The sequence below is a fragment of the Gymnoscopelus microlampas genome (assembly GCF_963454915.1).
Source record: "Gymnoscopelus microlampas genome assembly, chromosome: 3".
NCBI lineage: Eukaryota > Metazoa > Chordata > Actinopteri > Myctophiformes > Myctophidae > Gymnoscopelus > Gymnoscopelus microlampas.
Genome location: NC_139940.1, coordinates 52,796,343 through 52,868,431, shown reverse-complemented (window position 1 = coordinate 52,868,431; position 72,089 = coordinate 52,796,343). Strand labels below are relative to the sequence as shown.

Sequence of the window (72,089 nt, the reverse complement as noted above, 5' to 3'; positions counted from 1 at the left end):
AGCAGATATACATTAAATGCAATTTTATCAGTATCATGATGTGTGAAATCATCTTTTAATTTCAGTATTATTATCTCTAATGTGCCCATCATGACACAGAGTTAAAACTCTGATTATGCTGTAATTTACAATTATAATTTTGCACACTGATTAGGCACACTATTAGGCAACATTATGCATTTAATGTGCATTTGCTCCATTAATGTATTGAACATTGATGCATATGGTTTATAATGAGGTTGATGTTTTTTATTATTCAATGAATTGTAATTTTAATAGTATTAGTAACAACTGTGTATAAATAAAGCAAATCTATTTTTGGTGCCTAATCCACGTTTCTGCTTTTATATTTTAAAGGAGACACACCATGAATTTAAAAAAAATATTTGATATTTAATATCATATGGTGTATGTCCCTCAAACCATTTTCAAAAGGTTTGAGCCTAAATCAACACTCAGATATACTCATCCCAAGTCAATTCTCTCAGGCTTATAAAGCACTTTCAGCTGCAATACCAAAACGTCCAGTTGGCTAGGGGGGTGCTGTACTGCGGTACTGAGCAATTCTGTCTGTCAAAATACATGGGCAGAAAGTTTGGTGAGGTAAGCAAACTTGCCATTCTGAGATGGCCTGTTCAGACACGCCCATTCTGAAAATCTCTGAAATGAGAATGAATGACTGAATGTTAAAAGAAAATATTTTTTGGGGTACAAGAGACACTGGGGAGCCAAAAAAATACAAAAAAAATAAAAAAAAGTGAAATTCATGGTGTGTCTCCTTTAAATGTACAACAAACTGTGTGAGGAGTTATATTGTGTTCAGGTGCTAATTAGATAAATTATAACTATTTCCTAGGGCGCAATCCCCTAGGTGGCGTAGTTGGCTACCCACATTTATACCGCCCTGTTACAATATGCAAGATTATATAAATGTTATTTATAGTATGATATTCTCTAACTGTTGTCTTAGCCGAACGGCTACATGTGTATGTGTTTAGCTGTAGTCAAACTCTCCTCCTGGTGAAACATTAGTCAAATACAAATGAAATAATATAGCTGCAAGCAGCAATGAGCGGTTTCGAGAATAATGGCAGACTGGCAGACTGTGACAGAGTGGCAGACTGGCAGACTGGCAGACTGTGACAGAGTGGCAGACTGGCAGACTGTGACAGAGTGGCAGACTGGCAGACTGTGACAGAGTGGCAGACTGGCAGACTGGCAGACTGTGACAGAGTGACAGACAGACAGACAGACTGTGACAGAGTGGCAGACTGGCAGACTGTGACAGAGTGGCAGACAGACAGACAGACAGACAGACAGACAGACTGTGACAGAGTGGCAGACTGGCAGACTGGCAGACAGACAGACTGGCAGACTGTGACAGAGTGGCAGACTGGCAGACTGTGACAGAGTGGCAGACAGACATACTGTGACAGAGTGGCAGACTGGCAGACTGGCAGACTGTGACAGAGTGGCAGACAGACAAACAGACAGACTGTGACAGAGTGGCAGAGTGGCAGACTGGCAGACAGACAGACAGTGACAGAGTGGCAGACTGGCAGACTGGCAGACAGACAGACTGTGGCAGACTGGCAGACTGGCAGACTGGCAGACAGACAGACAGACAGTGACAGAGTGGCAGACTGGCAGACAGACAGACTGTGACAGAGTGGCAGACTGGCAGACTGGCAGACAGACAGACAGACAGACAGACAGTGACAGAGTGGCAGACTGGCAGACAGACAGACTGTGACAGAGTGACAGAGTGGCAGACTGGCAGACTGGCAGACAGACAGACAGTGACAGAGTGGCAGACTGGCAGGCAGACAGACAGACAGACAGACAGACAGACAGACAGACAGACAGACAGACAGACAGACAGACAGACAGACAGACAGACAGACAGACAGTGACAGAGTGGCAGACTGGCAGACAGACAGACAGACAGACAGTGACAGAGTGGCAGACTGGCAGACAGACAGACAGTGACAGAGTGGCAGAGAGAGAGAGAGAGAGAGAGAGAGAGAGAGAGAGAGAGAGAGAGAGAGAGAGAGAGAGAGAGAGAGAGAGAGAGAGAGAGAGGGAGAGAAAAGAAAGAGAGAGAGAGAGGGAGAGAGAGAGAGAGGGAGAGAGAGAGGCAGTGAGAAAGAGAGGCAGTAAGAGAGAGAGCGAGAGAGAAGAAGTGAACATGCATTAATTAACAAAGTCATGAAATTGGGGTTTGAACCAGGGACCTATAGACTTGTGGGTAGACAGTGTAAAGGATAAGGATAATTCCAGGTCCGTTCATGAAAGTCCTTGCGGTCTTGTTTCCAATGAGGGCCTGTGAGCAATTAGGGGTTAAGAGTCTTGCTCAGGGACAAATTTCATTTCATCGACACATTTGCTGGCCTGGCCTGGAATCGTACTTGGGGCAACCAGGGCCTCTGGCTCCCTAGGTGGGCTCACTAACCACTCAGCTATGGCCACAGTACAGACTGAGCCATTGGATAGACAGAATTGGATTACATATTTGGTAAGTTATCATACAGCATGGGTTGCTTATTATATACATACAAGCTCATAACGCGTCACATTGTAGATCGGCTGTATGTGGTTACTGTAGGTGTTGTATTAATAATTACATCTGCAAAGTAACAAGTAACTAAAGCTGTCATCTGCTGTAATTGTAGTAGAGTAGAGTAGTAAAGTAAAAGTACCTAAAAATTGTACTGTGCATGTGGCAGGTGTGATTGGTGATGAGTGAGAGCAGGTGAGAGGGGTGGATCCAATCCATGGGAATAGGGGGAATTCCAAATGATGATCACCTCAACGCATTGTTGGGGACAGGGATCGAACCAGCGACCTATGGATTCACAGGCTGCCTCTCTTCTCATTGAGCTAAAGATATGGCCTCCCTGATGGTGTCTGTTGATATCTATAGGTTTTTCCGTCCTATAGGTTCTTCCGGTGTGAGATTGTAGGTCAGCTATTTTCACAAGAAAGTATGTCATACATAAAAAACAACTACTCTCAAAAGCATTTCATGTTATTGTTTAAAAATTGCACATGTCTGAATTAACAGGGTCATGTTTTGTACAATGCAATTTAAATGTAAACTGTGACGAGTGGGGTTTGAACCATGGACCTCTGGCACATGAGACTAACAGTGTATTGATCAAGCTATTCAATGCACAGCCTTAGTCAGTGAAAAAGGAGAATCCAACAAAACAAAACAAAAGAGGGAATGAAGTACGTCATACATTGAAAATAACTACTCTCAATAAGCATTTCCTTTATCAATTGCATGTTTATTCATTGATACAATCATGTTGTGTGCAATGCAATTGAGTTGAAGTCTGCATGACGTGGGATTTGAACCGGCAACTCTGCGGTATCAAGGCAGATGATTAAGCCATTAGGCCAACAGACCTGTACTAGTGAAAAGGGAGTTCACACACATGACACGCTTTCACGCAAATTAGTCAGAAATCCTTGGTTTAAATGTTTTTCAAACTGCTCAATATATTTCGGAATGGAAACTAGTGGAAAATAGTCGATCTACAAGCTCACAACGCGTTGCTATCTAAAAAGGTGTGAGATTGTAGATCGGCTATTTTCACAAGAAAGTATGTCATACATAAAAAAAAAACTACTCTCAAAAGCATTTCGTGTTATTGTCTAAACATTGCACATGTCTGAATTAACAGGGTCATGTTTTGTACAATGCAATTACAATACAATTTAAATGTGAACTGTAATAAGTGGGATTTGAACCAGGGACCTTCGGCACATGAGACTCACACTCTACTGATGGAGCTATTCAATACACAGCCTTAGACAGTGGAAAGGGAGAATCCAACAAAACAAAACAAAAGGGCGAATGAAGTACGTCACACATTGAAAATAACTACTTTCAAGTATGCATTTCTCGTCATCTTTAACAATTGCACATGTATTCATTGATACAGTCATGTTGTGTGCAATGCAATTATAATTAAGTCTACATGAGGTGGGATTCGAACCGGCTACCCTGTGGTTTCAAGGCAGATGATTAAGCGATCAAGCTATTGAACCAACACACCTGAACCTGTGAAAAAGGGCCTCAAACATTTATTTGACACAGTTTCACGCAAATTGCTCAGAAATCCTGGATTTAAATGTTTTTCAAACTGCTCAAAATTGCAGACAATCTAAGGGCAGAGCTTACTGGTCAAAGTGATACATGTGTTCCTCATGAGTCAAGGCACATGTGTAAGCAGGTTTAACGGCTGTCGGCCAAACGAGGCATGACTTTTGCCTGTCTAAAGTTTGCATTTTCAAAAAATTGCTATAGCGCCCCCCTTTGACCTATTGGAGTAAGATTGGTTTCAGTGATACTTGGAAGGACCCTCTACAATATTGCAAAGTGTCAAATAAATGTGAGTCTGCATGTATGTGTTAGGGGCAGATGAATAATTGTCATAAAACATGCAATTTTCATTGGCTTATAAAAGCTTAACGTTTTCACTTATGGAAAATCCGCTTGCTTAGTTCTGTCGGCATTGGTCCAAAGTTCATGTGTAGACAGTTTCGTACAGATTGCTCAAAAATCCCAGGAGGAGTTTGATTTTTACTGCTTTTTACTGCTTTTCATAGAATTCGAAATGGTGGGAGATCTAAAGGTCAGAGGTCAAAAGTCAAACAGTGAAAGTTGTTAGGCATGAGGAGACGCATGTGTGCATCGAAGTTTCATGGCTGTAGGTCAAACAGGGCATGAGTTGTACCTGTTCAAAGTTGGCATATTTCAATTGAGTGCTACAGCGCCACCCTTTGGCCAATGTTTGTGAGTTTCGGGTTTTCGCCGTTTGGCATAGCCCTCTACCATATTGCCGAATTTCATAAAAAGTGACCACGCGGTTAGGCCAGAACTGGCAAAACCGGCGGAAGATCATGAATTCCTACAGATGTAATAAGGCTTCGAGCCTATTGGCCTCGAAACCTTAACAAGCGCTGCTAGTTTCACAAAAATGTAAATAGGGCTTAAATAGTTAATTCATACATGTACTTTTTCCCTTCCTAAAAATGTAGTGGAGATTAAAACGAACACATACAATAGGGTGCCTGCCTATACACACTACGCACTTGGCCCCCTAACAATAATGGTACTGTGTAGCAATAACAAGGTAGACAGCTACATACTTCACTTTCAGCTTTGTCGGGGATCATTTCTGGGAAATGCCTGATCTGTTGTAAAGAGTTCACACACACACACACACACACACACACACACACACACACACACACACACACACACACACACACACACACACACACACACACACACACACACACACCAGTAGTGAAGCAGCCACTTCCCAGGTTTCCTGTCGGGTTTTTTTATTGACGCAAGAACGTGCCTCATTCACCAACGAATGAAGACATTTCTTCTTATGCAGTTTTCATGGAGATTGTGAAATTCGACCAATGTTTTCTTTAACCCTTCTTTAACCCTATTTTATCTGGAAGTTTTTTTGTAAATACCACAATGAAATAAACAAATACATGTATTTATTACAAAATTGTATACTTTGGCTTTTTGAAAATAGACAATCAACAATTGTGTCGCATCGTGGCCCATTTTGAGCTTATATTTTGGCTATTTTTTATCATGTTGATGAATCTTGAAAAACACCAATCTTCTCTCATGGGGGGGCCCTGGCAGAAAATAGTTCCAGATAGGGGTCTGCAGCCAAATACATATCCAGTTGGATGACATCCAACTTTTTTGATTTGAATGAGATCTATCCATTAATCATGTAACTTTCTCACAAATGAATTATGTTATTATTCAAACTTTATTCCAAACACACAGGGGCTCCATAGAGTACATACAACACAACAAATAAATAAAAAAAACATTAAAAAAAACATAGCATCATACATCGAGGCTGACTCTCCAGTGTTTACGCTGCCTGGACGAGTACCGGAGACAGCTCTTCCCAGGATTGATTATATCCTCAATAATACTGTTCCGGGACTCATCCAGTCGGTCGAGACATGAATCCATACATAAGAGTACCTTAAGAGAGCCTCACAAGCAGTGTTGCCAGATTCTGTGAGAGAAACAAGCAACCAGGTCTAGGAAAACCAGCACAAAAGAAGCAACTATGGGCCATATGAGCACTTTAACATAATACATCAGCTATTTGAAAATAGCAGATCTACAAGCTCACAACGCGTCGCGGTGCGACGTGTTGTGAGCTTGTAGATCGGCTATTTTCAAATACAATCTTGAGGGGAAATTATAATAAGCAGATCTGGCAACCCTGCTCACAAGTGTGGATTCCACATGTTACAAACAAGTGACTGAAAATATGCCATCTAGGGACCTCAAGTAGTATCCTCAGGGCATCATTGTAGGCCACTTTAAGCCTCTGCATGCTACCTTTCTTGTATGTGCACCACACGAAAGCTGTATACATGGGAGAGCATAATGCTTTAAAAAGTGCGGCACTGTCTAGAGATATCTATCATCATGGAGATTGTCAGTAAAAATGTGGCCATGGCCCCATTTTTAGGTACTTGATTTCCTGGCACACAGATAATCGCCTGCCACATACGTAGGTGAAAGGCCGGGAAGGCCAATTTATTGTCCTCATGGCTTCTCACTATCATGACACTACTATTTTTTGCATTATATATGATGTCATGATCATTGCCATAATTTGAGCATACTTTCAATAGCTGCTGTAACCCTCCACTGTATGGACTCAGAACGACCCGGTCATCAGTATAATAGCTGATACATTTAACAACGGATTATTATTGATTAATTATGTTAGTCTTTGATACACAGCTAACTAATTTCATCCAATGAGTGTAATAAATCATATGTGAGGTTAAAGGAGTAGTTCACCCCAAAAATGACTTATTTCCTATCAATTACACACCCCCTGAAGCGTTGATTTCATGGAGATTTTTTAGTTTTTGTCACATTCATAAGCCAATAAGTTGATGACCGGCGGAGTCTCTGATAGGAGACTCAATGGAGACTCTTTGAGTCTCCTACCGGAGACTTCACCAGACGCAGGACGAAGATTTGCGTGCAGATGTGAGGGGACTTAAACTAATTGAGAACATACATATTTTATTTTAAAAGAAGAATCCTCTCTCACACATTTATGCCAGTGTGTCAGTGTTTGCCCTCCCATGTCGTCACCTTCCTAAACTAATGGCCTACGTAATGTTTTGAGGATGTCAGCTCCTCATGACACTGGCCACCTCTGGTAAAATCACCTATCTCCTAATTGAAAATGACCATGCTGTTCCCTCCCCTCAAGTCACATGGCCTAAGTCTGAGTGAATCAGTAAATCATTTGGCCTACATCAGGTTTAATCCTATTTAAACCTATTTAAATCTTGTTTGTTACATAACTGACAGACAGTGTTATTTTTATGTCATATATTTTAGTCATAATTTGTTATAAACGTTTTGGGTAAAATGATTAAGAAAAATCATATAGTTTAGTTTTTAAAAACTAAAAAAACTCAAATTACTTAGACATTAGTTTAGGAAGGTGACGATGTGCCAATGGCGACATCCATGCCTAAGGGTGCCTCCCCTTGGCCGCACAACATAGAAAGATTAAGGTGGTCTAAGCTTTATTTTGTTTGCTTCAATCGTAATCTTCAATGGTAAACATGAACCCTTTAAATTTCCTGAATATAGTTTTAGGACTAATAAGATCTATACGTTTGGTTTGAAGGCATGAAAATGGTGCCTGGTGGTTTTCATCCGCTTGTGTAAAGGAGGGAGCACTTGAATAAATAACGGTAGATTTGGGATACAAATGTATAACGTGGCTCTCTGGACTCTCAACTAAATCATTCATAAAAGCAGAAATAAAAATAAGACTGTTCCATCTAAGGTGCTATAGATTTCTGATTACGTAATATAGTGGTATAATGTGGTATTTCTGACAATATAGTATAATATTCTGACGGCATAGTATATCCCAGGTATGGTGGAGTTTTGATGCCATTAAACAGGGCTCCCTCGTAAGAAAGAAAAGGAGAAAAAAAGTGTTCATGTATGTCAGTGGGACTCAAAATAAAGGTCAAATAAAAGGTTATTGCTTCTTTTTTCTTTTTTAAACAACATAGTATATATAATATGGTGTATGATTGATGATGGTAGCATAGCACACACTAGCCCACAAATAACTTTAAAAGTGAAAGGGAACGCATCAAAAAGCAAATGTCAAAACACAGACATACAATAATCTAAAATTCAACAACCCAAAATACTGTTACCTTGTTAGTCTAACACGTTTTTTTATTAAACATTTGAAAATAGTGAAAATAGCCGATCAACAGGCTCACAACGTGTATCATTGTGAGCTTGATCTGCTATTTTCGCTACTTTTGTGCAACACTCTATGATGAAGCAGGAGTATCTACAAGTTGAAATATGGAGATATGAGGTTTCTGTGAAAAAAACACAAGACACAAACCACAGCTCTCTTCACTTTTAACTGATAGCTTAAATCAAATTACTGTTGCTATCTTAAATGGAAGAGGAGGCAATTCAGTTTATCAAACTATTTTGTATAGATGAAATAGTGTAAACGCGGTTTATACCAAAACTCAATATTTAATTTGACAAATACAACAAATTAATTAATATATAACAAGTGCAATACGACTTTGCGTGTGTAAAAACTGTAACTTTCTTCCAGTTGATCCAAGTCATTGTGATCCCTTTTCTCTGTATTTTGTGCGTGTGTGTGTGTTTGTGTGCGTGCGTGCGTGCGTGCGTGCGTGTGTGTGTGCGTGTGCGTGTGCGCGCGTGTGTCAAGGTGCGTGTGTGTCAAGGTGCATAATAGCAAATACCGTATTGCGCCCTTAATTAACATATGGACACTACCCCATGTGGAAAATATGCTGTTGGATTCCTTAAGTGTTTGCGTTAAGCAAACCTTGCATAAAAGGGATTGCGCATAAGATGGTGGCGTTATCACCTAATTACCGCCTAAGTCGTGCATTTAAGATGTGCATAATAGGGCTGTGAGTGGCTACAGTAAGACATCATATAACAGCCAAACTGAAGCAGTGAGGCTTCCTTCAGTTGAACAGAACAACAGAGATCACTGGTGCTACCAGGAACAAGAGGCTAGCAGTAGTACTTGTGGCACCGTTGCCGTTGCTAGCAGTACTTGTGGCATTGTTGCACAAATCACCTTCACAGCAGCTTGATTCTATGGCTTTGCTTCCGGGTGGTGTAGGGACCAAGGATAGGACAGAAGAATCACAGATGCTCTTAGAGGCACAGCCTTTAACAGTCATATTCATGAACATGAATACAATCACTGTGAAAAAAAATACATTCTTTTGAGCTGAGGAATGTGAAATATTAAACATTATATTTGGGTACACTGACATTTTGTCTGAAGCCATAGATTGATTTACCTGTGATGCAGCGATCCTCGTCCCCAGAACATGATGCAATGTTGAAGCAGAAGTCTGGATCTGTGCAACTGTAGCACCTCTTACCATTGAGAGAAGGGCTGACGGGAGCTGTAAGATTCACATTTTAAAATTCCGGGAAACAAAAAACAAACAAATGAACAATTAAAGAATGATCAATTAAAGAATTTGGATAACTAAAAAAAAAATACAAAATAAAATCTAAATTCAACTCCTATCCTATTCGTCTTCATCTTCATATTCATGTTTTAATATTTTCTTTTAAATTATTAAGGAGAGAATTCCACATTGTAACTATAACTGAAGGACACATCTGTTTTAGTGTAGTCCATGCATACTGATGCTTAAAGGGGCTACACCATGAATTTAAAAAATAATAATAATATTTAATATCATAGTGTTTATGTCCCTCAAACGTTTTTCAAAAGGTTTGAGCCTAAATCAAGCCTCAGATATACTCATTCCAACTAACTTCTCTCTGGCTTATAAAGCACTTTCACCTGCAATACCACATTGTCCTGTTTGGCACGGGGTGCTATTGAGCCAGTTTGTATGCATGCTATGTCCTGGTTCTGTGTGGAAAAAGTGAAAAAAAAATATAAGAAAAAAATCTTTAAAAAAATAATTTAAAAAAAAACTTTTTTTTTTTTTTTTTTTTTTAGAACTGAAAAACGGGAGGAATTGTTCCCAGACGTGACGTAGGCAGGGGGAACAAATCTGACGGACTGTTTTCAGACCAATTTACATAAAAACCACAGATAGCCTATGAAAGCCTGCATGCTCGAAGTCGGGTATTTGTTGGAACAGAAGAGAGGTGGGGGAGACCAAAAACACACAAAAATGAAAAAAAAAGTTAAAATTCATGGTGTATCCCCTTTAACATTTAATGTCCTCCTATTAGGCTACTACATTTCTGAACTTTATGTAAACAGCTTTTGTAGATAATCTGGCACTACTGGCAGAATGTTTCTTTTTGCCCTAAACATTATTAATCACGTCTGTAACTTCACTAACTCTTCAACTTTCAATAATCTAGATTTAATAAATAAATGGTCTGTTTGTGTGTTCTTTGTCGTTTTGAGTCGTGAGGCACTCACTATGGGAAACAGCGCCATCTGGCGATGCAACAGAGCTACACAATACGCTCCCGGGGCCCATTTCATTGGGCTAGAGGGTATGTCACGCGACCGGCTGTCCCTTCCCCTTTCCGGAAGGACATATAAGGCCCGGTCGTGACGTTGTACTTCCTCTTCAGTTCCTCTGTTCGCAGATACTACAAGGCTACACGCTTTTAAAAAACTGAAAACTCTTATAACTTCGTCATTTTGAGAGAAACCAGCTCTAACCCTTAAAGCGGAGACTCGGATTAGTCGCCCACGGGTTTTCTCTCTCACCAAGTTTCGCTTTTCGACTTCAAAACAACTCTAAACTACATCGTGGTGAGCCGGCTTTTTAGCCACTGTTAGCTTCTATTAGCTTCTTAGCCTCTAGTCGCTACCTAGCTTAGCTGCTCGGCTACTACCGCAGCACTAGCCTCCCCCCCAAACTGAGCTAACTCCCCGTACAGAGCCGTTAGCTTGTGTTCTTTTATCGCCACACGATGTCGGCTCCTAAGAAAGGCCTCAGAGGCGTCCCATATTACCAGGGCCCTCTGCCAGCGAGGCAGTGCGGACTCCCCGACTGCTCGGCCACTATTGATGGAGACGATCCACACACCATCTGTGTTGCATGTCTCGGAGTGGCGCATGCTTTCAACGCGCTCTCCGACCCCGTGTCCTTCTGCGACGGCTGCTCCCGGTACTCGGAGAAGTTTTTACGCGCCAGATACGGTCAAGCCAGGGCCTATGCCAGTGAAGCTAGCGGCGCCCGCCTAGCTCACCAACGACCCTCCCGCCTCCCCACCCCAGCTGCTGCGGCCGGTGGTTCTCACCGTCAACAGCGTTCCCTCATGCCTCCTCCTGCTACACCGAGCCCTGTGGAGAGCCGTGCCAGCACCCCACAGGGCCATAGGGGCCACACGGCGACCACCGCTGCCTTGGGTGTTGGACCCCAACCCCCACAGCAACAGGCTAGCCCACCTCTCCCCTCCCCCCCACCCCATGTGTTTCTCCCCAGCGGCGTTCTCCAGCTGGAGGACGACATACAATCAATGGAGGGGGAGTACAACGACGACTTCGTGGAGGGAGACGGTTTCGAAGAGGAGGATGAGGAAGAGGAGGACGACGATGAGGACGACGCCCTTCCCTGCGGCCAGGACTCGTCGGACGTCGCCATGCTGAGCCCAGCAAGAGGAGACAACAGACAGACCGTCTCCACTAGCACCTCCACCCCCCACCCCTCCTCTCTCCCCTCCTCTCTCCCTCTCTCCTCTCCCCAGGTGGACCTGGCTGCCGAGGCCCCGAAGCCCAAGCTCTCTGTCTCCATAGCTTTCGAGCGGGCGGTGCTCAGATGTGGTCAGCAGCTCCAGATAGAGGAACTACAAGCCTCCACCTCTGAAGCTGCACCCTCCTTCCCGGGCATGGCCGCCCCAGAACCTCGCCGCCCGAGGATCAGAAAGCTGCCAGTGGCCAGGGGCTTCAAGGAGGCTCTTCAGTCCTCCTGGAAGGGCCACGCTGACCCACATAAGCTGCAGTTTGACATCAACGTGGCTGAGGGAGAAGGTTTGGGACTCAGCCTTCCCCCCATGGACACTGTTCTGGCCACCAGTCTGGGAGCGATGAGCATTGGACGGGTCTCCCTTACCTCCAAGCCCACCTTTACACACCAGAAGGACAAATCTGCTTCAGCAGCCACGCTGAGGTCCTACAAGGCAACCAGCACGGTCGCCAGGAACCTCAACGCCAGCACGCTTCTACAAGGCTCCTTGAGCTCGATGCTCCAGGACCTGCTGCCGAAGCTGGGCGAGCACGCCGAGGAGATTGAGCTGGTGATGCAATTAATTATTCAGCTCAACAAGCACTCCACTGAGTGGTCCGGGCGGTCCCTGGATCTCTGCGCCTGGCAAGAGCGCACCAGGTGGCTGGACCTAGTCAACTTCCCAGGCGAGGCAGGCCAGGAGGCCAGGAAGCAGCTCTTGGCCCTCGACCTGGACCCGGAGAACCTCTTCAAGGACGGGGCCAAGTTCATCAAAAAGTTTACTGATGAGAGGAAGGCAACTCAGGAGGCCGCTTCAGGAGTCTTTGAACCGATCGCCTCCTCCTCCTCCTCCAACGCCAGATCTCGTGGTGAGAGACCTGCAGCGAGAGGTGGGCGCTCCTCCTCTCGCCAATCCAGGTCAAGCCGCCCCTCAGACACACACTCATCGGGCACATCCAGGGAGAGGACCCATGAGGAGGCCGGTGCTCGGCCTCGAACCTCTCGCCCCACCAGCACCGCTGCCCGGGCTCCACGTCGCAGCACCACCCGCTCCCGTCGTGGGCAGGGGAAGTGACATTTGCCACTCTGTTCCCCCCAATGTCAGGCAGGCTTGGGGGGACACACAGCACTGCCAACCGCTCCACACAGAGCTGCTCGGTCAGCCTGGAATTACGCGGACCCCCACGGGGAAGAGACAGGGACCCTTTTTGCACCCAGAGGACGGAGTCATGGACCACTCCTCAACAGCCAAGCAACAAAAAATGTTGCACATTTCTGTATGGCCTGTAATGCATTTCCCTGTAATTGTTTCATTAAACATGTTGCAAGTTACAAAACCTTGTCTTATCTCGACCCCGCCTGTGGACCAGGGAGAACGGGGGCCACCTACATGGCGGCTCCCCGTTCTCGATGGTCCCCCTATGAGCCCACAGTGCTCGGGAAACCCGGTTCTCGGTTTCCCGAACACTTGTGGGACAAACATACTGAATACATTCACACCAATGCAGGTAAAATTAAATTCAGTGGTGAAACCAGTGCCACCTTTGTCCGCCAGAGGGCGCCCAAGTTGCACCTTGGCACAAGGGTCACGCCGGTTTCACCATCCATATCTCCCATCCGGGAGAGGGCGCCAGAACGCCATTTTAGTGAAGGGGTCTCACAAGATGGCCGCACGGAAGGTAGGCAAGAGAACTACATCTGTAGTCCAGTTGCTGACGTCAGGGTTGCACCGCGTGCAGAGTCACGTGACTTCCTTGAATCTCCCAGTCAGTCAGATAATGCCTACACCGGCACGATCGGCCACGTCACTAGTTTCCATGACGACGACCAAACGGTTAGTGGGACGAGTGACACACACAACCCCCCCCCAACCCCCTAGCTCGCTGTTTAACGCAGTGGAAAGGCTGCCACCCGTCTCCATGGGTGCTACGCACCATACAGAAGGGGTACAAATTGCAGTTTTCCGCAAAACCCCCTATGAACGACAAAGTGGTATTCTCCAGCGCAAAAGGCGCAGCGGCGATAACGTTACGAGAGGAGGTTCTCTCTCTCTTAAACAAAGGCGCCATAAGGGAATTATCTCCCGACCAGAAACGCCTGGGTTTTTACTCGAAATATTTCCTGGTCAAGAAAAAGGGGGGGGGTGTACGACCCATACTGGACCTGAGAGGTCTCAACAAATTTCTAACGAAATTCAAGTTTCGCATGCTGACGACCGCGACGCTTTTACGCACGGTGCGTCAGGGCGACTGGTGGACCAGCATAGATCTGAAGGACGCGTATTTTCACATTCACATTTACCCACCGCACAGAAAGTTTCTGCGCTTCGGTTTCGAGGGGCGGGTGTACGAGTACATGGTGCTCCCGTTCGGAATGTCCCTGAGCCCCCGTGTTTTCGTGAAGTGCACACAGGCGGCTATAGCTCCTTTGAGGAGGCAGGGAATACGCATGGCGACATACATCGACGATTGGCTCCTGGCGGGGAGCTCCAGCCAGGAGGTGACGAGACACACGGAGATAACTATCTCCCATCTGACGTCGCTGGGTTTCACCATCAACTTTCAGAAGAGCGTGCTGACTCCATGTCAACAAACCTCTTTCATAGGGATTGCACTGGATTCGACCACGCTGGTGGCACGTCTATCCAAGGAGAGGATAGACAGTTTTCTAGCCTGTGTGAGGTCTTTTCGAGTAGGGAAGAAAATCACGTACAGGCTGTGCTTGCAGGCGGCGGGGCTCATGGCTTCGGCCATACACCTGGTCCGCCTAGGCAGACTATTTATGAGACCTTTTCAGCGGTGGGTGCGGGATCTCAACATTCCACCCACTATGGGGTCTCGGAAGGTTCTAGTGTCTCCGCGTTGCATGGAAGCGCTCGAACCTTGGTCACGCGCACCTTTTCTTTCAGAAGGTGTCAGAGTAGGTGCTGTGATCTCACGGAAGGTTGTCACGACAGACGCCAGTATGACTGGATGGGGCGCAGTCTACGAGGGTCGTGCGGCCAGGGGAATGTGGGACCACAATCTGAGATTGGCCCACATCAATTACCTGGAGCTGATGGCGGTGTTTCTCGCACTCAAGCGGTTCGAGACGCATTTCAGCGGTTGCCATGTCCTGGTCAGGACGGACAACACTACGACCATGTGCTACATCAACAAGCAGGGAGGCTTGGGCTCCAGAGTGTTGGACAACCTAGCCCGGGAACTGACGATGTGGTGCGACTCACGCCTACTGTCAGTTTGTGCGGTCCATGTCCCGGGCCTCCAGAACGGCGGGGCGGATCTGCTGTCCAGGGGCAGGCTTTGGTACGCGGATTGGTCACTCAATCTGAAAATAGCGCGCCTGATTTGGACCAGGTTCGGCCGACCACGGATCGATTTATTTGCCTCAGCAGAGAATGCGAAGTGCTCTCGCTTTTTCTCGGAGAAGGCAACGGACCTCTCATTGGGACTGGACGCGTTGGCTCACAGCTGGCCGAGGGAACTGCTTTATGCGTTCCCGCCACTGGAGCTCATCCGCCCAACTTTGGAGAGGGTCAGGCTCCAGGGCCTGACTGTACTGCTGGTGGCTCCAGCATGGGGCGCGTGGAGATCGGAGATAACTCCTCTACTCTACGCCGAACCCTGGTCCCTTCCTCCAATCGCGGATCTGCTGATGCAGGCAGGGACCGAGATCAACCACCCCAGCCCCAGGGACCTCGACCTGTGGGTCTGGCCCGTGAGAGGGCCAATCTAGATTCGTGCGGCCTGCCCCCTGACGTGGTAGCTACGATTCAGGGCGCCAGGGCCGGATCCACTAGGGCTGCCTATGACATTAAATGGAATGTTTTTGTGTCATGGTGCCAGGTACAGTCACCAGTGGTGGTGGCTTTCCAAGCGCCGGTACGCAGCGTCCTTATTTTCCTGCAGAGCAGGTTAAACCAGGGCTTGACCTTCTCGACGGTCAAAGTGTACTTGGCGGCCATCGCCGCCTGCCACGAAGGTTTCGAAGGTTACGGAACGGTTGGCAAGCACCCTCTGGTGCGGTGCTTCATGGGTGGAGCCAGGCGAGCCAGGCCGACTAACAGGCCTCTATTTCCGGCCTGGGATCTGGTGGTGGTGTTGAATGCTCTCTGTCTCCCTCCTTTTGAACCCCTTGAGACGGTGAGCCTCAGGGTGGTTAGCCTTAAGACGGTCCTCTTGGTGGCCCTGTCTACGGCTAAGAGGGTCAGTGACCTGCATGCACTCTCGGTGAGTTCGGAGTGCTTGAGGTTCTCGGGTGATGGCAGGAGGGTTCTGTTGAAACCGAACCTGGCATTCGTTACCAAGACCGGAGTGGTGGCACCGGCTCCGGTCGAGTTGGTGGCTTTTCATCCACCCCCTTTTGCTTCGGCGGAGGATGAACGGTTACATTGTCTCTGTCCAGTACGGGCGCTGAGGCGCTACTGTCAGATGACTGGGGTCAGTAGGTCGTCAACACAATTGTTTGTCTCCTACGGCCGAGGTGACCAGCGGAAAGCGATCGCTAAGCCGACGCTTTCTAGGTGGATAGTTGAAGCCATACAGCTCGCCTATGCTAGCAGTGGGGCCCCAGTACCTGTTGGACTGAGGGCGCACTCGACTAGGGGATTGGCTGCGTCCTGGGCCCTCTCTAGGGGGGCTTCGGTCCAGGAGATTTGCACGGCCGCTAATTGGTCGTCTCCTTCGACCTTTGCAGCTTTCTACAGCCTGGACGTGGCGGCTTCCTCTGTGGCGCACGCAGTCCTGGGCGTGGCAGCCTCATCTACTTGAGGTGCCTTTCTCCTCCTGATGTGATCCCGTGGGGCTAACGATCTGTTGGTCCTCGGGAGCAGGGGGCCCTGTTCCCTTATTTTAAGGTTGGTAGGTGACGGACCTTGTCCTCTATTAGCTGAATAAGGCGGACTTCGGTCTGTCAGGGTCTCTTTTATATCATTCCTTGTGCCGCGTCCAGGCCCGGTGGGTCTGGACGCCCCGGAGGCTGGGGCCCCGCTGTGTGCGGGCCCCTGGGCCGGAGGGGGCATGTGCGGTTTTTCAGGGATTGAATGTTTTTAACGCTTCCGGGGGGTTTATAGATCCCATAGTGAGTGCCTCACGACTCAAAACGACAAAGAACTAGAGGTTACGTAGGTAACCCCGGTTCTTTTAGTTTAGGAGTGAGGCACTCACCAAACACCCCTTTGTTTCGCCACTGCGAACAGAGGACCTGTGGTAAGAGGAAGTACAACGTCACGACCGGGCCTTATATGTCCTTCCGGAAAGGGGAAGGGACAGCCGGTCGCGTGACATACCCTCTAGCCCAATGAAATGGGCCCCGGGAGCGTATTGTGTAGCTCTGTTGCATCGCCAGATGGCGCTGTTTCCCATAGTGAGTACCTCACTCCTAAACTAAAAGAACCGGGGTTACCTACGTAACCTCTAGTTCTCTAATACTCCACTTTATGCATGACTCCTATACAGGCCTCTTAATCTGTAGTATGTATGGTTTTATGTTAGTCACATACGTATTCCCCCACACTTAGACTTACAGTAGATACATTTTGCTTAGAAGACAACACAGATCAAATGGTATAGGAACTCACGTGTGGGATATTGAACATTGCAGAGGTCAGTGGAACAGCACGTGCTGCTCATAAGAGCCCTGCCGACTCCAACGTTCGCTGAACCAGTAATGCACTGATCAGCTGCCATGCAAGTCTTAATTTGTAAAACTGCACCCCCAGCTGAAAACAAACAAAATAGTAGCTTAATTCTAGCAAATAATGTCTTTATCACACTATAAGGTCAGTCCAAGGCAATTTTAAATTACTTTGCAATGTATGACAGTTTTACGGAAAAGGCACACGGCTATAGCCTATACCTCTATCACGTACCATAAGGTTGCTTAATCGATATAGCACCACATTGCTGGGATGCTGGGCAGACGGTTACAGTGCATCGTTCTGGGGTTACTGGCATTGGGAACGGCATTCCACTCGGAAACACCATTCTTGGTTCACACTGGTGACATTCCAGGCCATAAACTAAAACAATAGGTAGACAATATCACACAGGTTAACATTGAAACCTAAAATAAACTTGGCTCGTTCCATTATTAAATTGGGAGCATGATTTGAGTACACACATTTATGATTCACAAACTACTACGATTTAGATTTTTGCATAGAAGCTGATTGTTTTGATTACAATTTACAATTTAGGCATTTGGCAGACGCTCCTAATCCAGAGTGATTTACAGTAAGCAAGGACAACACAAGATAATACATCAAATGCATAGAAATAGTAATCTAATAATAAACAAATACATAAGTAAACCAATAATCTAATAATAAACTAATACATAAGTAAACCAAGAACCTATCTATCATCAGCCAGCACGTTGAAACTATATACGTGGAGTTAAAAGTGGAGGTTTTTCTAAATGTGACCACACTGAAATGAACCCAGCAGACTAGCATTTGTGTGTATTTGAAAATTAACATTAATTAAATATGCGTTCATTGTAAATACAATGTACGTATGGAATGGTACAATAGGTATGAAATGCACGCTTATAAATATTTTGAGAAATTTGAATCAATTGATTGACACAGTCTGCAAGTGTAGGGGCTGTCCACCCCCACAACAACAAATAAAGCGAATGAATGAGACTTCTCTTTCTCTCACAAAGAGTGAGAGGAAGAAATAGGCCGAAAAAAGAAAGAAAAAAAGAAAAAAGGAGACTCTGGAATCTTGAGTCTCCTTTTTTTCTGAGCCTCCTGAGTCTCCTGAGAATCTAATGGTTCTGGTTTTGATTCACTTAGGAAGAAATGTAAGAGGAAACATGAGGAACTTATTGCTGAATGAGGCCCATTGTAACTGAATTGGATGGCAGAATCCATATCACAAGTATAACGACAATGGGCCTCATTCACCAATACCTTCGTAAGTTTTCTTACATTTCTTCCTAAATTGTTCACAGAGAAACTGCCATTGTAGTCTAGGCTGCTTCAGAACCACCACAGACAGACACCTCTGCACCGGCTGGCTGCTGCCCCATACACACTTGCACAGCTGTCCGGCCGGGGATACTGTGCCACAACTCCTCTAGTAATAATTAATGGACACCCGGAGCACACTGTGCCACAACTCCTCTGGTATTAATGCAGATTTTTGAACAATGAAAATCATATAAAACATTGGTTCTCAAAGTGGGGTCTGGGGACCCCCAGGGGTCCTTGGGGGGATACCAGGGGGTCCCCAGCAAAATGTGTTAATGCAGCATCACAATAATTTCAACCACTTTAAGTTAACCATATTTTATAATTTGGCTATTCAAAAATAGCAGATCTACAGGCTCATAGCGCGGCACAGAGTGTCGCCCTATGAGCTTGTAGATCTGCTTTTTTAATATAAAATCGAGAAAAATGTGTGCAAATCTTTAATATGCATATTTTTGTTCAACTCAAAGCTTTGCATCTGGGGGGTCCCTGGAACAAAACATTTTGAGATGGGGGTCCGTGGCCAGATACATATCATTGTGGGGGTCCATGACATGAAAAAGTTTGAGAACCACTGAAAATACGCACATCATGAAAAGCAATAGAATAACAAAACCCAACTAACCTTTTTTCCTCCGCATGTTATGTTAAAACCAAACGATAACAATTGTGTGATTACCATGTAATTATGACACTAAATGAGTGCATAAATAATTACATATTAAACAAACAAACAAACAAACAAATAAATAAATAAGACTTACCTTTGGGGAACATCATAAGCCCAGTGATCAGTATGAGCAGATGCATGATGCGTGCTGGACAGAGAGGTTCAACTGAAACACTGTGCAGGGTTACAGCTTGTAATGTGTCTGCAAAGGGGAGGTGATGTCTGGATGGTTTCAAACTGTCCTTTTTGAGCTTGTGTCCAAACAAAGCCGAGCCGTTGGGCTTCAGTTTATTTCTTCATGCATCAGCTCAAGTATGTCTCTCCATCTTGCTAGTTTAGCAATCGCCTGCATAATACGTTGTGATCATGAACTTGTGTTTGTGTCGTGTCATTTTAGCCCCTGTGTGCTGCTGTTGTCTCTCCACGGAGAGCACGTCCTTCTGGATTTTCTTGTGTGGTAACTTTGATTGATTGAATATTTTATTAGGCAAAAAAAAATAAAAAATAAAACAACACATTTACATTTAAAATACTTTGTCTAACAGTTCCGTTCATAAAAGTCCTTGCGGACTTGTTTCCAATGAGGGCCTTGGTATTCAATTCATAGACATATATAGTGGCACCATAGTTTGAATATCATTACACAAAGAAAATAAATATAAAACAGCAAAAAAAATAAAAAGAAAATAAAACACTATGTACAACAAAAGAAATAAAAAAAGGGGGGAAAGATATGTACAACAACAGGGGGGGGGGGTCGGCTGTCTAACAGGAAAATGGTACTACCTCCTCTTTTGGCCTCCTGAAAGGTGATTTTTTAAGGCTCTTTTAAATGAGCACAGCGAACTGCATTTTTTGAGGGATGGGGTATTCCAATCCTGGGTGGCAGTGCTGTAGAAGGAGAATTTGCCCATGTTTGTTTTATGGGTAGGTGGTACCAAATTGTTGTTAACGCTCCCTCTGGTATTGTGACTGTGGGTGTCACTAACCTTTTGGAGGTATTTACTCAGATATGCGGGAATAGGGGGCATATCGGGCAGATTTTCATTTACAATTTTGAAGGCCAGTCCCATTTTTAGTTGTTTAACCCTGTCTTCCACCCTGAGCCAGCCTAGGCTGGCAAAACTAATATGTAGTCTTGGAGATCGTTGATATCTGGAAATGAGGGGAGGCATCAGGTCGAACGATAGGCTATAATAAAACAGAGTTTAATAGGCAAAGTTTACATGACCAGTCAGGTCGGACGATAGGCTGTAACAAAATAGAGTTTAATAGGCAAAGTTTTTCCACAATAGCCTATCGCTAGGTTATTGTGGAAAAAGAGCTGGGGTCTATTGCCGTGTTGAGCTTTTTATAGCTATCTTTATCATGTATGTGTATGTATCCCGGTGTGTGTGTTACAGATGGGCGTGCGTGATCATGCGTGTGTGTCGAATTAGACAGTAATGCAACCCATCTGGTGCCGTGTGTCCATTGTTATCAATTTAATCCCTGTATCCCATCAGTATTGGAGTCGTGGAGTCTAGCGTGGGTGTGTATGTGTGTGTGTGTGTGTGTGTCACCATATGTTGCTATGTGTCAATTATCTATGTCCGGTGACCTATCAGTGTCGTCTTGGAGTCTAGCATGCGTGTGCTACAGTAGCTCTCTTGTATGTGTGTGTGTGTGTGTGTGTGTGTGTGTGTGTGTGTGTGTGTGTGTGTGTGCGTGCGTGCGTGCGCGCGTGCGTGTGTGTGTGCGTGTGTGCGTGTGTGTGTGCGTGCGCGTGTGTGGGGGAGTGTTTGCTCAGACACGACACTAGTCCTGTGTGCGTGTGTGTCTAACTTCACCACGCATACAAGGTATGTTATGTTATGTTATGTTTTATTTATTTGATGTGGACATCACAGTTACATTGGACAAAACCAGATGCATTGTTTACAGTGTATATAGCACGAGTGCTAATTTTCAACACCTGTCCACAGGAAGCTTTTCTAAAATACAGTAATACCAATCTAAAACCCAATCAAGTACAAAAAGGAATAATATATATATATATATCTGTACATGTATATACATATATACATACATACACATGCACACATACGTATGCACTAATAATTAACATCATCAATATCAATATTTAGACCCAATACATCAACCAAACAAAAGAAGACATAATCATTCAGATAACCAGTCAGCAACTATACGTGTGAGCACATTTGATTTAATTTGAGTTCTCTGTTAAACACATTACCATCCGACTCTAGTTTTAGAACCGTAGGCAAAGAGTTCCAGAGGTTTACCCCCTTTACTGAGAAGGCAGACTGCCCGAAGGTGTTTTTGCTTTTAGGTACAATACAATCACCATGAGTAGATGCACGTGTGGTTGCTCTACCAGAGCTCTGACGCCTATCAACCAGTCCAGAAAACAGAGGTGAAACATGATTATGTAAACATTACAAAAAGCCACAAAATTTTCAAAGGTAAAAAGGTTGTGTTTTCTTAAAATACCACAATGGTGCCATCTCATCGGTTTCTGATCCATGACTTTTATAGCCTGTTTGTATATTGATGTTATTGGTTTCAAGACAGTTTGAGAAGATTGTGACCATGATGTAATGCAGTATGACAGGTGTGAAAAAATCATAGCATGCATGTACAGCTGTGCAGTTTTACATGATAAATCCCTTCTAATATGACGAAAACAGTTTAAGGTCGGTTTAACCTTCTTGCATATATGCTTTACCTAGTCTGTCAAATTTTAAATGTTTATCCAAAATAATTCCCAAATATTTTATTTCACTCTTTTTGAGTGCACATTGAGACTGTTTTTTTGACATTTAAGGTTAATTGTGACAACTCAAGCCACTTTGAAATGTTCTGCAATTCCTTTGTCAGGTGCACAGCTGCCAGGCTGGCTGTTTTAGCAGACACATAGATGACAGTGTCATCTGCGTACATCTGGCAGCTAACACCTGGACAGGTTTTTGGAAGGTCGTTAATGTACATTGTAAACAACAGTGGTCCAAGTACCGATCCTTGGGGCACTCCCATGCTGTTAGGAAGCAATCGTGATTTCTCCCCATTGACCCTGACACACTGTTGTCTCCCTTCCAGATATGACTCAAACCACTGTAAGGCTTCTGCAGACATTTGGAAGTGCTTCAGCTTAGACAGTAGGACTCTGTGGTTGACAGTGTCAAAGGCCTTTTTCAGGTCCAAGAACACTGTCCCCACGACATGTCCCTCCACCAATAGACCCCTGACCTTGTCTAAATTTTTAGGTCTAAATCCAAACTGCTGTGGATGCAGTAGTTGGTTAGACTCTAGATATTCTGTTAGTTGCGAAGCAACAACCTTCTCCAAAATCTTTGAGACAACAGGCAGAATAGCAATAGGCCTATAGTTACTTGCCATGTCCTTGTCTCCTGACTTAAAAATCGGGGCAATTATTTCCGTTTTCCAGCTCTCTGGAAACACATTTGTTTTTATTGATAAATTAACTAAATATGTAATAGGCTCCAGCAAACAGTACAGATTTTTCTTAATTAATTCAGAGTATAGACTATGGATATCCTTTGACCTTGAGTTACTCATGTTCGCAATGTATTTTTTTTACTATATCACTAGATACCTCTTTGATTTGGAAATCATCTGAGTGGACATTGTCAGGCTCCTCAGAAGATAACTCCCTATATTTAAACTTGCTAGACAACTCCTGTACAGATTCAATAAAGAAGTCGTTGAAAACATTTGCCATAGACTCACTATTATCAATGAGGTTATTGCCTACTTTTAGACTATTAATTTTAGGGTGCTTGTGCTTGCTGGAGTCTGTTAATCTATTGATATGCTGCCATAGTTTAGAACTGTTGCCATTGGCCTCTTCAATAAGCTTGAGGAAGTAGTTACTCCTAGCCTTTCTTAGCTCAGACACTACTTTATTCCTCAGACCAGTGAAGAGGAAGTGGTCAGTGTTGTTTTTTGTTACTAATGACCTTTTAAGGGCAAAATCTCGTTTTTTAGTGAGCTGGAGAATATCATTATTAAACCAAGGGAGAGAATATTTCTTTGGTCTGCTTTTCCAAGTTTTTGTGTATTTATTTATCAAATTGCCCATGATTGTGGTGAAATGATTTACACTGTTATTTAAATCTGACTCTCTAGTTACCTTTTCCCAGTTGACTTCCATTAGCTCATGTTCAAAGATGGCTATGTTTGTCCTAGGAATTCCTGTCGTTGAAGTTTTATTTTATTTTTTGTTATAGTGAACTAAGCGTTTGTCTGTTAGTTTTCTTACAATTAATATCATATTATGATCTGAGAGTCCAGTAATAAGATTATAGGTTTTTATTGCTCTCTCTGGCCTATTTGTGAAAATCAGATCAATAAGAGTTTCACTCTTTCTAGCAATGCGGGTAGGTTTATCTATCAGCTGTTTATATTTGAATTTCTCCATAACAGATTTCAGTTTAGTTTTACCCCTTTTATCCATCCAGTTGACATTATAGTCACCAAAAAATATGGTCTCATTGCATTTATCACAAGCAGAAAGAAGACTCTTGAGTTCATTATACAGATCAACATTATGAGATGGAGGGTTATAAAGCACAACTATATTAAAATTCATATTTGGGGAAAGTATTACATTAAGTCCCAAACACTCCAAGTTTACATCCAGTTCAAGTTCTACACATTTAAAACGCTCCCTAATGTAAATTAGAACACCCCCCCATCCTACTTTACCTGTTATTCTGTCTTTCCTATAGCATGAGTATCCAGATATATTAACTCTGTCAGTGGAGACATTGCAGTTCAACCAACTCTCAGATATACACAAAAAATCCAAGTTAGACTCCATGAGCAATTTCCTTATCTGATCTATTTTTGGTAAAAGGCTTCTGATATTTAAATGACCCCCCAGTAGTCCTTTAGGTTTTGAGTGTGGATTCCAAATGACTTGTGCATGATTTACAGTTTGAAAGAACTTGAGCTTTCTCTGTTTTAGTGTTGCGCGATGACGAGAGTCACGTGACTGTTGTTTTCCCCCCGCGGGGCTTCGTCTTTGTTTACACTTGACTACTGTCCCAGGCGGGTCATCGTGAATACTGTCTGTTGTTGTTGATAAGGCATATGCAACCTCAGGACTCACCCGAGTGCCAATGGCATCGGCCCGGGGCTGATCACACTCCACTACTGCCGAAACAGCAGCGCGTGCCGGATGACATTGCACGGTGTTCTCCGCCGCTCCTCCGCGATGTAACGTTGGCCGCTGCACGAGCCCAGCTGGCACCGTGACACCCGTAGATTCCCGAACGCCCGGCGAGTTGATTCCAGCGACGGTGGTTGAAAAGGCTTGTTCACCTATCCATGCCTCCGCCAAACAGTCCTGCCGACGAAACTCCTCTCCCGCCCCCCCCAGGGCAGCGTCCGCCGCGGTTCCACCCGGACACATGCCACCCAGCGACATGGGAGCACCGATAAGTTGTGACAGCGGGATTGTTGTAGATGGCGTTACAGTCTGGAGGAATTCGGTCGCTGGAGATGATTCAAACTGCACCTGCAGGATGGTGTCTTCCTTCGTTGCATAGCCGCCCGCTAGTTGTGGAGAGGGCCCAGGGTTACGTTGAACGTCCCCTGATAACAGCAACAGTAGTAATAGCATTTTGGCTGTGTGCCAACTGCTGCTCAATCGTCTCGTTATGGGTTTGTGTGATGACTTAATGACCTGAGCGCGGCCATCATTGAGAACCCGTTCAAAGACGACAGCGTAGCCATTTCCCAAAAAATTCAGTTGTGTTTTTACTGATAAAATGCCAAGTGGATCACTGGTGTGGTCCTCACAGTGTTGCTCTTTAGCCTCAGTACCCGGTGTGTCACAGGTGGATAGGACAGGCACCAGCAGTAGGAGGCCACAGACGAGGAGGTACAGACCGGCGTTGTGAAGATTATGTTTTCTCTTGTTTTTACCGCACCATTTCAAAATAGAATAGTGCAGTGACTTACTAAAAAGCCCCAAAAATACCATAACAAATTGGAAGATGAGTTTAAGGGCAGCGTTGTTAAAAAAAGTTTGCAGATAAGTGGAGCCTTCCAAACCACCCACTGCCACTGCCGCCATCTTTTTTTTATGTTGGTGGTCCTCCCTCAGTCTCTGCAGTTTAACAAGTTCATTTGGTGTCGTTGGCACTACAGTGAATGTAAACATTTGGCTTTTGTTCTTTCAGTTCAATGTAGAGAGAATAATCGCACATCTATCGCACATCTACTGTTACTTATTTCAGGTGCGTTGGATAGTAGATATTCTGAATCAAACAAGAAGTCCCGCACACTGTATCTTGCTGTGGCAACTCACTTTTTTTATTTAATGACAAACGTTTCGGTCTGTCTGGACCTTCCTCAATAGTGTCTTACAATACTGATCACTATGTTCTCTTATATACAAACACTCCATCTGGTTAACAGGTGTGAGACAATCACACTCCCAATGGGAGTGTCACTCAATGATTGTCTCTAGTGTGTGAGCTTGTCGATTTGCCCAGACTCAACATATATACATCCATTATTTACAAATATTCACAAATGTTTATACAGAAACAAACTTAAGAAATGAAAACATCGGCCTTGCGGCTTTCATAAGTCACTCTTAGCTTTGCATTAGAGCTTGGTTTTGCCCAGACAATTAATATAGTATTACAGAGTTTTCAAATGCATAGTCCCACAATGAATTACAACATCACATGCCATGGAATTTCACCGTTCAACCCTTTTGGGAATAATGTTTGTAGGGTATAAATCCAATAAACTTCTCTTTTGTTTAGTATTTCATCTATGTTTCCCCATCTCTCAGGTAGAATAATTTTTTCAATCCCTTGGAATTTGAACGATGAGATGTCATGTTTGAAGTCATTAAAATGTACTGCTACTGGGTACGTCATTTCTCCTTCTTCTCATTCTTTGTTTGAGCTGGCGTGATGTTTTTCCCACATACACCAGTCCGCATGGACATTTAATCAAATAAATAACATGTGTAGTGGTGCAAGTAATGACATCATTGATAGAATACCTTTGACCATATTGTTGCACTGGGCACAACCTCTACATTTATAGCAACCATTCGGAAGAGGTGCTAACAATGATTGTGTTTCCCTTTTCCTTGTTTTTATATGTGCATGCACTAGGCTATCTCTCAGATTGTGTCCTCTTCTATACACTATTAGAGGTGGATCTTTTAAATCTGTTGATATGGTAGGGTCTGAGGATAGTATGTGCCAATGTTTATTAATTATGGGCCCCAATATATAGCTGTTAGGGGTGTACTGTAGGTTCTTTCAGTTTCACCACTACTACCTGTTCCCCGCCGCTGCGGGCATTGCGAACCGTGCACTCTGCCCTTGCAAACGTGGTAGGTTAACTGTCTGTCTCTCTGTTCTTGTTTCATTGATCTCAGTATTGTTGAATAAGGGCTTGATGACACCACACTGCTGCTTTGCTGTATATGAAAGTGACCACACTCCCTAGCTGGGGTTTAGTTTTGCCATGTTGGGAATAGGTGGTAGTGGATCCTACTAGCTTAGACTTAGCCAAACGGTTACATGTGTTTAGCTGTAGTCAAAGTATCTCCTCCTGATCAAACATCAAGTAAAATACAAGCACTGCTAGTTTCACTATAATGTAAATAGGGCTTTGTGGTAGCAATATTTATAGACTGTCAAATGTATGTATTTGTCTGCCTCCCATTCAATCTCATTGAAGGTCTAGTCAGCAAGCTTTCACAATACAATGTGCTAATTCTAACTCAACTACAGATGTCAATCTAACAGCTGAGCTGACTCCTCCATGCTCCTCTGTCAGCGAATCAGTATTTACTGTTTATAACTATTTGTATGTCACCATTATTTTTAGTATATATATCCTTATATGACTATTAGAATAGCATCTCTGGTAGAGTTGACACTATAAGAATGGTCTGAGATTGGTGCTCAAGGCAACACGGTCTCACTCCGAAAACGTAGCCGGTTGCCTTTTTGTCAGAACCCCGCGACGGAGCCGAATGCCGTCGCTGGACGCCAGCGACGTAATTATGTGCCTTCCACGGTCACTCATAGACATTCATTGAGGTCCAAAGACGACACATTGCGCCGTCACAGGCGGGCCATTGATAATGCATTGGCATTTCAAAACGTGCGCTAAGAAGCTTGTTTGAAATGCACCAGACCACACGCCACCACCCACAAAAACCTGTAAATATTCGGAGTATTTACATACTAGTTTGGTAATTTTTCGATGAGTATTTGTTGAGAACGACACTTTTATTTAACTTTTGTATACCCGTGACGTCACGTCATATTACTTCCGTATGACTTGATTGACAGTAGTAAAGATCCGATCAAAACTATTTATTTTAATCTAATAGATCTATATAAATGATCTGCTTGTCCACTAATCAATTATTCTGGCACTTAAATGCCTAATGTATGAACAATTCTAGCAATAAATAATTATTTGTAATTTCTTGATTCCTAGCACTCATAAAATCCCGCCTACTGCATCCGGAGGTTCACCACGTCCACATACATGAAAACAAACATAACGTTTCCGTATCCGTTCTGAACCGGAAATGTGGTTATAGGCACATTTCACGTTCTGTAAAGGTTCTGGCCTTCTTTTAAAGCGTTTTGAAACAAATAACAGCAGTCTTTTGCAGTCGCTTAGGAACAAATAGCAGCATTTATTTTTTCTCAAAACGATTTCATGTTTTTTGTAACATTTAGGACGTAAACAATCATATTGAGGGGCAGTTGTGCAGCAAAAACGTCATTACCCGCGTTGCCAGATTCTGTGAGAGAAACAAGCAACCACTGGTCTAGGAAAACAAGCCCAAAAGAAGCAACTATGGGCCACATGACTCATGAGCACTTCAAACATATACGTCAGCTGCTTGAAAATAGCAGATCTACAAGCTCACAACGTGTCGTGATGCGACGCGTTGTGAGCTTGTAGATCTGCTATTTTCAAATTCATTTTTGGGGGAAATTATAATAAGCATACCTGGCAACACTGGTATGCATATGTGCGTCTATGCCTCCCATGATGCATTGCATTGTTTTTCAACTACATCGCGGTAAGTGAAGTCTTGTTACTTTTTCATTTATTTAATAGAAATACATGTTAAATCTGCACCCCCACCACCACTAAATCATAGAACCATAACACAGGGTTGTTGCTAACATGTTAGGGTGTGTACAGTAGCAAGTTGGTCGGTCTGTATAAGTTTAAAACTGTTTTACAGTGGACATATCCCTAAGCTAACAAGCCATAACAAACAAACACAACAACATGAGCTCGGCTATTTGTGTGTGTGTCTCTTCATTTGTGTGTAGTTATGTATTCTATATGCCATGTTTGTTTGCACAACACTAAAGGCAAAACGAAATGTAATCATTGTTTGTGTTTCCCATTCTGAGTGTACAAATGGATGTTTTATTATGAATAGAATACAAAAGGATCCTATTGAGCCATAGTGCTTTCTTGTGGTTTAAATCCTATAGAACTTTACTGTCCTGTACTGCTAATAAAGTATTAAATCAATTAATCAATCAATCAGTACTAGTAGTACAGTCAAATGTTATGCTAAAATATGAACACAATAAGCCCCAGGGGCTTGTTTACATTTTGGTCCATTGTACTCAATTGAACAGTCATATTATATATACCATACAGAGGTGCAATGCAAAACATGTTGGGATAAAGGTCAGTTGAATAAGAGAAGATGGGTGGGGGCGGGGGGCAGAGGATTCAACTATAAAGCTGGTACCAGGAGTTAAATAAAGATTTTTTAAAACAGGAACTATTTAATCACTTAATTTAAATGTATTATGATGTTAATGTTGTTGTTGTTTGGATATTCGAAAGTAGCTGATCAAAAAGCTCACAAAGCATTGCGATGTGACGTGTTGTGAGCTTATGGATCTATTTCTTAAAACTGATATGTTACATATTAATTTGGGGCGCTTCACATGAAAAGCCAGAACCAGAACCACTGCCATAGTCCATATTCACACGGCGGCCATTTTGGAATTTAACATTGCGTTGCTGTGGCAACTGGGGTGGCATTTCATTGGCAATATGGCCGCTGTGTGGATATGGTCTATAAGGGTCTATTCCAGGGGTCTTCAACAGGGGGTCCTTAGAGCTACTATAGGGGGTCCGCCAAATCTTTGTGTGATAGGATTTTTTTTTTACATTAACCACTTGAACCCTATAATTCCTTTTCTGAGGGGAACATTAGCCGAAAATAGCAGATCTACAAGCTCTCAACGCCTCGCGCTTGAGAGCTTGTAGATCGGCTATTTTTTTGGCAAAGAGGCTATATGTATAGAGGGGGAAAAAGCAGACAAAGTAAACCAAAAAAGTTTAATCTGAAACACAATTTTATACAATATAGAGGGGGTCCCTGCTTCATCTCTCTCTCAGCTAGGGGGTCCTTGGCCTGAAAACGTTGAAGACCCCTGTTCTATTCGGTTCTGTACACTCTCAGAGTGTATCTCAGGATTTCAGTGTATGCAGCTATTAAAGGTATCGTGATGTGTTTTTGGGCAAGTATAAGATTCTGTATATCTGGTTTAGGGCTGTTTCTCCTTTTGTTCATTGTAATTCTGAATATGTTGCTTTCTCTTACAGATCCTTCCAACCAAACTCTCCTAAACAAACAAACAAACAAACAACCAACCCAAAAGGCACTTTTAAGAGCCACTCTCTCTCTCTCTCTCTCTCTCTGTCTCTCGCACTCTCTCTCTCCCCCCCCCACCCCACACCTTTCTCTTAGTGTGTGTGTGTGTGTGTGTGTGTGTGTGTGTGTGTGTGTGTGTGTGTGTGTGTGTGTGTGTGTGTGTGTGTGTTTACCCTTGTTTGTCTTATCATTGTCTTTGTCTGTTATTTGTTGTTACCCGTCACCATGAGTGATCCAAAAGCCATGGTTACGGAACTTGAAAGGAGTTTAAATGCCGCAAAAGCGGCAGCTGTGGCCAGAAGTCTAAATGCCTTGATTCCTCCAGAGTCACAATGGAGAGCACCACCAACTCCAGCGAAGAAGGCAAAGGCACCTGGACCAGCCGTAAGGTGGAAAAAGAGAGACAGCAATAGAAATGTCATCCCTGCCAGGATCAACCAGAAATCAGGGTCAGTATTGTTATACCATTAACTCATTTAGACCTGAGGCCGATTATAAAATCCACTTTAAAATTTCAAAAGCTTTTGCGATCCACCCATCTGACCACTTAACCCGGCAGCCTATCTCAGCTGCCATGTTCAGTGGTCATACTGTATGTGTGGATCGCATACATTTTCAGAGCATGTGAAGTGTCCACTTGACTTTGGGCAAGACACTGAACCCCTAACTGCTCCTGATGAGCAGATTGGTGCCTTGCTTTGCCGTCTGTGTTGATGTGTGTGAATGTAATAAACATTGAAAATCACTGTGGATATAACAACATTTAACTTGATAAGGCTTCCTTTAAAAAAGATGTCCTGAGTGCCTTGCCAATGGACAGCTAGACATTTTTTTAAATCAACCTACAGCAATCATTCCTATTTGATTGCATATTCATAGGCGACTGAACTGTCCACGTTATGGTTTGGGAAAAGTCTAATAGTCCTCATGATAATAACCAGGCTGACACTAGTGTTACAGAACATAGGATAGTGTAGTTATATAGTTAGTTATAGTTTTTACAATTCATGCATTTAGCAGATGCTCTTAATCCAGAGCGACGTGCCATTTTTGGCTGGTTGAAGACCAATCATGCTGCGGCATTCTAGACAATTTGGAAAGGCTTAAGTGCACATGCCAGGCCAGTGAGTAAATGTTGAGGAGAGAGTAAATGTTGATGACAGTGTTTTTTTTTTCCTGTTGTAGCTGGTCCAAGTCGGAAGGCTCATCCAGGTGGTTGCGGTCAGAAACCTGTTCCTCCCAACGATTTTCCTGACACTAATGCTGAGGTCTCCTTTGCTCCAAATGCCGTTGGTGTGTATTTCATTAGTGCAAAGCAATATGTTCATGATATATTCTAATAATCTGTCAATGAGTTTGAATGTTAATTATATGTTTGTATTGCACATTTACCAGAATAAATGTGCAACTAACCTTTTCACAGCCATTATTATACTTTTTATATTGTAAATGTAAAACATAACCTAATGTTGTTTTTCAATATCCCATACTATCTTAACAGAGCGTTTCATACAAGAGCTCCAGCACTCCCTGAGCGTTGCATCGGCTGACATCGAGGAAGCACCAACCCCAGCTCCTCTCCAGGCTTCCTCCGACTGGAGTACGCGGAACCACTCTCTTTTAGAGAGATGGCGGGCAGAGAGACCCTGGCTGAGTAACCGCGTTGCAGCGAGGGCACATGTAGGCACACACATGTGCCAACAGTGTGCCATCAGTCCAGCTGCTGTCTGCTGTCATGGCTGTGAACCACGGCCATTCCTGTGTGCCGAATGTGACATCAAAACGCACACAGACACTAGAAACGTGATGCACAACAGGGATGCCATGAATGCAGGGTTCTTCCAGCCTTTGCCTCCAACCACCTGCATTGTAGATGAGGCTCATTGCCGTTGTGGTAAGTTCTTGTTTGTGAGTACACCATATCATATCCTCTCTGACTCATTAATCTCATTACTTTGACCACTAAACAATGCATTTTTTTGTCCTGTCTTACGGTCATGGAATCTTTTTAACCTTTCTCACTCTTCTTTCAGTCTCTTCAAGTGGTTCCAGCAATCGTAATGTTCTATTTCCTATTGGACACAAATTATCTTTTTCAGAGTGCTTTGTACCTGTGCGGATACCTGCAAATATCTGTGGTTGTGCATCGGAGGCATTGAGGGTCAACCCAGGAAAGGCTGTTGCTGTGATCACAATGGATGGTAAGGATTTTTTTTTTTTTTTAAAGCATCTTAAAAATATATTTTTACTTGGTATTTTTACTTACCCACAAGGCTTGTCATAGGTGTATTTATGAAATCAAACGTATGCCTATTGACTAATTTATGCCATGCTAGGTTTTACATTACAGTGTGCGTGTCTTTGATTTTCTAGGGCGATATGATCTCAGCATGCCTGACCTGAGTTGCGAGTCATGCCAAGCCACTTGGACTGCTGGAGTGGACGATCTCATTTGCAGTAACTGCTGGCCTGCTACACTTAATTTCGCAACAGTTTATGCCACAGATATATTTTTCTCATTTGAGAAAATGAAGATGGCTGCACCAGGACTGTCCTGCCAGGCATTTTTAAGAATGCTTGATCAGCGAACTGTTCACTTTGGCCGTGTGAGTATTTAATTTAGTTAGCCAACAGTATATATTTTTTCTTTTTGTCATGTGCATTGAATTTGTTTCTTATTTATTGCCTGCCCATTATAAACTGTTGATATCCTTATTTTGAAATAGACAGGGAAGATCTCAACAGATGCCTTCCAGAAGAGCTACTTTCAGTGGGAAGTTGTACAGTTTGAGCCACATCGCTGTCTCGCCAATATCAGAAGGTAATGATATCAGTGATGTTCTTTAAGATTTTTAATATTACATGTGGCAGTATTTTACGTGTATGAGACAACATTTGTTTTCTTGTCTTTGATTCTTTGTCATTGTAGGCCGTTAAAGGTCTTCAAAGCCAACAGCAGAACCTGGAATCCCTAAAGGTGGAATTAGCAGTGTCAGAGAGCCAGTTGGAGGATTGGGTGAAGGAGTGGGCAGAAGGTGAGGAATTGATTATTGTTAATGCACATATTATTTGCTCACAGCTTTAAAAGTTATAAGTCAAAACTTAAAATCGAACGGGTAACCAGTGAAGACAGCTAATATGGGGGTGATATGGTCACGTTACCTGGAGTTCACTGACATTGGGTTCCTAATCCTTGTGTCTTATACTGTGGTTTTGTACCCACCTATTTCCTCTCTTCTGCAGCAGCACCAACAACTACTGCTGATGAGCCTGATGCCTTGGCCAATAGGATGGAGATGCTGGTGCTTGGGCTCAAAAGGAGGTCTCAGCGTCTGCATAAAGACACTGACGGAACAAAAGCTCGTGCCAGGATCCTTCGACAGATGAGGAAGGAGAAGGAGATCCTAGCTTCTGTTGTAGAACAGTACAACAGGTTGGTTCCTAGCGCAGAACACCTGAGCATGGAAACCATCATATCTGTTGATACAGCATGGCCATGGCAGCTTCATCACAGTGGTATGTACACTAGTCTGTTGACTGCTTCCAACAAATCTGACCCATAATTCCACATAATATACACACTTGCTTGTTGAGTTTGGGAGAGGCAACTTTGAGTGGTGTGTTTACAAGTGTCTAAGTGGCTAACACTGCTCATTTTCCCTGTGAATCTTTGTCATAAATGCATTCCAGATTCTGTCGATCTCAGAACAAAGAGACGGGCGTTATGACGTCATCATGGCAGGAAGGCGACTCACAGAGGAGAAGAAAATCCTGGTGACTGAGATGGAACATCACTGGAAAAGTCTTTCAGCGTATGACCATGACCTGAAGGAGCTGTCGTGCAGTTTTTCTTCTGGGCCAATGAGTATGTATTTGCAATAAATTATTTTTGTAACAACTGCTATGCATTCCATGTCTATAATTCATTATAAACATACTTCTAATATATTCTAATCTGCGTATAACACTGTATAATTATAATAATAAACACCCACAAAATAATCTTAATGCATTTTAACAGTTATCATAACACAAATAGCATTTCATGATGACTTGGGGCTGATGCATATTCCACTTTTAGAGCCGAGTTTAAATCGGTTCGTTTCGGGTGTCACAACATCTCGGCAGCACCCTTCGAACCTCTGAATGACGTTGTTTGGACAGAGCCAAACCGATTTTAACTCTGCTCTAAAAGTGGAGTACGCATCGGCCCTTATAAGGTGACTTAAGGTCAAGTATTATAGGTCTCTATGATCTTGCATAGACAGTTATGACAGTATAATGGATTTTAACAAATATTATAATGCATTATAAGCGTGATTATAAAGCATTACTACTATGAGAATTAATATGGGATTCTTAGGAAGTGTCATCATACAATGGTTTATGATTGCAGTTATGATTGTTTATAACTGTAACTATAGTTTTATAAGCTTATTCTAATTCATTTTACATGGCCTTATACGTCATTATACAAATCTCTAATGTGTTATTGTTATAAGGCATTATTCATGAGTGCTATACTTACAACTGTATAAGTATGTTTATAACACATTATAGGCATGGGATGCATAGCAAGTGTTACAATATTTCATGAATATAATACATACCACTGATGACTGTTACTAACACAGGTTTTGTCTTGTGTTCTACCCCAAGGCTCACCGTGGAAACTAAGTTTCGAGGGTCTGAAAGGACTGCAGTGCATAATCCTCCGTAAGCAGTGGGAAAACCGAAAAGGGATGATGCTGGCATGGGAACATTACATGCAAGTTGATGAACTGATGCAGAGAACGTCACCTTTTTGGACAACACAGATGATGCTGATGATGATGACAGTGACTCAGACATGTCTGAGGACGAATTGGAATAGGCAACCATTGCAGACCATTTCATTTGGCTCTCCTCTGGTCATGTCTATCTCGCTCTCTCTCAACCACTCCTACCTACAGGCCTTTTTTTACAGCCACACTGGACCACTTTGATGGACTACTTTCCCAATGTTGGATTACCACGATTTGTGTGGATTGTTCCCCTTTGCGGACTACTAAACTGCCCCTGGCAGGTAAATAAAACTTTCTGTCAGGTGGAGTTTGCTTTCAGGTTGCCCGACTGGGGACAGCAGGGCTGTGTTGTGTCAGATGGAGCATGGGGTAGGAGAAGGAGAGAGGAGGCCATTGACTCTGGCCCTCAGCAAGGAACACAATCCAACCATTTATGAAGAACGTATGAGGATGCAGAGAGCACGTCCCCTCTCCGCTGTTTGAGAGCGGACGCCAACGGAATCATCACAATATCTGCCTAAACACCTGAACGTGGCCAGAGCACTCTTTCTTCTGGTCTGTGGAATGTAAAATAAGAGCACTGTTTGCCTATAATGTGCTGTTCTCACTGTTGCTACACTTAAAAATATAAAATGGCAAGTGTGAACCCATAGTCATATTCATAGCTATGTATGTATTTTGCTTAAAGATTGAGGTATGACATTTGTTATCGCACAGCCCCAGAAAGTAAAAAATTAACGGTAATCAAAATGTTACGTATCATTCCATAATGACCTTTGGGAAAGTAGAACATGACCTGTCCTTGCCCGACAGGCAAATGCCTCTGACACCTTAGTGTCAACCCCTGAAATAAGATATATATTTCAAGAGCATGATATCATAGTAAACATCCATCTAAACCAGTGATATTGAACTGGAGTCCTGTGGGCCAAATGTGTAGTTTTCTTGTGGCCCTGGAACACATTCCATATACCCAAAATATATTTTGGATGGTTGGTTGTACAGGATGACAACGTTTTTTTGCTTTCCGTAACCGTTAACCAAAACTTGTTACATCAGCTTGTTGCATGCTGACCACTGACCAGTGTTTTGTGCTATAGTACAAACGTATGTCGATTGCACAGTGTGTGCTGCAGGTAGGCCACTATATGACCATAATGGACATGGTTACTTCCTGACTGCTTCATACATGTACGCATTTGATGTTTGAGAGGATAATGTCTGTGCCAGACCTTTTTAGTGCACAGGCTTAGAATTTGAGAAAATGAGAAGTATGCATTTGAATGTGTTCTGTGTGCGGGTCCCTTTGTGTCTTTGTGAGAACAGTAGCGGGGGCAGGTGAAATGCTTCTCTGAAGTGTTTGTATGTTTGTATGAATGGGTGAAGTGGTCCCTTTTCCTGTTAATACTTTTAACAGTACAGGCAGTACAGTACGTTTATGCTAATGTAATGACAAAAAAATAAAATAAAAAGGCCCAGGGGCTTCTTTTCCATTGTGCGAATGTGATCTGTGTTTTGCAGGGTACATGTTTGTATATATTGTATACTGTTTATTATTGATGGTACTTCTGGACCATATGAAGGTGTGATTCACACGGAAATGCTGTCTGATTTATAGTTCTCTGCACCTTAATAAAAGGCAGTTAAACCTTCCTTGTTATTCCATTGCCTCCTCCTTATATTGGTCCTTCTGGAATGTATTCATCTCTATTGCTGTATCTGACAGTCCTTGTTGTGTATCTGTCATCTTGTAACTGCTGGCTGACTGTGCTGCCTCTGGGCAACTGACGTAATGATGTAACTGATGTAATGTGCCAATAACACTGATTCTGATTAAAAGATAGTTAAAGCTACTTATAGAACACCAGGAAATGCCTTCGTGTATTGTTTGTATTCTATGCAAGTAATACATTTTTCAGTAAATGTCCGTTGAATGTTCTTATGAAGCATTTTGTTCACAGAACATTTTTGTTCATACAAAACCGCAAGTCATGCTTTCATTCCCACTAGCTGAAGGACAAAATGTGTGGACATTCAAGGTGGAGAGTTGGGACATTTCTGGAGCACAATATACATATATTTTAATCATTGTAGATAGGTTTGTCACGATTCACTTACCTCACGATTCGATTCAAAATCGATTCCTAGGGTGCCGATTCGATTAAAATTGCGATTCTGCGATTAATTGATATTCGATTCGATTCTGCGATTCATTGCGATTTTCTAGGGTGCCGATTCGATTAAAATTGCGATTCTGCGATTAATTGATATTCGATTCTGCGATTTATTGCGATTTTCTACCCCAAATCACTTTGCTTTAATTATACTAGAACATTTTAATATAATATAAACCATGAAAAGTTGAATCATACACTTCAATGCAGCCAGATCATGTCAGTCAGTCTTTCTGACATTGATTTCAGACAAAGTGCCAGTGAAAAAGGTACTAACTTATAAAAAAAAATATATATATATATATTATTATTATTTTTTTTTTAATAAAAAAAATCGATTTTAATATTTTGATTCGATTTTTAAAATCGTGGCATTAAGAATCGCGATTTATTCATGAATCGATTTTTTTTGACAGGCCTAATTGTAGACCAGCCTATTACCACATGATGCCAAAATATTACATTTAAAGGTGATTACTGGCTTTAGCTGGCAGTGGGAATATACTACAACAATACATTCCAGGAATCTGTAATAGTACAGTGTAATAGTATAGTAGCACTCATAAGCAGATTATAATGCATTATAACTATGCTTATAAGACAGGGGTCTTATAAAGGGGCCCGGGACCCCTAGTGTGTCCTCAGAGTTACTCCAGGGGGTCCGGCAAATCTTTGTGATAGGATCTTTTTTTTTTACATTAATAACCTGAACCCTAGCATCTCTATTCTTATGAACATTAGCTGAAAATAGCAGATCTACATGCTCACAACGCCTCACGCTGCAAGGCGTTGTGAGCTTGTAGATCGGCTATTTTCGGCAAAGTGGTTTGGTGTCGAGGGCAAAAGAAGCAAATCAAGTACCAAGTATTGAATGTTTAAGTGGTTAAATGTATGAAATGAACCAAAAATATTAATTTACACAGCACTGATGATAGTCAATGAAGCTATCTATGAAATCTATGAAAACGTTTAATCTGCAACACAATTGTATGCAATGTATGGAGGTCCCTGCTTCATCTCTCTCTCAGCTAGGGGGTCCTTGGGATGAAAACGTTGAAGACCCCTGTTATAAGACATTATGCATAGCAAGTGTTACCAAGGTGGGTGTATATGAAAGTAATGAGTATCAGAAAGCTGGCCACATGGGGCCTGGGAATGTCAAAATACAGCTCTGTGTCAAACATGACACCAAGGTTAGTGTAATAGTGTAATAGTGTAATAGTGTAGTAGTGTAATAGTGTAATAGACTAATAAAGTAATAGAGGGTATGGGGTGCGTGCTGGCTTAGCGGTCCAGGTGCATACCACATAGGCTCTGATGCCTGGCAGCGTGTCGCGGGTTCGAGTCCCGATCCTGGCGGCCTTTGCTGTGTGTCGCCCCCCATCTCTCTCCCCATTTCCTGTCAGCCTATACTGTCCTATCAATAAAGGCATAAAAGCCCAAAAACAAATAATTTTTAAAAAAGTAATAAAGGGTAGGCATCATATGCCACTCATCTACACTGAGTGCCAAAACATAAAGCATCATGAAGCATTGGAGTTTGGAAGAGCTCATTGGGAAACTCCTACTGACGCTGTATTTTGCCACTCAATAGACGTTCATGCATAACTTCCAGGTACAATGATGTCACACGCATACCCTTGACCTGCACCTTAACCCTTAACCTCAGTAAGACTATGCCTAAACCTTACCATAACCCTAACCTCAGTACAACTAGGCCTGCCAAGGAGCCAATCAAGACACAGGTGAGGCGGGTCTATCCTATAACGTTGATGGGATCCATAATAACACATAGGACTGTGCCTGAAATAACCGATTCACACAAGCTCAAATGAGTAGCATCGGCAACCCGTTGTGATCTTGTAGATCGTCTATTTTATTGCCCTTTGAACAATGTTCAAAGGGCACCTGTGATGAGCAGGAACAACCCATAATATTTACAATGAAATATGTTTCTATGTAGGGCAAGGCCTTTCAAATTATGGCTTTGCTGTTGACCTATGACAAAGTTTAATGTCCATCTCCTTCCAAGCTATGAGTCTAACAGTCATACATTCTCAGACCATTTCAGAGCCATCCTAGATAAAATCAGTCAAACAGATGTTTCAGGAATTATTTAGTAACCAAATGTGTTTGAGATATTGATGTGTGCCTTACTTACATAGTCATCCATTACAATTAGGAAAACTACATGTTGGAGCTGATACGTAGTTTAGGGTTAGGTTAGGGTTACCTAAGCCTAAGCCTCATTCCCCTGGCTAGCATGATGCAACTCCTTGCAACCAAACGGTTTCATGCAACTACTTGCAACTGCTCGCAACCATTATCCCCAATGGCAGTTCCAAGGAGTTGCATTGGTGTGACATGTCCATAAAACTGTTTAGTTGCAAGGAGTTGCATCGCGAATCATTGGTGTGGTTTGGGCTTTAAAATGAAAATCATTTTACCTTTTATCAAAAAGGTCCGAACACCTCTCAGTCTGTTCCTTGTTTGTTTGTGGGCTATGATGCAAAACAAATCTGTCAAACAGGTCATTCTCTGTAACACTTGTTGAGGCATCTTCCTCTTCTCCAGGCTTCAAATCCTGGATCCCATTCAGTTGTCTACACGTTAACCCCTCAGGAATATAGAAATAACATTGATTTTCATGCATGGCTAGCAGTCTACACACAAAAGAGGGTATGAGGAGTCAGTAGGAGTGAGGAGTTAGGAGGATTTTCCAAACAAGCGCTTCCAAACTCCAGCTTCATGATGCTTTGTTTTGCCACAGTCTAGATGAGTGACATAGGATGCATACCCTCTTATAGATAACTATCATCATTGTCTGAATCATTAAGTTATTGGGTGTATGGCTTTAAATTCTCATTGTTTCCATGGTTGGCAAATGATGTATTATCAAAAGTGTGTATCTCCTTGCATCACCTTCATTTCATTTTGTAAAACATATGTTTTCTTGGATAATGAGTCTGAATAAACAACTGTCCATACAGTTGTATAGTCTATCTGCAGCTGACACTGTATTGCCTACATACAGTATCTGGCTCATATCCAGTATATCTAGGATACATTCATTCATTGACAAAAGACAGTTAATATCACTGTTGATTGGTATAGATTGACATCTTGGAAGAAACAACATTCAAAGTGCAAAAGGCTTTTAATGACACCAAAGAAAGAAACAAAGAAAACATATTGCACAGAACAAAATAGGCAGTGGAAGAACTCACATGTTTCACTTAAGTAAAAGAATCAATACAGCAATGTAGAAATATACTCTGTTAAATGTGACTTGAGTAATAGTGCAAAAGCATTGGCATGTATTCCAAAGTATTCCAAAACTAAAAGTGCTCATCTTGCAGAATGTCCCATTTCAAGTTTCCAAATGTAATATGAAAATAGCAGATCTACAAGACAGATCACAATGTGTCGCATCGCAACCCATTGTGAGCTTGTAGATCGACTATTTTCAAATGGCCGGAATAAGGCTGAAGTGGTTAATGTATGTTTTCTAATAATAAATAAAATCTCCAAAATAAATATTAACACAAAGTAAAAGTACAATATTGTCCTCTGAGATGTAGTGGTTTCAAAGTATGGCGTAGATGCTGGTTTTCCACCTCTGTCCAATCGGGTGAGACGAAGGCGGATACGGGGAGGGTTATCAGCTGGCAGCCATACTTTCATCGGACCGTACCCTTTAGGCGTGAGGTTACTGGTTGGCCCTGTCCTCTGGAAACTTCTTGGCTGGTTCCCATGTGTCTTCCCAGATTTTGTCACTGTAAAGTATAAATACATTATTTAGAGAAATTCATTTATCCCATGGGTCTTCAAAAGGGGCACTGGGACACCTTTTATTTTTATATTAACCACCTGAAACATTCTAAGAGAAGATCTACAACCTCACAATGCCTCGCACTGAGACGTGACGTGAGTTTGTAGATTATCAATTTTTGGTGACGAGATTTGGTGTCGAGGGGAAAAAGTGTTTGCATCAGTATCATGCAGCCCTAATGCACATGTATGTCTATTGCCTAATGCCCACATGTAAAAAAGATAAGACAAGAAGCATAGCGGCCAACATTCCACTTCTGGTAATTTCATTATTTTGATTTTGACTGATGTGAATTTAGATTAGTTCCTCATAAAACAATTTACTCTAGTACTGGTGACAGACAGTCCATATCTGAAGTCTGAAAGAGAAGTCATTAACAACATTAGTCGACTAACAGTCATTAATTACTAGAATCCAACAATGTGAATTTTGTAACCTTCCTGTACATTCAAGCTGTACAAGCAAATTACACAGAAGCTTCCAATTCAACTGCTGAGGCCGGTGGACTGCAGCTGCCAATCAAGCCCATACGCTGAGCTAGAGCTTTAATCGGGCCTAAATATGTGAGCCCAGCCCAACCCAGCCCGACAGAAACGATACATAATTGACAATTGGAGCCCAACACAGCCCGAAGCCTGACATTCTAAAAAAGTATAATTGTTGCATGCAGCCTTATATTTTTGTCATTACATATTGGTGATTCGAAGAACAGAGTCATTCTACCCTTTTCCAACTGTCTTTATATATAAACAAAAACCCAGCTTGTAGCAAGCACCGTCCTAATTAAGGAACAATAAACATCGGAGCCTCGCTGGAGAACACGGCTGACGGCCGCCGCTAAATCAGGCAACAGGTGTACAGGCTATTATCGCTACAAAGTTCACACGTCTATAATATTATTAGGATATACAAAAGTGACCGTGGATGGTTTCAACAATGTCCTCCGCTCCACTTGGGCACTGCATGCATGCAGACGCCACAGCGGCCACCGCCACATACACACACGCTCAACTGTTGCGCCACAGCGCACACAGTCACACATGCTCAACTGTATCAAGTAGCTCATAACTCACAGCCACAGTTATGAGCGCAGCTTACATAGTCACAGAGACATCATGATACCGCGCTGCGCTTGCCTGCCTGATAAAAACAAGACCAGGAGACCTGGTTCTGCCAGACCTAAGCCGGACTTCACATAAGGTGCTTTTCGTTAGTGAGGGAGACGAAAGTCTCCCTCAAGACGAAAGTGAAGTCTCCCTCACTTTCGTCTTTCCGTCTTTCGCCTTTCATCTCAGAGAAATCAAGGTGCTTTTCCTTGACGTTAGGGAGGTAGACCAAATCAACATCAACATCAGTCAAGGAGGTACCCTGTTCTATCTCTCTTTTCCTCTTCCTCTTAATGGACTCCATCGGCAAGGTTTGCTAAATGAATCGAACTTTGTTCGATATACTGATAGGGGGAACCCTAATTTATGGATAATAAAATGTAATTGATCGATATTTCAGGATATTTGACATTGAAGGTCTAATTGAAATATTTGTCTTACGTTTTATATATACCATCTGTATTTATACTTGTAACATAATAGTGATGTCATGAGTAGTCTGTGCCTATTTATTCATGCAGATGAAACCTAACCACAACCCGACAAAGAAACCTAACCACAACCAGACATACCATGTACTCTGTGCCTATTTATTCATGCAGAAGAAACCTAACCACAACCAGACATACCATGTATGGACAAAATGGTGACAAAGGCTCGTGTAGGCCATACCTTTCAGATCTGGCAAAAAGTGACCCAACCCAATGCCCGACAAATACGTGACCAATTGGGCCCGGCCCAGCCCTCGCCGCGCAGACCCGTCGGCCTCGGGCTGAGATCTTAAGCTCTACGCTGAACAGCACACAGCTGCACACAGCAGAGAGTGAGGGAGAGAGATAAAAGCACCTGGAAGTTAGGTCGTCAGCTTTTCATTTTGCCTACTTTAACTGGACACGTTGTACCAGCGTACTTTGATGTGAAAATGTGGGCCATCGGCAGGTCTGCAACACCACACAGATGAGGTGTAACCTTCCTAAATAGTAAGGCAAATTTGAGAGGGAAGAAAGAATTGTGGGATCAACCAGAAACAACTGCCTCTGGTAGGGCAAATAGTGTCAATTGAATAATATCAAAAATGTCTTACCATGCAGGACAAGGCGCCCAATGCACCAACACTTCTTTGTTGCCCTAAAAAACACACACACACACACACACACACACACACACACACACAGTATAAGAAATCACTGGGTAAGGTATACCATTATTTTTAGTACCTTTGCTTGTCTCAGTCATGATCAGCCTTAAGACAAATATACAAATTAACATGGTTCTGTGGGGCCGACAGCCAAGTGGTTATGGGAAATACTACCGCCTGACACTGAGTCCCCAGGTTGATTCCTGGGCAGGTCAGACCTTTGCTCCAATACTCTCCCTGCTTCCTTTATCTATACACTGTGAGACTATTAGCCTTGGACGATGTCTATTAAATCGCCATCTGCACATCAAACCATTGTGATGTGCGATAGCATCAGGACTTTTTGGAGTCTAGAGCGGGTACAGAAACGGCCTCTCTTTGTGTAGAACTGGTTTGTGCAAATTACTGGTTAAAGTAGTCTGAACAGGATCTGAGCACTGAGCAGTAAAATGACCTCACAGTTCCTCACACTATTGAAAAGCAGAAAGCCTGGTGACGTGAAGTTAACTTACTGGAACAGTGGGTTGTTTTAATAAACCCTTGTAGGAACCCTGACCCCCTGACTGATTTGTCACATTTTTAGTGGCCACAACCCATAAATGCTCATCCCATAATTGCATCTTCACTACAAATGGGGAACCATTTAAATAGTAAATAAACATGCGTCCCAACGGTATAACAGTTATTGCCAAGAACCTTTGTTACAATAGAGCAATAATCGACCAAACATAAATGTCCCCTATGTGTGTGTATGTAGCCTGTGTGTGTGTGTGTGTGTGTGTGTGTGTGTGTGTGTGTGTGTGTGTGTGTGTGTGTGTGTGTGTGTGTGCAGAGAGAGAGAGAGAGACACACACAGACAGATAGGGTTCTATATTTTTTTTACCTCATTTGTCCTTCTCCCTGTTATCTCCTTATATGGGTAGACCTGGGACCTTTTCATCTGGGAACATTTCTTGTAAACTTGAAGGATGAAAAGACAAGTTCATTAAGCCATGATGCTTTGTAAATGTCAGCAGTATTTTACATCTATCTATACATTTTCTGAATCTCTATGCATCTGTGTTTATGCCCATAGCCAATCAGAGAGGGGCTGTTTATGCCCATAGCCCATCAGAGGGGAAAAGGGTGGTGTCTCCTAGCCTGGTATCCAGCCTGCTTCGCTACGTTCGGCGGACTTTTTTTTCTCTCTTCGCTTCTCAGTCTGGAATGCACCCCATTGACTCATTTTGCAGAACTACACTGGAACTACATATGTTACGTTAGGCAACGTCGTTGCTGATTGGATGTTGTTCAAACGAATGACGAATCACAACGATCCCACTGTTTTTTTTGTCCCGCCCCGCACCACAGACCAATCAGAAGCCACGGCACGACTCGAAACGTTTGTCATGTCCCGCCTCCCTTGGAGATAGGAGGCATTCCAGACTGATAAGCGGAGAGAGAGAAAAAAGTCCGCCGAACGTAGCGAATCAGGCTGGATCCCAGGCTAGGTGTCTCCATGATTGGTCAAGCCTTCACGCGACATCATAATGTCTTACTATAAAACAATGACAATGTGGGGTAATGCTGTTAAGTTGTAGAACTATGCCAGAGTCACAACAAGCAGCACAAGATAAACGCCTAGCTGTGGACAAAAATTGGGCAAATTAGCCAAATCTATGTGTCTTTAGTGATGCTGTAGTGATTGGGTGTAAAGGGAACAAGTACAAATCCATGGGGGACTCCTGTCAACAAAGTATATAGGGTTTAAGTGCCTAACCACTTAAAACCTATACTTAGTTGATTCCAAAGTGCTCTATACTAGGCCCCCTCCTGTTGCCACTCTACACTACAAATCTTCGCTGACAATAATTATAGTTTGGCTAATTTCAATGAATGTACACAACCCATTCAGACCGGGATAACCTATATGTTCTCTGGGAACACGTCTAAGTCATTCATTTCTGAAACTCTTAAAAGCCTCATTTATACTACAACATATGACATACTTGGATGCAGAAAATACCAGATCTGCAAGCTCACAAAAACAAATAAAATAAAAACATTTAAAAGCCAATGTGGATGACACTAACACATTCATTTATATTCACATAAAAACAAACATTTAACACAGAATAGCAATATACAGGACAGCCAAGTATATAAGTCCAGCAACTTGTCCTTTGCAGAAATATGCAGAATATGATTCAGCTATTGTGGCATGTGTCAGTAGAGGTTAAGAGATGGAGTACAGAGGACTGGTGAACAGCTTTGTCAGGTGGTGCAAACAGAACCACCTGTTACTAAAATTGCCAAATAAAGGAGATGGTGGTGCATTTTAGGAAGATGGTGGCTCCCCCATTGTCTCCCATTTCCATCGAGGGAGATGTGGAGGTAGTCCAGAGAATCTGGGCATGCAATTGGACAATAAACTTGACTGTACTGGGAACACAGATGTCCTATACAAGAAGGGCGGGGGGCAGATTTACTTCCTGAGGTGGCTCAGCTCCTTTGGTGTGTAGGACTCTGCTGAACATGTTCTATCAATCAGTAGTGGCCAGCGCAGTACTGTATGCGGCGGTATGTTGGAGGGGTAGTATCAAGGAAGGCGACAGCAGGAGGCTGAATCAAGCTGGTTCTGTCCTCGGTACCACTTTGGATACTGTGGCCATCATGGACAATCCCTCTCCTTCCCTACTACTGTGGCAGGGCAGAAAAGCTCCTTCAGCAACAGACTGTTACATGTAACAGTCAGTCCCAAGTTGCAAGAAGGAGCGCTATAGGAGATATTTTCTGCCTGCAGCAATAAGACTGTACAAGTCCTCATCTGGTTAGCTTGATCAGGCTGATTAGGATGGGTGATGTGGGATGCAAGCCATCGGACTCTTGAGTAGTGTTTGGTCTGTCTTCTTAATATTGTAGGTTGACGATGCTTAGATGCATATTTATTTATTATTCATTTTTTTTGTTTCATCTAATGTGTTTTTATTGATGTCTCTATGAGAGCTGCCTTTCCCCTCGGGGAAGAATAAAGTACCTACCTACCTAGCTAAGACCATGTAATAAGCTGACAGCTGGGGGGGGGACACTATAAAGGCCACTGCACACAGGATGCGATTATTCACATGGAAAAAAGGCACCCTGTCTGAGCCAACCTAAAAATACTGTATTGAGTCCATAAATTAACATACCTTGAAGATGGTTGATATTTCTATATTATAAATTGTTTATATGATTGGTCTTATGTAATATTCTAATATTTTGAGATGTATTCATGAGCTGTATTGATATAATAATCATCAAGGTAAAAATATATATTTTCTTACAACTTTTACATGATTTTTAGAAGGATCTACGTATAGTTTTACTTACTGCACATATTGTCCACTTGGCGAGACACATTCTTGTCTTTAACAATTCTTTTGGCCGACTCTGGGCCATACTTGAGTACTTTGGCAGCCACTGCTGGTTTTGATTGGAGAGAATAACATGTCCCACAGGACATCCTCCTGGCCTCCATATTGGCTTGGCATTTGGGACATGTCTTTTTCTTCGGTCGTGTCATTTTTGGAACTGTTGAGACAAAGAAAATAACCAGAATTTTACACAATGTATTTATTCATAATAATTGTAAGAATGTACAGAAGGAACCAAATACACTCTTCTGGCTGTGGCACTGTAAATGTTTAATGTCAAGGACCCCAAATTATATTAATTTGCTATTCAGAAATAGCAGATCGTCAAGCTCACAACATGTTGCATAGCAATGTGTTGTGAGCTTTTAGATCAGCTATTTAAGATAAAACCCTACAATAAAATTGGGTAAAGTGTTAATTCTCATTAAGTTAAAAACTTTTAATCCCTATCTAGATTGGATTTTGGGTAGTTCAAAACCAAAAAACAGGATTGGGAGCACTCTGATATCTGATGAGATCAGGAAAACCTACTCAAATCTGGATCAAAACAAAAAACAGGATTGGGATCAGTTTGATTAGAAAATAATAATAAATAAAATAAAAATAAATGCTGTTATTTGATTTGCTCATATAGCGTGCAACACCTACAGTACCATCAGCTCCCAGTACTTAACAGGTTGCAGAACAATGGCTGCACAAAACAAAACACTTTGTATGACAATGGGACTAAACTTGAAAGCAGGGTGTGTAGAACCAGTGGTGGATAAAGTACTCAAATGTTTTAATTAAAAACATATGTAAGTGAGAGTCTGGCATTCAAAACCTTTACAACTATTTTCAGAATGATGTAGCTTTCAAGTTTCTATCTATTTTCTTCACCAGGTTGACAAAAGCTACATCAATACATCTTCAACAGCACACCAAATGAGTTGAGTACAGTTGGTATTCATAGAGAATTATCCACGTGCATCCATTTGTAGCATTTACAGTTCTGTGTTTCATTCAGTCACTCAGAGTCAAATAGAAGTGTAGCTACTTATTTTGTAAGAGAGCTTTAATAAAGAATAACTTAGTAGAATAGAGTGCTACATTTGTTTAGTTTGTCCAACACTGAACACACATTATTCCAATTTCTGTCATGTATTTGCTGTGAGTTAAAGATGTGTGGTTGTGTTATTGTGTTTTAAGTTGTTGGTACTCACTGGAACAAGGTGATGAATGACAAAGAAAGAAACCTGTAAAGGGGGGAGAGAAATGAAGATATACATGCATAATACTTAAGATCAAATATTCCAGTGGCCACCAAATGGACCCTTACAGTTCTGTAACTAAACAATATAAGCACTGATATTCAGGATCTCTTGGTCTTTATAAACAAACTTAGCACAGGGTATATGAAAAATGGCCAAACCCTTAAACCACAAGAAAGCACTATGGCTCAATAGGATCCTTTTGTATTCTATTCATAATAAAACATCCATTTGTACACTCAGAATGGGAAACACAAACAATGATTACATTTCGTTTTGCCTTTAGTGTTGTGCAAACAAACATGGCATATAGAATACATAACTACACACAAATGAAGAGACACACACACAAATAGCCGAGCTCATGTTGTTGTGTTTGTTTGTTATGGCTTGTTAGCTTAGGGATATGTCCACTGTAAAACAGTTTTAAACTTATACAGACCGACCAACTTGCTACTGTACACACCCTAACATGTTAGCAACAACCCTGTGTTATGGTTCTATGATTTAGTGGTGGTGGGGGTGCAGATTTAACATGTATTTCTATTAAATAAATGAAAAAGTAACAAGACTTCACTTACCGCGATGTAGTTGAAAAACAATGCAATGCATCATGGGAGGCATAGACGCACATATGCATACCAGTGTTGCCAGGTATGCTTATTATAATTTCCCCCAAAAATGAATTTGAAAATAGCAGATCTACAAGCTCACAACGCGTCGCATCACGACACGTTGTGAGCTTGTAGATCTGCTATTTTCAAGCAGCTGACGTATATGTTTGAAGTGCTCATGAGTCATGTGGCCCATAGTTGCTTCTTTTGGGCTTGTTTTCCTAGACCAGTGGTTGCTTGTTTCTCTCACAGAATCTGGCAACGCGGGTAATGACGTTTTTGCTGCACAACTGCCCCTCAATATGATTGTTTACGTCCTAAATGTTACAAAAAACATGAAATCGTTTTGAGAAAAAATAAATGCTGCTATTTGTTCCTAAGCGACTGCAAAAGACTGCTGTTATTTGTTTCAAAACGCTTTAAAAGAAGGCCAGAACCTTTACAGAACGTGAAATGTGCCTATAACCACATTTCCGGTTCAGAACGGATACGGAAACGTTATGTTTGTTTTCATGTATGTGGACGTGGTGAACCTCCGGATGCAGTAGGCGGGATTTTATGAGTGCTAGGAATCAAGAAATTACAAATAATTATTTATTGCTAGAATTGTTCATACATTAGGCATTTAAGTGCCAGAATAATTGATTAGTGGACAAGCAGATCATTTATATAGATCTATTAGATTAAAATAAATAGTTTTGATCGGATCTTTACTACTGTCAATCAAGTCATACGGAAGTAATATGACGTGACGTCACGGGTATACAAAAGTTAAATAAAAGTGTCGTTCTCAACAAATACTCATCGAAAAATTACCAAACTAGTATGTAAATACTCCGAATATTTACAGGTTTTTGTGGGTGGTGGCGTGTGGTCTGGTGCATTTCAAACAAGCTTCTTAGCGCACGTTTTGAAATGCCAATGCATTATCAATGGCCCGCCTGTGACGGCGCAATGTGTCGTCTTTGGACCTCAATGAATGTCTATGAGTGACCGTGGAAGGCACATAATTACGTCGCTGGCGTCCAGCGACGGCATTCGGCTCCGTCGCGGGGTTCTGACAAAAAGGCAACCGGCTACGTTTTCGGAGTGAGACCGTGTTGGCTCAAGAGGCTTGGCCCCGAGGGGCTGCAGGAACAGCTTATGATCTGTATGCTGTTGCTCTGCTGAATCTTCCAAATAAATGGTCAACACTTCACCCTGAATGGATATTCATATTTTCCATTATAGCTCAAGTGGTTAATTCATAATGTACTTTTTCCCTTCCTAGAAATGTAGTGGAGATTAAAACTAACACATACTATAGGGTGCCTGCCTACGCACTACGTGCTTGGCCCCCTAACAATAATTGTGCTGTGTAGCAATAACAAATACTTTCACTTGTAGCTTTCACTGGGATCATTTCTGGGAAAAAGCCTGACCTGTTGTAAAGCATGCATTCACACGCACACACGTTCACGCGCGCACACACACACACACGCACACGCACACGCACACACACACACACACACACACACACACACACACACACACACACACACACACACACACACACATAGTGAAGCAGCCACTTCCCGGGTTTCCTGTCAATGTTTATTCTTTATTGATGCAAGAACATCATTCACCAACGAATGAAGACATGTCTTCTTACGCAGTTGTCATGGAGATTGAGACATTCAACCAATGTTTAACCCTATTTTATATGGAAAGGTTTTGGTCCAAAAATTAAGTAATACATACCACAATGAAATAAATAATTACATGTATTTCTTACAAAATTGTATACTTTGGCTTTTTGAAACATCTACAAGCTTGCCACTTGTCGCATCGTGGCCCATTTTGAGCTTGTAGATTGGCTATATTTGAATCATTTTGATGAATCTTGAAAAACACAAATCTTCTCTCATGGAGGGCCCTGGCAGAAAATAGTTCCAGATAGTGGTCTGCAGCCAAATACATATCAAGTTGGATGACATCCAAACTTTGAGATTTGAATGAGATGCTTCTAATCCCTCTATGTAATTACTGCTCCCTGCAACAGCCAGACCATCTCTCTGTAGCTGACCTTAATCGCTCTCGTTCCCCTCCACCCCATCAAACAATTCCTTATATGCACCCAGCAAGCTAAACAACACTGAGACACCACTCCTCCAGCCTCCAGCCTTCCCCAGAAGACATGACATGTTTACATGTTTATTTGATCAACGCCGGAAAGCAAACAGTTTCTCCATGATGTACAGACAGGCTGGCCCGGCCGGGGTTGGGCCAGGCTGGGCTGGGCCTGCTGGTTTGATTTGATTTGATTTGATTTGATTATGGATCCCCATTAGCTGGTGCCATAGCAACCAGCTAATGGGGATCCACACAGTTGCAAATACAAATGTATTAGATGTCAGTACTCAACACATAATACATAATGAAGCTAACAAATACGATAGCTAAACTTACATGTGAGCAAAGAAACAGAAAACAAAAAAACGAAAATACTTTACAGTGTTAAATACAACATACAAAGGTTTTTAGGCAGGTTATTCCAAAGAGTCAATGATCGATAAATAAAAGATCTCCTTAAAGCGTTGTTTTTTGGACCAGGTAATTCAATCTGGCCATTACTGGAACATCTAGTGTAATGATCATGCACAGTATAACTATAAACAATCTGAAACTTTATGTATAAAAACTATAGGTTACTAACTTATCCCCGGTTATATGAAATACGAAGCGAGAGGTCTCGCTATGGGAGAGCGCCCTCTAGTGCGAATACAGAAAGCATATCTTGATATACTTCCAGACAGGAAACTCCCTGGCTGGACTCTGATTCGTTCCAAACTTCCACTCGTTCCTTCAAAATAAGACTTCTCTTCTCGTCTGCCACAACAAAAAGGGTGTCTTTTTCAAGACCTCTCGCTTCGTATTTCATATAACCGGGGGTTACGTTAGTAACCTATAGTTATATATTCAATACTCCGCTCCAGGTCTCGCTATGGGAGAGGTTTGATGAACTCCCTGATTGTGGCAAAGTTCCAGCCCTACTGGAACCCACACTGATCATGGGCCACCCACACCCCCTGCCCCTCCTGGGCGGGGATAGTATGGGCCTCGGCTCAGCTGGGGACAAGAACACTTAAGACAGATGTACAACATTGCCCCGTGTCAACCACCCACCGGCCAGGCCCAGTGTGGGCAGAAGATCTCACCCCCCGCCTGCGTCAACATATCCCTACGTGACGGCAGCGGCCAGGGGTGATCGTATAAGAGAGGTGTGATATCCGATAGCCAGTCACCCCACCGTGGGGCCACCAGTATCACACTCAGCCCCTCATCCCTTACTGGGATGTGGGGGCTATGAGGGACAGAGGGGGAAAGGCATACAGTGGGGGGCCAGTGGTGCGCCAGTGCGTCTACACCCAGGGAAACTGTCCCCCGTATTGAAAAGTACAAACCACAATTCGTGTCGTCTTGTGAGGCGAGCAGATCTATCTGCGCCCGTCCGAAACGAGCCCAGATAAGGTTTGCTATGTCTGGGTGCAGTGACCATTCCCCGTAATGGCACGTATCCCTGGACAGGAGGTCTTCCCCCAGGTTCTGGATCCCGGCCACATGTGACGCCCTAAGCGACCGTGGCTCGCTTCTAGGGGTGTGCCGATATATCGTCCCGCGATATATCGCGATACGTTATCGCGACGATATGTATCGTTTTGGAAAAAAAAAATATCGTTTTTGAAAAAAATTTTTTTTTTTTTTTTTTTTTTTTTTTTTTTTTACAATCATAATAATCAGTCATGCAAACGGCCCCGAAGTGAAAAGAGTGACAACATGTTTTTTTGTTCGGGTCAGGTGTCATACTATTTGGATTCAAAACGGCTATTGTAGCTGAAAAGCTACAAGTTTGCATGTCTGAATAATGCAAAAACAGAATTATTTGTTTGCATTTTCTTTTTTTCTCCTCCATATATTTTCATAATAAAAAAAGTGCGTATCGTATCGTATCGAAATCGTATCGAAGTTGTGAGCCAAATATCGTATCGTATCGTTTCGTGAAATTAGTGTATCGGCACACCCCTACTCGCTTCAGATAAGAAGTCTGTGTGCCAAGTCGTGCAGCACACGGGACCTTGTTCCTCTCTGCCTGTTAATGTAGCACAGCGTCGATATGTTATCGGTCCACACTCGTACATGACAGCCCCGAAGGAAAGGGAAATGCCTTAGTGCCAGAAAAAACGCAAATAATTCAAGGTAGTTTATGTGGCAGGTTTGTAGACTGGGTGACCATACACCCCTGGCGGGCCTACCATTGTGGGTGGCACCCCACCCCAGCAGCCTGGCATCCGTGGTGATAACCTGTCTAGAGGTAGTCAGACCCATCGGAACCCCGACGAGAGGAACCGTGGATCCCTCCAGCGGTTAAGTGCTCTCACACACCCTGCTGTCTGAACGAATCAGAGTCCACATTTGACAAATACCCTTCCACTAAGGGATAGACCAAACGGCAGGACTGTGTACTCATACACCTTACCCTTGAAACCAAACCGCAGGAATTTCCTATGCGGTGGGTAGATGGGGATGTGAAAATAAGCATATTTTAGGTCTATTGTTGCGAACCAGTCACCCTGTCGCATTGAGCACAGGAGAGACTGTGCTCAACATTGAGAGCCGTGGTCAACATTTTAAATTTGAATACTTTTAGGTATTTATTTAGTGCCCTTAGGTCCAGTATGGGCCTCTTCCCTCCCCCCTTTTTACTGACCAAAAATAGCGCGATTAGAACCCGCTATTCGTCTGGTTTGGGGGTACCTCTAGTATGGCGCGTTTTTCTAGCAGGAAGAGGATCTCTACCTGCAGGACATCGCCCGCCGTGCCTCGGTCCTGTGAGAAGAGTATTTCCTCAAAGGGCGGAGGCCTCGCAGCTGTAAAATGTACCCCTTCGATATTGTGTGGAGCACCCACTGTGGGGCCCCGCACTTAACACACTCTTGTAATCTGGCTGAGAGAGGGGTCTCCACCTTACCATGTCCGGTTCATGGTGGTGCAATGGAGTCGTCTGGTGTGTGCACCAAGCATGACTCGTTCCGCCTTACCCTGGGAGAAAACACATCATTTTCTACACTGGAACATGGCCGTCCCGCTGCCCTGCGACTCCTCTTGGGGTCTGGGAGCAGCGGCCTCATTACCCCTATGTTCTGGGTGACATCATAGTCACAGTTAACTAATCGCTAACTGTTAGCAAGGCTAACAGTTAGCGTCAAAGATAAATCCAGAACAGTCAGTGCTGTAGCGGAGCTGTATTACCTTCGGCGAAAATAAATATTAATGAAAATCACCTGGATTCGTTAGTGTCTCGCGGTCACAGAACCTTACTCCAGGCTTGTTGAAATCTACAGTAGTTAAGCTAACAATCCTTCGGCGAAAAACTGGGATGCGTCTGCATTGCTGACGAGACGTGACGTAAGGAACAAGCAGAAGTTCGTCCCCTGATTATAGGCTATAGGAGCGGAGGGTGGAACCTCCGGTCAGAGGAACGAATCAGTGTCCAGCCATGGAGTTGCCTGTCTGGAAGTAGATCAAGATATGCTTCTGTATTCGCGCTCTCCCATAGTGAGACCTGGAGCGGAGTATTGAATATATAGTAGTAGGAGTTTTACTGCTCATGACTGACTTGAACAGCACAAGTGTATTAAAAGACAACCTATTTTCAACTTTAAGCCAAGAGAGGCAGGCATGCATACGGTTCACATTAGACCTTAGTGAGCAGCCCAGTACCAACCGTGCTGCCCTGTTCTGGACAACCTGGAGCTTCCTGAGGTCACCACTGGCAGTACTATTCAACATGAAAAGATATGCACGTGCAACATAAAATATTCATATTATCCACCAATATGAAAACATTAGTGCACCTTGACAAATATGAACACATCATTACATTATTATGAATAGCATTACGCACATGAACCCATATGCCTATTCTGGGGAGAACATATGCCACAAATAGCCGATCTACAAGCTCACAACGCATCACTTTGTGAGCTTGTGGGCCAGGAAAAGGAATCAAACTCTTGACCTTTGGACTCGCAGGCTACCGACTCGCTAAGCCAAATTCCAATACCCAAAATATCGCGCACTCACACTCGGTCACTCCAGCTTTACCCGGAAATAGTTTTGTTTGGAGGAGCCAAGTGGGCTCTCTGAGTGCGCTTGGAGCGGCTTTCACCGAGTGCCGACGTTGAGCGCTTCAATTCCTTCTTAATTAAGTTCCTTGGTAACGCCAGTGGTCTCTTGTTCCTGGTAGCACCAGTGGTATCTGTAACTTTGCTCAACTACTCGATACACCTGTCCTGTCCGGTCCTCCTCAGTGATTTACCCAGCACTTGTAATTGTAATATATTTGTGTGACGCATGGTATGTTTAAAGCATAAAACAAGTATTAATGACCAAACAAAAAGGAGGGTTATTAAAGAAAAGAAAGACGAGTAAATTAACTGATTGATCCACATTTTGTGTTTGTGTGAGTTTGTGCATTATTTTTTACCTCCAGGCATAAATGCATGTTACACAGTCACTGTAATCTCACCATATTTTGACTCAGAGAGAGTTAAAAAACAGTTATTTTTTATATATTATTCTACTGATATATTTTGTCTTAACAACCATTCCACATATATGTGTTTTTCACAACTCAAAGCATTATTTTGCTTCAACTCTCAACACTCATGACAAAATGACAAAGTTACCGGAAAAGTGTATTTCAAAATTAAAGTTAAATGGTCGCTTCACCCATTTTCAACCTCATCTTCAGATAATTGTTCCTCACTAATGCACATTCAAAGATGGCACAATATCTGTCTACTATACTATTAGATTGTTTATAACTTTAAAAAACACTAGAAGAGTGCATGAATGGCTTGAGGCAACTTAAGCTCTATAGCTGTAAATATTTGGCCTTGTCTCTGATATGCAGCATTCAGAACCTTGGACAGCGTATGGGTCAGCACAGAAGAAAAATAAGTGTGGGGATTTACACAAACCTTTTCATCTTTTCCAATCCATCAATGAGGTGAGGCCTCTTCCAGTTTAGATGTCCGGTTCAGGTGAAACTAATTAAAATGATCTGCTGACATCTTCTGGTAGAACTAAGAACAACAAGGGGATGTTCCTTCACATGAAAGGAGGCTGACATTTTGAAAAGGGAGTTGGAAAATGGCCCCAGGCATAGGCAAAATAGGCAGTCACGAAGGGCATCTTGTCACTGAGGGGGTGTAATCCAAGGATGCTGTGTTACTGTCTGAAAGCACACTTGCACAAATACAACCAGAGTGTGTGAATACCACAGCAGCAGTTACCGTACCAGACATCAGATTATCAGAGATCTCTCTCTCTCTCTCTCTCTCTCTCTCTCTCTCTCTCTCTCTCTCTCTCTCTCTCTCTCTCTCTCTCTTTCTCTCTCTCTCTCTCTCTCTCTCTCTCTGTGTGTGTGTGTGTGTGTGTGTGTGTGTGTGTGTGTGTGTGTGTGTGTGTGTGTGTGTGTGTGTGTGTGTGTGTGTGTGTGTGTGTGTGTCTGTGCGTTCGCGCGTGCGTGCATGTGTGCACAAGCAAAGATGCTGCCTGTTGACTACTCCCTTTGAGAGAAGATACATGAGATGACAGGATCTCTGAGTTGATCATTGTATTTTTAGTGTAACTGAAGGTGACATTAAAAAAACAAACATCATTGAATTAACCATGAACTTCACTATTGATATACACACAGTATATCTAACATGGCATACAGTAAACAGTAACAATAACCTGTGTTTGTATTCAGAATTGCCATGACTACCATAGTAAATTAGCTACATTTATCAATTTCATTTAGATAATATTGTGACTTCAATAATATGGTTTGGACATGGCATACAGTATCAGGGATTCCGCTAGCCGGTATTTACCGGCCATTGACTGATAAAATGTTTAATTGGCCGTTAATTATAAACATCAACGGCCACCGTGGCCGATTGGGAAAATGCTGTTATTAGGCTATTTTATCATGTAAGCCTATTATTATTTGGATAAAATAGTACAACCATTCAAATCAAATCATAATCATTTAACGTTTTTATCATGATCTGACTATAGAGGATATGCGTGTGACATCATCATCAAACCCGGAAGTTATGCAGGAATGCCTACTGAGTGTCAAAAAAATACTTTCTGGCTCTGTTACACCAGTGGGTCTACAGTTGGGGTCCAGGGACCCTCATGGGCTTCCAAATGGCCCCTTACAGGTGTGTAACTCTGAGAGTGTACAAATGGAACCAAATGGACCCGTAAGGGTGCATTTGGTTCCATTTCTACACTCTCAGAGTTATGGGGGTCGTGGAAACCACTGTGCTACACTAAATGGAACAGAGCCTTCATTAGTATCATCGGTAACACCTGTGAAGGAAGTGATAATATGGCTGCTGTGCATAGAGCCTATTGATGATAATAAAAAACAGGGACCCGAACTCGTATGGGTCGTGGATATTATGTCATGATATATCATGACATATACTAATTAAAAAAAACTAAACAAAAGCTGTAAGTTTTGCATAATAAGGTTGAATGAGATGTAAAGCCTAAAACATAGGCCTACATTAATTTGTTTATAGGATACTGTGCGTCACTCAAGCACGCACACTTTATTAATTTATTTTTTGGCAAGCAACACCTGCATGAGTAGATAGATATTATTTAGAAACATTGCATCTGTGATAAAGTGGAAAGAAGCGCAGCGGTAACGTAACAAGGTGTAATTATCAGTTGGGTGCATGACTACATGTATATCTGCAAACACGATGTGACGTTAATTATATTATGGCCGATAAATCTATTCTTTGGCCAATAAAATATAATCCTGTCGGCCATGGTGGCCGGTCCAAAAAATTAAAAGATTATCAGAATATTTCCTAGATGAGGAAAAGTCTCCCTGTGTGTGGAGACGGGCATAAGGCTGTAAACATCAGATGGTTACATGAACGGTTCCAAACTAAACTTAATAATAATGAATAGTAAACTATGACAATAAAGTTTCTGATTGAAGCATACAGCAGGTAAAACTGTATATACACAGAGATGAATGTTTGCACACATACCTCTCATACTTTAACTTGAAAATCTGCTGCTTTTGATTAGAAAAAAAAAGAAAGAAAAGAGGACAAAAACTATGAAAGTACTGTTCAACAAAATAAGAAGAACTAAGTGGATACATACAGTAGTACTATGGACTCTATACAATCCCCTAAGAATAGGAGTGGGACGGGGCACTATACCAAGGTGATACTTAGGTGACACCACACCTGTAAGGTGTAGAGTAGATGGCATACATACATTATTAAACAAAACAACAACGTTGAGGGGTAGACTAGATAAACACAACCACACCTGTGAGGGGTAGACTAGATTACACACGTAACTTATTAAACAAACCACACCTCTAATACTTATTAAAGCAGGGGCTCCCAAACTTCTCAGCTCAAGATACAAATAGATACATTTGGATGTGTGCGTGCGTGCGTGCGTGCGTGCGTGCGTGCGTGCGTGCGTGCGTGCGTGAAAGAGAGAGAGAGACATAACACAAAATAATCAAATATCTAATGCAGTTGTATGTGTTACAGTCTAGCATCAATGCATTGTCAAACAGCAATGCAACTACATCATTGTCCTATCAACGTACATTCATAACGTGCATGAACAATTAAACTAGCAGGTGGACGCAAAGTAGGAACAAACTATGAAACAAATAACTTAACATTGTAACAGCTTGCTTATGTGTATGTCCTTCACGCACACGTCAGGGTGATAGTAGATAAACAGTCCTTATTATTGTACTTTAATCGATTATTATATATCGATACTCTCTCACACTCCTGCAGTGTTGGGCAGAGAGGGAGATCAAAGAGAGAGACAGGCTTTTTTCATTTGATGGCGTACACCATCTATTTACAATAATGCCACTTGTATGCCAGTAAATCCGCATGGAAACTCAATAAATAGAAATGAATCAACTATCAATAGAAAGATCTCAAAATAAATACATACAATTAAATAAAAAATGTATTCATCAATAGATCATAGGGTTAACCTATAAGTCCACTTGTATACCCTTTGTACTTGGTCAGAATAAGGTACTTCTATTTATATCTACTAATGATTTTTTAATTAGTGTTAGTGTCTTACTTCTCCGGTATCTCTCTTGCCTGAATCTGTTTTCAGTGCTTACTGCAGTGCTGCTAGGACAACTGACTTGCCCTCGGGATCAATACATGTCTATCTATCTATGTATGTACAGTGAAGTATCTGTGTGACACACCGTGGATAAAGAAAACGTGGAATAACGCAAGCCTTTAGTGAGGAAGCCTCATTCTGATATGCTCTGGCAAGCATTGCTAATGTATCAACATTTTTTGGGTCAAACATGCTGCCAAGGATTGGAAGGATGCAACCAGTATTTCAACAATTGTGTTGATCACATCAAAAAAGGAATCCTCTTGTTGTAAGGAGTGCTTCTGCTGTTCTGATTCCATAATTGTAGATCACAATTATTGTGACGTTACTACAACCTCTATAGGTATTCCCCTCTGGAATCAGATTTTACTTACAATATGGTTCTAAAAATCACACACAAATCATAAATGTCTCGAGTCCACAACAGACCTTTGTCAGTACCTTAAGAACAGTTCTGAAGGAGAAATAATATAGGAATATTATAATATTGTGCGACGTGTCTTTACCACTCAACACACATGTGAGTCAACCCAATAGTGTTGCTCCTATATCCTAAGTATGCCAATATAGAGATTTAAGTGTGTGTATGTATGAACGACAATCAAAGATTAAATTACTTCAAAAGCTTTCCTAAACTGTAGCCAAGCTCCTCTTAATACTTCCAAATCAAATATAAGACAAATGTTTTGAATTTGTATAAATGTCTAAGTCTGGTCAATACATTACTTCAATCCCAGACATGAACCGTCCTCTATTAGCCAGGACTGGAAACAACTCAACCGAATTTGGCGCTCCCCTCCCACGGAAAGCTATGGATAGACATGAATGGATTAAATTAGAAAAAAGGAAATTATTCATGCAATACAGACAAACAACATTACATCATACAGTACAAACAAACAACATTAATCAAGCATACTTAACAGTGAACTTAAAAACAAGAAACACCATAGAATACCAATAGGCTGGATAACTTGTTAGACAAAGACTGTTAAAAGAAAAGGTAACTCTATAAGTCAGAAATGTTAAAGCACAAAAGAACACAAAACCTCTCAAACTTCTCATTCATACAGTGTGCATGCAACCTTCGTGTCGACCACTAGGTGAAGTCAGTCCAGGTGTTTGGATCATAGACTGTAAAAAAGAATGGACAAAGCCACTCCCCTGCTTTCTACAGAACGAAAATGAAGCCGATAGTTCAGGAACATGCATTCCTCCATCGTTAATATATACAGTTGGCCACGCCGGAACTCAAACGCTATTGGTTGAGACCAGACACGTGACCAGCGAACCGGAAAACACCCCCAAAAATGCTATTGGTTGGGTAGCTTGTCAATCAAGAGCGGGGGCGGGGAATGAATGCTATTGGTTGTGTAGGTTGTCAATCAAATCATCCCGCCCCTCCTGGAGCATAGCCTACTTTATCGTCAATTTTAGAATAAATGGGACCATAATTTAGCAAAACGCATATCATGATGATTGAAAGGAGACTTTAAACTAGCGACTGGAAGCATATAGAATTTATGACAATTTTTATTACGGTAAGAAAATCTAGTCTAAAGTTTGTCAAAAACCCATTCACTTGCGCTAAAATAAATTCTTTCTGACACTTCAGGTCGGCGCAGGGTAAAACAGCGCCACTCTGGCCATTCATAAGCTTCCGTGTTGGCCTCATCGTAAATATCCAAGCCTTGCCCCTTGGTTTGGATGCGTCAACCACTGGAAGAGGCGTGTTCATAAATAGAAACCACTCCCACTGGAAGATGCGTCACCAGACACTAACCTAAATATATGTCTTAACCACCAGATGGCGACAATCGACAAACTAAAATGAAAACACAATGTTCTGTAGTTCTGAGTTCTACCGCTGTGGCAGAAAACTACAACTCCCAAACTGTCTACTTGGAAAAGAGATGGACACATCCTGTTAAAAATTAACAGATTCCAACTTACTTCTTTGAAAAGATACTAATCACCAAATCTTCAATTATGTACACGGTCGTTCCAACGTTTATAGGAAAAAACATATTAAACGGGCACTCAAAGAGGTGACCTATAAATTTACATTTAGTATAAACAAATTTGTTATTCTTAAAAATAGCCACCCTAGGCTACACAAAAATCTTACAGAATAGCTGCTTCTAGCAACCAGGAGACTGTCGACTCCCTTTGTCCAAAAGATTAGTCAAATAGCACAGAACAGCACCTCATCAAAGAATTTGATGCTATACACCTCTGCACTAATACAAATAAACCTTACGGTGTTTTCAGCATGTCAAGGTAAAATATAGTATCGCTCAGCCAAACAGCCAATACACTTAAACAACTTTTAACTTAACACCCAACCTTAAATACCACCCTTTTGAATTCAGCCAAAAATATAAGCATCACTCATGACCCAGTAGCCAACCAAAATGTAATCCTTCCATGAATTAAAACACACAGATTGTACCACAACTATAGTTGACCTATAAAATAACATGATTTGACCAAATGTCGCCATAAAACGTTACCCCAATAATCGACCCTTAGCATATCTAAAAACAACAATGACCCCGTCGAGTCCCTAGCATCCTAGGTTTGTTGTTTCTCTGAAAAATAGCCTTACGTCAATACAAGGAGGAACAAAATTATAGTACTTAAACATTCAGTTAAATTATTAAATTAAATCTGTCGTGTATAAAACACAAAACGGACCGAATTCAATTTTTTTTTAACAAATCTTTTCCTTTTTATTATTATTTTATTATCTTAATTACTCAAGACAATACTTTAGCACAACTCAAAATAATTAATCTACTTCTACGTGTAATCATTACATTAACAATTATTTTTGTTTTTTTACAACTACATTTAACAATCCAAAAAGATCATCGTTGTTGTTTCTTAGGCCTAAATAGTCACATCTGTATAATTTCAACACAAGTCCTTAGATAATCATTTCATACTATTTATTGCAGCTTCATCATCCCCTCCCGACACATAAAACAATTGAAATGTGTCGGTAACGAATTCCAACTCGCCAATAAGTCATTTGTGCCACCACCACAAATATAACCTATTTAAAAATTAACAATGGAACAAGCCATCTGCCTCAACACTGCAAATAAACTCCTTTAACATTAAAGAATGACTTCAAACTTCTGCGTCCAACGCACAGTCTTAACTCATCCAGCTAATCACTGCATCAAAACGTACAACTATAAGTGCTTCAATCACCACAACAGACACAAATCCACTCAAAACACAAAACATCAAACTCGTACTTGACCATACCTACCAACAGGCTAACAGAATCAAATCCACAGAACCAAATCATCAACAAAATGGAAATACTACGAAATTAAATAAAAGCCACACCACTCCTCCTCATGCATAATATCAGCCAACCATAAGTTGACGAAATACACTGCTACCACGAAAGCAGAATAAACCGCATATAAGAGTTATTGTATAAATGTTAAAAGTGAAAAGAAATAAAGAAAATACAATTCAAACCACACACACCATAGCCGAGCTACTATGAATGCAGTAAAAACAGCATCAAAACGAACACATAAAAAGCCTACAATAAACGCTCCCAAAAAACTACAAAGCAAGATGGCCGAAAAACCGCTAGACCACTTGTAGCTAAAGTTTTTAGAATTTGATCTCAGCACCAAATGTAATCACCAAAAGACAATTATTACACGCTGAAGCCCAACAAATATGCCTCACCCGTGTGACTAAGAGAGGTGAAAAAGATCGTTGCCTACTACAAATCTAATCATAATAACACACAACAGAATAACGTTTATAAGCACCACAACACAGTGTAATCATGAATGGGATATGTAGAACGATAAACGAATGACTCCGTGCTCCCCAAAACGCACAAAGACATTTTAAAGAAGAACTAAGGACTAGCAAAAGCTAGCTAGAAAGAAAAAAAAAGAAAGGCAACAGAAAAAAACACAGACATGAGCTGTATTTCGCCAAAGAAAGCACAATGGGAGAAGGAGAAATAGCCAGCCAAATTTGCATGCTGAGAAACGAGAAGCCTTAGTTACATTCACAATAAGAGCAAGTTTCAGCAGAAACATAAAAGTGTTTGCAGAGCAACTTAACAAGCCCCAACTATAAACGCAACGTATTTCGCATGTACTCCTAGACGGAAACCAAACATAATTTCATCAAACACATCTTCATACTTCAGCATTCCAAATGCCACCAAAAAGCCTACACCAACACTTTCCCCCGAGATCAAGGTCCGGGCATAACGAGTCGTTAAATAACACACGCCTTTTTCAACCATCGAACAATAACCTCTAAACAAAGTATTACCTGCAGCCGAACGAACGATTCTCGAATCATGCCTCTTACTCATAATCACCTCTAATCATAGACATTTTACGGGCGTCTGGCACACGGAGTCCAGCGCGCGCCAGTGTCCCATGAACGTCTGTACAAATGCTCAGAGCTTATAACTGGGATCTATGTATAAAAAATAAACATAGCATTCCAAATGCCACACATAGGCACAGACAGCTGACTTATCCCCTCACGCCCCGGATCCATACCACCGAGACGTCCGACTCATACGTCAGTGTGCCGCTACTTGAGCGCATATCGGAGACACACAATTTGTCACTAACACCCCATACCATTATAACAGTTAAAATTTCACGGAAAGGCTACGAAGCGAGGTCCGACTTCTGATACCTCAGTCTCACTGTCGCATTACGGTACGTTTAAGCCATATTACACAAAAGGCCCTGCGCCTCTTATGCGCATAGCCAGTGTACCATATTACTACATATTTTGTACCGCCGTTAACAAGCCGTAAGCAACTAAAAGGAGCCCCTAAACTCGTTCTATTGTACCTCAAAGTACCCATTATCCCCACGGCTCCCCCTAAGTCCATACACCCCCCATAAAGGCGCACGTATAGCCACGATTGTGTCCACACATAATACCACAATACAACAGGTTCTTTTAACGAATATCCCCCCAGATGAAACCATCTCACAGAAATGTGGCTAAGCAACTCATCGTTTGAGAAGAACAAACTCCACAGGTCCACCAAATGGTCCCTAAAGGCGAATAATTAAACCGTCTGCCGCAACAACGCCATTTTGAAGTATCTGTGTGACACACCGTGGATAAAGAAAACGTGGAATAACGCAAGCCTTTAGTGAGGCTGCAGAACAAAAGAGAGACTGGTTCCGTGGTGATAAAGTTTTCTCCTGTGTCTTTATTTGTCAACAAGGAGCAGAAAATGGTTACTGCAGAGGGTCCAGAATTAGCAGCACACCGCCGCACACAAAGTAACAGGCATTTATACAATAGATTTGAAAAACGCTCTTTGGTTTCAGCGCTCCTCCTGTCCTCATTTCAACCAATCAGGAGCTGTTCCGCCGGGGCCGAGTGGCAGCTTACTGCGCATTTATAATAGGGTCACACAATACATGGGAATCAATTCAACAATAATCTGCTTTCAGTACAGAACCATATTTCACAATGAAGTTTCATTATGAGATTATTACTTTGTACCTTATACACTTTAAAATGATACCAAGAATCACGTCCCCATTCATCTGTAAACAATAGTTACTCAATACAATAAATCAATAGAAGACAACAGTTACCTTAAGACTGAATACTTTCTGATGTTTCTCTTTGTTAACAACACAGGTCATAGTTATCAAACTTTAATCATTTTAACCATAGCATGTGTTTTTACACAGAAATAGTAATTACACAATCAAAGCTTGTGTAACAATCGAAGTTTCATCCAAGTGATTTGAATAAGTTTGTCACATATGGTGGCTTGTGGTCACAGGGCTATTCAGACAGGTAGACCTATGCTAAATAGATCAACAGGAGGCAGAGCTTCAAAGAGATGAATACAATAAGACAAAAGCTTATCTTCCAGGGATAAACACAAGTTTCTTTTGTTAGCCAAGGCGAGGTGTTTGTCTTTGTCTCCCCAAACACCCATTTTGTTACTGTGGCCGTCTTTCCAAGCAAATGGCCAGGTCTCTCTGTTGTGCCACTTTAAGGTACATTTAGCTCATTTTAACCATTTACTTGTAATAATTAGATATGTCGAGTTCTGGCCCATGTTTATGTATGATTATGGCTGGAATATACTTCAACAGTCACAAAACATAATAGACCCCTGGTTTGATTAAGTGCACATGGAAGAGGTATTCAAGGCGTTTCCTCTCTGTGTATCATAGTCGCACCACTCTAACCCCCCCCCCCCCCTCCCTTGCAAACGTATTAGAAACTGTAACCCTGCCCAGTCTGTCATTTGAACCTCTCTGTCCAACACAATGCATCTGTTCCTGCTCATCCTCGGCCTTGTGCTTTCACCAAAAGGTAAGACTTTGCTTTCATTCATTTTGTACTTCTACCCCGGATTTGAACCTGGTTTCCTGCTTAAGTGCTGACATTTTTACCATTGAGCTAATAGAGCTGGGTCTCCTTGCTTGGGGGATGAATTGAATCTCGACCATCAGGTCAAAATTTGTGTCAGATCCTGTGTCTAGGTGAGACATGACATTTGACCCGTATTGCTTCCAAGAGTAATGTATTTCCCACACCAAACATTAAACATTAAACAAACTGCCCCGTCGATAGGATGTTTTTTGGGGTACAGTGGGGGCCTCATGTATTGTCTTGGTGTTGTGTCGTGTGATATGTTGTTTTGTGTTATAATGGTTATGTGTGGTTATGTGATTTGTTGTGTTTGAAGAGACTGTGAAGACAAATATCCCTTCGAGGGTGATAAAGATTATTAGGGCACATATATATGTTTCTTAAAAACAGAGAGGTATTCTGTGAATTGTGAAGGAAAATGTAAAAAGTGTTACTTTTGTCCCCAGTGTCCCCTATACAGGGTATCTGCACATTTCTAAAGTTACAATTTAAGGACTTTCAAGACCTTTTTAATACCAAATTGGCCAAATTGTTGAATATTACATGAGAAAGAGGCAAACATCACTCCAGACACGATCACTTGTGTCTGGAGTGATGTTCGACGACACGATCACTCCACATGCCTCCAAACTTAACACAAACATTGATCGGTGCTCTGGCTGGGTGCAATACGTTAGTCCGACAGCGCATTCCTCCGACAGCGCAGTGCTCCGACATTAAACAGTAAACCCGAACCAAACCCGCACCCTAACACTAACCGCACGCGGATGCCACATAGTCGGAGAAAAGGTCTGTCGGATTAACGCATGCCTCCCCTCTGGCTAATACCTGGCTTCTTTCCCCACCTTGATCAGTGATCAGACTCTCAGCTTGACTGATTCCCCTGATAGGCCAATTAGGCCAATCAGACCCTCAGAATAATTCATAATAATAAATAATATAAATAATAATTATTATTAGTATTTTATAGTATATTTTATTATATTATATTATAAATTGTATTATCCTACTACTCTAAGACTGATTCATTGGCAGGGCTTCGCATAACGTTTATGCCGGACTTCGCATGACGTGTGTGCAGAGTTATTGTTATTATTATCTATTATCTACATGTCTTACATCTCTTACTACATTTTAGCCACAGCACCAAAAGAATGAGGAGGGGAGGGGAGGGGAGGGGAGGGGTGAGGAGAGGAGAGGAGAGGAGAGGAGAGGAGAGGAGAGGAGAGGAGAGGAGGAGGGTGAGGGTTGTTTTCTTTTTCTGTACGTACTTATTCCACCCAAACGTTGTCTTGTCTGTGTGTCTTGCAGCATGTGCCTTGCAGTGTTACATGTGCATCCCAGGAGCGACAGGAACCTGCAGTGAAACACAGCAGCAGTGTCCTGCATCCCAGCAATGTGGTGCAGTAAATATCAGGTCATATGTAGGTATGTGATGGAGGTATTACCTCTGTATTTCACTTCTGTGACATAAAACTCTCACAGATACACAGTCAACTCTGTCATAGATGACATGACAGTCACTTTCTAGTAGTATTAACCCATTAAGACCAGAGGCCGATTATGAAAACGCCTTTTTCTGAAAAACTGTTACTTTTCAGGATTCAAATTCAAAAATAGCAAAAGTGGCAGATCAACAAGCTTGAAATGTGTTGCTTCGAGCTTGTGGATCTGGTACATTTGGCGCTTTTCTGTGACGCTGTATGATCCAATAGGGCATTCATTTACGAAAATACACAAACAGTTGTTGTTTTTCCCCGTATTTTTTTGCGATATATCAACAACTAAAATTACGCAGAACTGCATGTTCCTAGCTTGAAAGGTATAACAACGTATACTTTAATTTATTTACTTTATTTGTTTATTTGGACAGGACAGAGCATATTAATGGACGTCACGTGGACGCCAATACGCCGGATTTAGCAAAGATGCTAATTTTCATCCCCAGTCCTCACACAAAACATAAAATCAGAAAAACAGACAGACAAACGGTGGAATACATTTACATAACATTACATAGGGAACACAGCATAAAAATAAACCTAAAACATGATCACAAATGGTTGCAGCTGTGGTTTTCAAGCAACCATCTTTTCAGATTGAATTTAAAAGATGGAAATGTAGCACAATCCCTTATACGCAGAGGAAGGCCATTCCATGCTACACATCCCTGTACTGAGAGGACATTTTGACTGAAAGTTGTTTGCCGGTGCGGCACTTCGCAATCTCCTCGAGTGGTTGCTCTGGTACTGATTCCCCTTTCAGGCTTCCGTTTAATGAATTCACTTAGGGGGGGCGGGCACAGACCATGTAGGGTCTTGTATATGACCCCAACCTGTTTGAAATGTTTTAAGTTGTCAAAGCTAAAAAAAATAAGCCTCAGGAGTATGTTACAATGATGATATGAGTGAGGCTTCCTGTCAAACACTTTGAGTGCACTTTTGTAGAGCTGTTCAATGGGTTTGAGAATCATCACACCTGTGCAAGACCAGTTTGTAAAACAGTATTCAATGTGTGATAGGATCATACAGTGAAGATACGATCTGGCAGCTCCAACTGTCAGGAAGGGTCTAATTCAAGGGTCTTCAACAGGGGGTCCGGGACCCCTAAGGGGTCCTCAGAGCTACTACAGGGGGTCCGCCAAATCTTTGTGTGATACGATAATTATTTTTACTTTAACCACTTGAACCCTAGCATCCCTTTTTCTGAGGAGAACTTTAGCCAAAAATAGCAGATCTACAAGCTCACAACGCCTCGCGCAAAGAGGTATAGGTGTAGAGGGAAAAAAGAGCAGACCAAGTAAACAAAAAAGTTTAATCTGAAACACAATTTTATAAAATATAGAGGGGGTCCCTGCTTCATCTCTCTCTCAGCTAGGGGGTCCTTGGCCTGAAAGGGTTGAAGACGGCCTGGTCTAATTTGTTTAAAATTTTGAGGGTTGAATTTAATCTCTATCTTATCTAGGCGTATCTAGGTGTAACAGGTCTAAATGGGTCGAGACATCATTTCGTCAGAGGTTGAATTATGTTTGTTTGTTTTCAGGTGAGATGAAAATCGACGTGAACATGAAGACCTGCATGTCAGTTGACCAGTGTGTCAGCGGCTCCATGAACTTTGGCTTCACCAGGACACTTTTAAGCAGCGCCTGTTGTTCCACTGACCTCTGCAACGTGCTGTATTCCAAACGTAAGTACTTTGAACCGTCTGTAGTGTCTTCAAATCCAAAGGTTCTCAACTTTTTCAGGCCGTGACCCCCCCAAAATAATCATATTTGAACTGGGGACCCCCACCCTGACAAGTACTTGGAATGTAGGCATTACATTTAGTTTGACTCGGTTCCACAGATAAAAATAGTGTGAAAATAGCAGATCTACAAGCTCACAACGCCTCGCACTCTGAGGCGTTGTGAGCTTGTAGATCTGCTATTTTCACAACGTTTGCCTCTTTCTTACGTAATATTTTACAATTTGGTCAATTTGGTATTAAAAAGGTCTTGAAAGTCCTTAAATTGTAACTTTAAAATGTGCAGATAACCCTGTATACAGATGTGCCACTTCAAAACTTCACACGTTACTGTTCTTTCCCTGAAAGTCCCCTGAAAATGCATTTTTTCCCTCCCTTTTCTGCCCTTAAAATGCACTGTTTTGCCCCTGAAAAGAAGTTGTCACTACACACCCCCGTTTTTCCCTTCAACAGACATCCATATACATGAGAACAAAAGAATGTGTGTTTAAGAAGGTGTCAGACTCATTATGAGGCGAAAGGTGATTTGACCAGTTGCTCAAATTAATTAGCATCATAAAAGCAGTGATCATCAAAATAATTCAGCATTTTAAATGCCCTTCTTTGTCCCTCTTATTGCCCTGGGAATCCCCTGAAAATTTACTGTCTTGGCGATGGCAGGACATGTGAAGTTTTGAAGTGGCACATCTGTATACACTTATACTGTATGTTGGTTTGTTTACTGTTGAGTGAGAAAACAATGTTGCACATTAAGCTAATCATATGGGGGCCGCCCAAAACAATTTGGGGACCCCCCTGGGGTCCAGCCCTTCTCAACTGGTGGGCCAGGGACCACTGGTGGGCCTCAGAGCACCTGCCAGTGGGCCGCGGAGGTGCTGCCCAAATAGTTTAAACTATGAATTCAAATATATAGATTTCTTCATTGAGACATTTATGTTTTGTTTTACTTTTTTTTTTTTTTTTAAATACACGACACATTACCGTCAAAGATTCATCGAATGTTGCTTTTAATAAGCACACTGTGCCCATAACTATTATAAACATGTTCACAACGGTGATTTGCATGCCTGTCACACCACTTTGCACAGTTGCTGGTGAGCTAGCCTCGGAAACCCATGCTTTTTATTTTGTTACAAAAGAAAAAAAGTCTGGGCGAGCCATGCAGGAACAATGGTCTTTGGAGCTTGTTATCTCCTAACCAATCAGAGTGCAGAGGGCGCCTGGGTTTGGATCCGCCCTTCGAGACCATGGATTGGGCTCGTTCTTTCAGTCTACTGGTGAGCAGACTGTGGGCCCCCTTCCCAATGCACTGGAAACACTCAGAAAACAGCCTAAATTCAATCTATATAGACTATATATTTTGTTTCACTGCCTACTGCAGTACTGCTAGACAACACCCATAAACAATAACTGTCTATCTATGTACAATCACAAAACATAATAGATCCAAGGTTTGATTAAACCGTTTGAAAACAGAATAATGCCCCTTTATTTATTTTATAATGAGTATTACATTTATTTGGGTATGTGGGCCCCATGACCATCTTGACATATACCTAGTTGGGCCTTCAGTTACAAAAGGTTGAGAATCATCCCTGTTCTATGTGTGATAAACACAATAACAAAGGAGACCTTTTCAATTTTGTTTTGAAAATGTTTGAATGGGACTTTGAAGGCACACATCTTCAACCTTTCTTTCATCAGAATCAAAATCAGCCATCATTCAGGTCCCTCATTTTGTCGTTTTTGTGAGAAGAGAGAGGATATATTCAAATTGGTCCTCATATTTTCATCTACTCACTCTGCGTCTGATTGGTGGACTACATTGGGCACTTCAGAACCCTGCTTAACAATGACATCATTGATTTCACACTAATTCAATTCAATTCAATTCTTGAAATATTGTTCATATTTACCCAGAATGTCTTATACAGATGATATAATTGGAAAAAGTTTTGCCATGCATTAGCCATAATAAAAAAAGGCTTTAAAAATGTACCAGGAGATACTTGGTCACTGTCTTTCTTACTTCATCAGCCTTACACCTAAAGAGAACCATGTCTGGATTGTATTCATCTGCCAAATACAGACACAACTCCTGTGTTTATGACAATTTCCAATGTTTAACCTTCCAGCTCCCATCAGCCCTTCTCCCAACGGTAAGAAGTGCTACACCTGCACAGGCAACGAATGCTCCAACATTCTGTCCTGTACTGGAGATGAGGATCGCTGCATCTCAGGGAGAGGTAATACGTTTATGGCCTCAGACGACTGCATCTCCTGTTTACCTAAATAGTTCACATTCCTCAGCTCAGAAGAATGTCCAATGATGTTTTCTAGACATACTGTAGAGTATTAAATACAGACAGTAATGTGTTTGTTTTTTGTTTGTTTGTTCTGCTCACAGTGACGGTCAAAGGCCAGGGGATGATCGTGAAGGGCTGCGCCTCAAGGAGTCTGTGTGTGTCATCGGAGTCTCACGTCATACCCGGGGGCATGGAAACTCAAGCGACCTGCTGTGACGGGGACCTGTGCAACCATGGCACAAGCTCAGCTGTTAGTCTATTGTTCCTGGTAGCACCAATGCTGTTAGTCTATTGTTCCTGGTAGCCAATGGTTGAAAGAAACATTTACTCAAGTACTGTACTTAAGAAGCCTACATGTATTTCTTTTACGTTACTGGACTGTTTCCAATTTTCAATACTTTTACTTCTACTCCACTACATCTCAGAGGGAAATATTGTGCTTTTTACTCGACAAAAATATTTGAAAACTTTAGTCACTAATGACTATTATTGACAGTGTTGTGCCTGAACGCGTTCAATGAACGATCGTTCATGAACTCGTTCATATTTTGGGCGAACGTGAACTGAACGTACTGTATATCCGCTAGATGAACGTTATCGTGAACGCGTTCATTCTGGCGTTTGTGAACGGCGTTCTCTCACAGTTTAACTTTGTTCAAGAGTGTCCCAAATTTCCATGGTTACATCGGTTTGTCATGTTGTATTTCATCCTATTCTGTGTTTCCGAGGCGTCTTGAACGCACCATTAGCCAAAAAAAGAGAAAAGCAAGGCGGTGTCTAAACATTCATCTGCGCAGCGCAAAGTCCGACTCCGAGTGAACAGTCTCATTGCAGCGACAGCTAGTGAGCAGCACAGACAGTTACGGCCACTCGGCCAGGGCGAAGAGCTGACACTTTATCCGCTCTGCGAAGCTCATTTCCCGGCCACAAGCATTTGGAAGTTGACTTGTGTCTCTTCCAAAGTATCGGTGTTGTTTCCTTGGCTTCACTGCCGACAAAATTAACTTGAAGCTGGCCTGAATTAATAAGTAAACACCGCGGAACGGCGAGATGAGTTTGGGATGTCACAACAACATGTCCGTGGCCGTAAAAGTGGACTTCTGCACCTGGCTTTTGATGTTAACAGTGTCATACACTCACTTTGACAAGCCCCCAGCCCCCCCCCCCCCCCAAGATTAATGAAAATCTTTAGAAAATAGCAGATCTACAAGCTCACTGTGTTGCACCGTGACCTGTTGTGAGCTTGTAGATCGGCTATTTTCCAATATCCAAAACTTAAATAGGGCTGAAGTGATACATGTATTTGTAAAATCTACTAAGTAACTAGTAACTCAAGTTTTCAAATAATCAAAAATAAGTACAATATTTGCCTCTGAGATGTAGAGTAGAAGTAAGTAAGTACTGAAAACTGCTAATACTCTAG

The 72,089-nt window shown here is 42.2% G+C and overlaps 1 protein-coding gene and 2 long non-coding RNA genes across 3 annotated transcripts; 2 read left to right on the top strand and 1 right to left on the bottom strand.

Annotated features, from left to right (window-relative positions):
- Positions 1-31,832: 31,832 nt before the first annotated feature.
- On the top strand, positions 31,833-33,449 carry LOC311042579 (uncharacterized protein). Its single transcript, XM_084053385.1, has 6 exons — positions 31,833-32,056; positions 32,262-32,363; positions 32,536-32,768; positions 32,889-32,983; positions 33,092-33,197; positions 33,409-33,449. The coding sequence occupies exons 1-5, from the start codon at positions 31,855-31,857 to the stop codon at positions 33,135-33,137; spliced, it is 678 nt and encodes a 225-aa protein (XP_083909511.1). The 5' UTR covers positions 31,833-31,854; the 3' UTR covers positions 33,138-33,197; positions 33,409-33,449.
- A 23-nt stretch (positions 33,450-33,472) lies between these two features.
- Positions 33,473-36,138, top strand: LOC311042578. The gene is made up of 3 exons (XR_014600520.1): positions 33,473-33,678; positions 33,853-34,027; positions 34,822-36,138. It is a non-coding gene; the product is annotated as an uncharacterized lncRNA (long non-coding RNA).
- Positions 36,139-40,578: 4,440 nt separating this feature from the next.
- On the bottom strand, positions 40,579-46,600 carry LOC311042337. The gene is made up of 4 exons (XR_014600492.1): positions 46,548-46,600; positions 44,080-44,156; positions 43,143-43,186; positions 40,579-40,896 (listed from the first exon to the last, which is right to left on the bottom strand). It is a non-coding gene; the product is annotated as an uncharacterized lncRNA (long non-coding RNA).
- Between the last annotated feature and the right edge of the window lie 25,489 nt (positions 46,601-72,089).

Coding starts and splice junctions, on each gene's coding strand:
- LOC311042579 (XM_084053385.1), top strand. CDS start 31,855: ATGTGCCAACAGTGTGCCATCAGTCCAGCTGCTGTCTGCTGTCATGGC. Junction 32,364..32,535: donor TGCTGTGATCACAATGGATG/GTAAGGATTTTT, acceptor TTGATTTTCTAG/GGCGATATGATCTCAGCATG. Junction 32,769..32,888: donor GAACTGTTCACTTTGGCCGT/GTGAGTATTTAA, acceptor ATTTTGAAATAG/ACAGGGAAGATCTCAACAGA.